The following is a 72089-nucleotide window of genomic DNA, read 5'->3' on the forward strand; positions in this document are numbered from 1 at the left end:
GTAAGTGTAGCCGCGGGCATTGGCAACGGGGTGGTGTGTTCTTGCCCGCTGGGTGTTGCCTTAGAGTTGTTCTACTTTGCACCTTGTATCCCCACTAGTAGAAAAAGGGTCAAACGTGAAGCACATTAGTGCCGGTTTGTTTTAGAGCCGGCACAAATGTATACATTAGTGCCGGTTCAAATGGCTAGCCGGGCCGCTCTCATTAGTACTGGTTCGTGGCTAACCTTTAGCACCGGTTCGTGCCACGAACCGGTACTAATGAGGGTGGTGGCAGGATGTTGTCAGTCTGGGCCCCCTGCAGCACCTTTAGTACCGGTTCGTGCCACGAACCGGTACTATAGGTCCTCCTGCATATAAACCCTTCGTCCAGCTCGCTCTGTTCTTCCCCCTTTCCCCTCTCCTCTCCTCTCTGTTCTTCCTCTTCTCCCCTCGAGCTCATCACACATTTTGCCCAAAATTTGTCAAGATTTGAAGGCCCCCATCCATTCAAGTGATCACAAAGGTTAGCAACTTTGTCCTTTCATCTCTCATTGCTAGATTAGCTCTTGCAATGCTTTATATAGTTATTAATTTGTGAGTTTAGTAATTTGGGAGGAAATATATATATGTGCTAGTATTTGATTTATATGCAATTTGAGATCAAAATAACACTTAGTTTGCATATGTAGGTGTGGTTTACTTAGTGCCTTCTAAATCTCCGTCGTAACCACCGTCGATCGCCCGCACCGTCCCGCCGCCGGCACCACCTTGTGGTGAGCCTCTTGTTCATGAAATTTTATATAAAAAATTGATGTTTGTGTGATTTGGATATATAGTTACTCGTCTAATAATTATCTTACCCGTATGTTGTTTGTTATACATAGTGCCATGGTTTTGATATCCGTCCCCGTCGGCCCTCGTCCTTGTTATGATTTGGATGTGGTATATTCTCTTTTAAAACTATTTGTTGCATGTCGTGTTTATGACAAATTATGCCCATCAAGTTGACATAGATATTTTTATCTAGGAGGTATGTGAACCGGAAATTCCAACCGACCCTATTGTCGAGAGGTTAAATTTAGTTGAAAGAGAAAACGAGTACTTGAAAGAAAAATTGAAAAGAATTGAGGGGGAGAAGATGGAATTGGAGTTGCATGTTGCCGATGTCGTCGATGATCACAAGATCAAGATGGAGAAAATGCGCTTGAAGATTAGAAAGATTAGAAAATATGCCATCGATAGTGAGGCTTGGTATGATTATGTTGTTGGATCAATTGTTACCTTAATTGCGATCTTGATCGCATTTGTTGTTGCATTTAAATTCTTTAGCTAGAGAGTTATTTGTTTGTTGCATTTAAGTGTTGTATGAACTTTATGTATGAACTTGTATTAATTTGGTCTATTCGGTGTTGTGTAATGAAGATGAGCCGGCAATGGATGTACGATGACCGATGCTCTCCCCAGTTCATTGAGGGCGTGCATACTTTTCTACTTGCGGCTGAGGCAAACAAGCGGGCGGATGGTTTTATGCCTTGTCCATGTGCTGGCTGTAAGAATGGTCGCAATTACTCTATGTCAAGAACCATTCACGTCCACCTGTTTGAGTCCGGTTTCATGCCCCACTATAATGTTTGGACCAAGCACGGAGAAAGAGGGGTTATGATGGAAGACAATAAAGAAGAAGAGGACGACGACAGCTATCCTGGCCATGGGTTCCCTGAATACGATGATACAACAATGGGGGAAGAAGCTGAGCCGGTAATGCGGGAAGAATCTAAAGAAGAGGCATCAGATGAGCCCATTGATGATCTAGGTCGGGCCATTGCCGGTGCAAAGAGAAACTGCGCAAGTGATTTGGAGAAGAAGAAGTTGCAGCGCATGTTAGAGGATCATAAAAAATTGTTGTACCCGAATTGCGTAGGTGACAAGAAAAAGCTGGGCACCACACTGGAATTGCTGCAATGGAAGACAGAGAATGGTGTATCTGACAAGGGATTTGGAAAGTTGCTGGTAATGATAAAGGATATGCTTCCAAAGGACAACGAATTGCCCGAGAGTACGTACGAAGCAAAGAAGGCTGTCTGCCCTCTAGGGTTAGAGGTGCAGAAGATACATGCATGCCCTAATGATTGCATCCTCTACCGCGGTGAGTACGAGGCTTTGAACGCTTGCCCGGTATGTGGTGCATTGCGCTATAAGATCAGCCGTGATGAGCATGGTGATGTCGAGGGCGAGCGCCCCAGGAAGAAGATTCCTGCCAAGGTGATGTGGTATTCTCCTATAATACCACGGTTGAAACGTTTGTTCCAAAACAAAGAGCATGCCAAGGCGATGCGATGGCACAGAGAAGACCGTAAGAAAGACGGAAAGTTGAGAGTACCCGCTGACGGGTCGCAGTGGAGAAAAATCGAAAGAAAGTACGGGAAGGAGTTTGCAGATGACACAAGGAGCGTATGGTTTGGTCTAAGCGCAGATGGCATTAATCCTTTTGGGGAGCAGAGCAGCAACCATAGCACCTGGCCTATGACTATGTTTGTATAACCTTCCTCCTTGGTTGTGCATGAAGCGGAAGTTCATTATGATGCCAGTGCTCATCCAAGGCCCTAAGCAACCCGGCAACGACATTGATGTGTACCTAAGGCCATTAGTTGAAGAACTCTTACAACTGTGGAATGGAACAGGTGTACGTGCGTGGGATGAGCACATGGGGGAAGAATTTGACCTAAAGGCATTGCTGTTCGTGACCATCAATGATTGGCCAGCTCTCAGTAACCTATCAGGACAGACAAACAAGGGATACCGCGAATGCATGCACTGTTTGGATGATACCAACAGTATATATTTGAATAGTTGTAAGAAGAATGTGTACCTGGGACATCGTCGATTTCTTCCGAGCAGGCATCCCGTAAGAAAGAAAGGCAAGCATTTCAAAGGTGAGGCGGATCACCGGACGAAGCCTCGCCACCATACTGGTGCTGATGTACATGATATGGTCAAGGATTTGAAGGTGATATTTGGAAAGGGTCATGGCGGACAACCTGTTCCAAAGGACGCTGACGGACACGCACCCATGTGGAAGAAGAAATCTATATTTTGGGACCTGCCATATTGGAAAGACCTAGAGGTCCGCTCCGCAATCGACGTGATGCACGTGACGAAGAATCTTTGCGTGACCCTGCTTGGCTTCTTGGGCGTGTATGGGAAGACAAAAGATACACCTGAGGCACGGGAGGACCAGCAACGTATGCACGGAGAAGACGACATACATCAGGGTCATGCAAGCTACGCTCTTACCAAAGAAGAGAAGGAAATCTTCTTTGAATGCCTGCTCAGTATTAAGGTACCGTCTGGCTTCTCGTCGAATATAAAGGGAATAATAAACATGGCAGAGAAAAAGTTCCATAACCTAAAGTCTCATGACTGCCACGTGATTATGACGCAACTGCTTCCGGTTGCATTGAGGGGGCTTCTACCGAAAAACGTTCGATTAGCCATTGTGAAGCTATGTGCATTTCTCAATGCAATCTCTCATAAGGTAATCGATCCAGAAATCATATCAAGGTTACAGAATGATTTGGTGCAATGTCTTGTGAGTTTCGAGTTGGTGTTCCCACCATCCTTCTTCAACATCATGACGCACGTCCTAGTTCACCTATGCGAAGAGATTAACGTTTTGGGTCCTGTATTTCTACACAATATGTTCCCCTTTGAGAGGTTCATGGGGGTCTTAAAGAAATATGTTCATAACCGTGCTAGGCCAGAAGGAAGCATCTCCAAGGGCCATCCAAATGAGGAGGTCATTGAGTTTTGTATTGACTTTATTCCTGACCTTAAGCCGATTGGTGTTCCTGAATCGCGGCATAAGGGCAGACTGGATGGAAAAGGCACGCTAGGAGGGGAACAAATAATATGTATGGACCGACATTCTCTCACAGAAGCACACTACACAGTTCTACAGAATTCCGCCTTGGTGGCTCCGTATATGGATGAACACAAGAATTTGCTACGCTCCAAACACCCGGAGCGGTCTGATGACTGGATTACACATGAACAAACCAGGAGTTTCGCCAGCTGGTTGCAGACACGTACCATGCATCACACCTCTATTGAAGATGACCTGTACTTGCTGTCCCAGTTACCATCTTCGAATATAATGACTTTCAAAGGGTACGAGATAAATGGTAATACATTTTATACGATCGCCCAAGATAAGAAGAGCACCAACTAAAACAGTGGTGTCCGCTTTGATGCAGAAACCAAGACGGGAAAGGAAACATATTATGGTTATATACAGGACATATGGGAACTTGACTATCGACGTGGTTTAAAGGTCCCTTTGTTTCGGTGCAAATGGGTCAATATGACACGAGGCGGGGTAACGGAAGACCCGCAGTATGGAATGACAACAATGGATCTCAACAATCTTGCATATGCAGACGAACCATTCGTCCTAGCCAATGATGTGGCACAGGTTTTCTATGTGAAGGACATGTCTACCGAGCCAAAAAAAAGAAAAGATAAGGAAGCAAATGCATCGTACGATGAGCCAAAGCGGCACATAGTTCTTTCTGGGAAGAGAAACATCGTGGGAGTGGATGACAAGACAGACAAGTCAGAAGATTATGAAAAGTTTGATGAAATTGCTCCATTCACAGTGAATATTGACCCGAGCATCCCGTTAAATGATGAAGATTTTCCATGGTTACGGCGCAAAGGGACACACGCGAAGAAAAAGTTTCACACCCAAAGATCTGGGATGTGATGGGCTTCACTATCATCACTTTCTTCTGTGTTTCACACCCAGAGGGGAATCTCTGTAATAGTTAGGGTAGTTATGTGTTTTGGCATTTGAAACGCGAAGAAATTTTATGTGCAAACAAATTCTTTCATGCCTTTACTGATTTTTAAAGTTAAGTTATTCACAAACTAGTGATTCACACTAATTTCAAATAATTCAAAATTTAAACTATTCAAATTTGAAAACTACAGGCACTAATAGAAATTTTGTACCTAAAGAGGCTGTGTGAGCCTCCGGTCAGGCTATGGCCCCACCATCACCATTTATTGCCGGTTCGTACCACGAACCGGTACTAATGAGGTTGTGTCGGGTAAGGCTGGGGCCCCACGAGCACCTTTAGTACCGGTTCATGGATGAACCAGACGTAAGCTGTTTTTTAGTCCCACCTCGCGAAGTGAGAGGGACTAGGAGCGGTTTATAAGCCCTGAGTGCAGAGACGATGAAAAACTATAGCTGAAAAGAAAAAAACTATAGCTGAAAAGAAAAAATAGCAGAAAAGAAGAAAAACTATAGCTGAAAAGAAAAAACTATATAAAAAATATTCACACTAATTTCAAATAATTCAAAATTTAAACTATTCAAATTTGAAAACTACGGGCACTAACAGAAAGTTTGTAATTTTTTGTACCTAAAGCAAAAATATTCACAAAAAAACTCTAAATACACAAAAAAAACAACACAAAAATAAATAAAGCAAAAAAAATAAAAAAAGCCCGCCTACTAGGCCATAGCGGCCTGCATACGACTAGAAACCCAACCTGTTTTTAGGCCAGGATGCAGGCCCGCAAAGGCCAAGTGGGCCTACAGGACAGCAAAGAACACGTAGGCCCAGTAGGCCTGCTTTGGAGAGGAGTTCGAGAGAGCGACCACACGGGGGTTTATAAACCAGTGCGGTCGCCCCTCGGCTAGCGAGGTGGGACTAAACTTGCCGCACCGCACCTGCGCCAGCGCACCCCCTTTAGTACCGGGTCGTGGCGCAAACCGGTACTAAAGGGGGGGGGCCTTTAGTACCGGTTTGTGCCACCACCCGGTACTAAAGGGGTCGCTTCCCGCCGCTTGGCCTGGCCAAAACAGGCCTTTAGTACCGGTTGGTGGCTCCAACCGGTACTAAAGGTGCCTTCTATATATACAACAGCTACGAAAATTTCAGTTTCCCTCTGTTTGTTCCTCTGTCCCGTCGTCTCCGTCGCCGTCGCCGCCGCCCTCGATCGTCTCCGTCGCCGCTCGTCTCCGTCGCCGCCCCCATCCCCGTCGCCGCCCCCGTCCCCGTCGCCGCCCCGGGCCCGTCCCCGTCGCGCCGTCCCCGTCCCTGTCGCGCCGTCCCCGTCCCCGTCGCGTCGTCCCCGCCGTCGCCGTCCCCGCCGTCGCCTCGCCTCGCCGTCGCCGTCGCCCGCTATGATCCCTCCGGCCCCGAGCCCGTACACACACACAAGCATGTTTAATTAGTTTAGATAATTAGTCTTTAATTAGTTTAGATTATTTAGATTATTATTTTGTATATTTAATTAGTTTAGATAATTAGTGTTTAATTAGTACACACACACGTATTTTGTATGTTTAATTAGTTTAGATTATTTAGATTATTATTTTTTCACTATTATATATGTATGAATGCATGTTAGATGGATATAATTATTGTTTAATTAGTATGGAAATTTTTTATATAATGTTGTTTTTCAGTTTTTTAATGGATGTATAGAAGTTGTGTTTTCTGTTTTTAGTGCTAGATGCTTAATTAGTATGAAATAGTATATAGATTTTTGACATATGCAATGATAGCATAATTAGTGTTATATAGAAATGTTAGAAATTTTAGTTATCAAAATCCAATCATTAAAAAAATGTTACTTTTTGCGGGCATATAGCTAGTATTTGTTCTCGACGATGCCCGGCCCGCATCCTCGCCGTCGACCCGTCCACGACGACGTCCAGCCGACCCATGTCCGGGACTGGGCTCCGCCGGGCTGGCACTAGGAGGTGCTGCCTGGAGGGGCGCGCCGCTTGATGAGGAACCCGGCCCCGGGTCCCGTCGTCGACCCTGATCTCGTTTGGTGGCGTTCGCGTGGGCCAGTTTCGGTGCGGAGGGACCCGGCCCCGCCGGAGGTGGTACGTCGACGTGTCAAGGAGGAGGACGAGCACGTCCATCGCTACATGGTTGCGTTAGAGGGCGGCAGGTTCTCCAATACCTGGCAGTATCTTCGGGGATCTCACTTCAGCTATGATCCTGTGAGGGTTCCTTCTCTTTGGGTGTCCACCGCCCGCGCCGCAGGAACCGCGAGTGTCCTAGATTCTTCTGTAGTATTCGATCTTTAATTAGCTACCTAGCCAGTGATGTACTATTCAATATTATATATTATTCGAGACGATGTATTCAAGATTATATCTATTATTCTAGACGATGTATTCGAGATTATATCTATTATTCGAGGCGATGTAATTTGAATACTAAATTGTTTTATATTTCTTTTGGATTAGTTAAATAAAAGCTATGGCAGACAATACCGACAGAGAGGGAGAACAGACCATGTTCGATATGATACGCGGGCCAGATGATGATCAGAATAAAGAAGATTATGACGGCTCCGAATTTCTAAACAACACCGGAGAGGGTGATATGATATTCGATCGCGACGACCGAATTGATGAAGTCATGAACTACGGTTATGACGATGACGAAGAACATGTTGATCCTGAAACAACAAAGACCGGCGAGGTATATATATTTATATAAGCAGGTATCTGGTGATCATCACATGTTTTAAATGACTTGCAGATATATTAACGAATTGATCTTTGTTCTTTCAGCCATCCGGATCGAGCAAATCTTCAGGCAAAAGGACGAAACGAGGCCCGAACAAAAAGTTGAAGGAGGGCGTAAAGTACAATATCGAGGCAGTCAAACCTAATGGCGAACCATTAGCGCCTAAGAAGATTGCGGACAAGTTCGTTCGTCAGTGCGGAGTTCTTGTGAAGGACCAACTCTCGATCTCCCTTCAAGAATGGAGAGAGCCAGCAAAAGACAAAAGACAAAAAGACAAAGAGGACGCTGCTCCACGTCCAGATGTTACTTTTGTCGACAAGAATCAAAAAGATCTGCTTTGGGATACTCTCATGGAACATTTCACCCTACCAGATCATTTCACAGAAGCAGATGTGCAGAAAGTCAAGGACGCTGCTCTTAGGAAGATGACGGTTGCATTCAAGAACCACAAGAATCGTGAATGGGACAAGTACGTCAAGGGAGGAAGGAAGACTCCAGTATTGGAGGGAACACTAGAGAACCAACGTGCTCATTGGGACGATTTCGTGAAATTCAAGGATTCGGAATTAGCTAAGGAACGGTCGAGAATAAACAAGAAGAATGCCGAAAAAAGGATAAGTTCCATAAGCTGGGGCCAGGTGGCTATGCGGTGGCAATGCCTAAGTGGGATAAGTCTGAGAAAGAGATGGAGGATGCAGGTGTCACTCCGGTTACTAAGAGCTGGCCCCCCAGGTGCAGGACTTGGTTCTATGCGCATGGGGGGGAGTTGGACCCGAAGACAGGCAATGTTTCGACGAAGGCAAGTCTGAAGGGAGCCGACGATGCGATACTTGTTGCAATAGAAGAGGCACGATCGGGGGTGTTCCAGCCCAACAGAGAGAACGACGAGCTTACGCGTGCCCTGGGAAATCCTGAACACCCGGGAAGAACACGAGGCATGGGCGCTATTCCGTGGTATGAGGGGTTTTCAGACTGGAACAACGACTACAGAACCCGTGCGAGAAAGAAGATTGCGGAGGAGAAGAAGAGGAAGATGGAGGAGGAGCAGAGGAAGCGGGACTATGAACGCCTTCAAGGCCTAGAAGCAAGTCAAGCGGAATTGGCAGTCCAAATTCCAGCGGCAGCAGGAGCAGATCGACTCACTTACCCAACAAAGGGGGTCTCAGCAGCTGCAGCAGCTAGCGGATGATCCAGCATTGGATAGCACCGGCCCATCCATGCCGAGAAGCAGCGTGGGTTCGGCCGCCCAGGACGACGCAATGCTGGGTAGATACCCCGTGGATGACATCACGGAGAACACTAACTGTGAGCTACACGTCAAAATGAAGAACATATCCATGAAGGTGGCGGACGCCGTTGCTTTTACAAATCCCCCCGAGGCAACCTTCCATTGCAACCCGATTCCAGCGGGCTATGCTCGTGTCTTGGTTGATGAGGTGGTGGACCCACCATATTCGGAGCTACAGCTTGACATTCCTGGAGGTGACGGCGAGCGCTTTCTCGGAGAGGCCAAACATCGTATCATCCTATGGAAAAAGGATTGCATCATCTTTCGAAGACCACCGACACCGCGTCAGCCAACTCCTCGTCGAAGTCCGCCACCGAGTCAGCAGTCTCCCACTCCTGCAAGTCCACCAAGTCCGGCAAAGTGTCAGGCCACTCCTCCTCCAAGTCCGGCAAAGTGTCAGGCCACTCCTCCTCCTCCAAGTCCGCCACAGCGTCAGACGTCCACTCCTCCTCCAAGTCCGGCACAACCTCAGGCCACTCCTCCTCGTCCAACTCAGCCCCGTCAGCCATCTCCGCCGCCTCAGCAATCGAAGAAGAGACACCCCGTAGCTATGGTGCATAGCGGTACGAGTCGAGGTAGTACAGGAAGTACAGGCGGAGGCAAGCGATATAAATATGGTCCAAGCCTCACGCCTCTTCCGCAGAGGGCTTATGACAGGTCCGAGGAGGAAATCGCAGCCATATTGAAGGCCGAGGTGGAAGCCCATTTTGCACCGAAATCGCAACCGCCGCCAAGGGAGAAAGTGCCTGAGGAAACGATTGACCACTTCATTCGTATGGCTCAACCACCAGCTCCCAAGCCTGTTGACACAGACTATGAGCGCCACATCAGGAAGTTAAATCGAGCACGTCTACAAAAGGAGGCGAGCACGTCTACATCGGGATCGAGCAAACAAAAATCAGCTGACAAAAAATGTGGGAAAACCATTCCCCAGCTGGGAGAACAGGCGGCGCAATCGATCCCCTCGCTTGTTGTGCCAACAACACGTGACAGTACGCGCGCCCAATATTATTGTGGGAAAACAGTGCACGTTCCCGAGGTGGGCAATGTGGTAATAACGGAGGAGCATATAATGCAGGCTGAAGTTCTCAACATCACTATTGGACAACTCCTCGAGATCGAGCCCATGCCTGTGCTTAGAGAGGATGAAATAAAATGGAAATATGTCCGGGGCCAACCTTTGGTCGCGGCAGACAAGGTCAAGAACCTCCCAACGAGAATGTATGAATTGCATCGATGGTACATGAACATTACCAACATTTCAGATCGATTTTCCCTCATGGTGAATGTCAAGGAGGAGCATTACTTCCATGAGAAAGCTCTGTCCGTTGAGTATTCTGAACTGTTTCAGTTATACAATCAAGATGCACTCGACAAATCTATCGTCAGTTGCTATTGTCTGTAAGTGATTTCTTTCTGTAATTTAAGTCTTAAGCTAGCTGTAGTGATCTTTTTGATCAATCATTACCTGTAATTATCCTCACTATATTCTTTCCTGTGGTATTATGCAGGATGAAGATGTATGAAATGAGAAAAGATGGACGTTTTGGCATTGGGTTCATTGACCCAAACACCGTTAATGAATACACATGGCTAATGAATCCACGTCAGCAAAAGGACGTAGAGGACAACATGCTAGAGTTCTTGAAGCGCCTCAAATACAATGAAGATATACTACTTCCTTACAACTTCCAGTGAGTCACACTGTCTTGTACTATAAATTTTCTGTTTTTGCCTACTAGCTAGCTACATGTTTTTGCTTACATATGCCCGCTTAATTAAGACATGCAAACATGTGTGCATGCAGATTTCACTCGGTCTTGTGTATCATTGAAGTTGACGACGGAACAGTTGAAATACTAGACTCACTACTCAAAGCAAAAACTGACTATAACATCTTGTTTGGGATAGTCAACAGGTAATTTAATTCAATCATTATTAACTATATATCTCAGTCTATTTAGTTCGTCATTTCATGATATGAACTATTTAATAACCCCTTTATTCATTTTCTTTGTCGGCGGGGCAGGGCTTGGGCAAGGTTCATCAAGGTCACAGAAGGCGAATGGAAACCAAAGCTTAAATGGTTTCGAGCCAAGGTAAGTAATTAAGTAGTACTAGCTAGCTAGCTAGCTGCCATCTCTTTAATTATCATGCTTGATTAATTATTATCTGATCAAATTCCATTCTCGTAAAGGCCCTGAAGCAGGCGCAGGGGACTGATCTGTGTGCATTCTGCATTTGCGAGAACATTCGCATGATGGCGTCTGAAAGGAGCAGATCTCAAAGACAGGAATGGGTACGCTTGTCAGAACACTATTCACAATTTTTACACCATTATCGATATCTAGTCGCAAAAACTAATACACATGCATATTGATCTCCTTCTTAACAGTTCAAAGAGGTGCGGGAGAAGCTCCTAGAAACGGAGCGCGTAGAAGCACTTCAAGAGGAAATAGTGGGATTTTTGCTCGACCAGGTCATAAATCCGAAGGGAGAATACTATTACCCGCTACCGCCGCCATGAAAACCACTTCCAATTGTCATCGTGCTCCGAAGGCACCAATTAGGCTAATGCCACTGGCTCCGAATGCAACATGCATACGTAGGAGAAATTGTATATAGCTATACATGTGTGTATATGTGAATTAATTAATATGGTGGTTTGTGAGACATTGAAATTCTATATATATATATATATATATATATATATATATATATATATATATATATATATATATATGCATAACGTGTACAATGTGTAGTATCGTAAAATACCAACAAATGAAAAAGAATTAAAATGGAAACACAAAATTAAATGAAAAAGAAATCATAAAACTAAAAACCCTCAAACCTTAGTACCGGTTGGTCTTACCAACCGGTACTAAAGGGCTCCAGGCCCCCGGAACTGACTCGTGCCACGTGGTTGCCCTTTAGCACCGGTTCGTGCTGAACCGGTACTAAGGGGGGGGGGCTTTAGTGACCACACTTTAGTGCCGGTTATGGAACCAACACTAAAGGGCCTTACGAACCGGTGCTATTGCCCGGTTCTGCACTAGTGCCCTTTTTCCACTTTCTTCCTCTGTGTTTGTTGCTTCCATGTAATCCTGGCCTGTTGATGGCTTTGTTAATTCAAAGCCGGACTAGGTTCGAGCTCTCCTCGGGCTCGGCCAGTGCCTTTTCTCTAAAAAAAAAAGAACATACAAGTGGAGGGGTAAAATCTAGATTTCATTTTCCTCTACATATATATGTCTAGCTAGATATAAGTATTTTTATAGTGTTAGTGCAGGACTGCATTATGTTCCGAGGCTAATTAACATGGTTAGTCTGTCATAAAAATTGTTAGTGTCATGTCATGCACAATACTCTATAACGACTGCTTTGGGGCCAATGTTTGAGGTTAGTCCATGTCCAGTACTATGCTCCATTGCAAACTAAGCTTCACGTAATTAATTCTTGCCGAGTTATATTTAAGTTTTCTTACTAGTTGCGTGCAACTGGCGTTTGAAAAGAGGTGCTTTTCCAAGGAGGACGTGATGGGTATTGGCTATCACGTGCCAAGCATCTCTAGATCTGCGCATGGTTTGCTGGTTAGTGGCTTAATTAGTGCCCTTTGATTTTAAATGCTAACGACTCGCTCAATCTGCAGCCAGCTTTAGCTTCAAAGATATACTCCCTTCTTTCCGATTTATAGTGCTCAATTCAAAAATCTCACCAACCAAGGTAGATGGTGAGTGGTGGAATACTTTTTATAGTTTGTAAAAGCACCCAATTAATGCTTTTGTTTTCCTCAAAAAATTATGTTTACCAATGTATTAATTGCAATGCATGCATGCATAAAGTACATGCATTGGTCAATTTTCTCTTAATACTTGGATGCAATGATTTAATGCACCTTGGAATATGAACATGTGATGGGGAACAACCAAATTGAGCCTTATAAAATGGAAAAACTAAAATTTTGAGATAAGCCCTATAAACCGGAAAAGAGGGACACTGGTAGAAAAAGAGGCTTCCGTCCAGCCCCATTAGTCGCGAAACTATAGGAACCGCGACTAATGAAGTCTTTAGTCGCGGTTCGGCAGACGAACCGCGACCAAAGGCCTGGGCCCAGGGCGCTCGGTGGCCAGCTGGTGCATGTGATGGGCTTTAGTCGCGGTTGGTCAGGCCAACCGCGACTAAAGCTCCTCCCCTATATATACCAGTTCAGCACGCTCACTTAGCCATTTGGTGCCACTTCTCTTCACAAGCTTCAAAGGGGGTGTAGGTTTGCTTTTGGTTCCTCTTATGCACACAAGGTGTTTGATGAAATGCCCCAAGAGGGTGAAACAAACATGATATGAAGTGTTGGAGCCACACTTGAGGTTCCTCATTTATTTTTTCCTCCTCGATCGCGGTTAGCAACTTGAACCTTTCATGCATGTGTGTCATTGATAAAATATGCATGTGTGTTGTTCATTGTTTAATTTCTATTGTTTATAGCTAGTTAGTTTAACAAATGCATGATGGTTAATTATATATTTTATATTATAATAATGCAGATGAATCGGCAATGGATGTACGGTAACCGACTCTCCCGCGAGTTCACTACGGGTTTGAAAGATTTCCTCGTAGTGGCTAATGCGAACAAGCAGAAGGGTTTTGTTATCTGTCCATGTGTTGAATGTAAGAATCAGAAGGGTTACTCTTCCTCAAGAGAAGTTCACCTGCACCTGCTTCGGCACGGTTTCATGCCAAGCTATAATTGTTGGACCAAGCATGGAGAAAGAGGGGTTATAATGGAAGAAGATGAAGAAGGGGATGATTTCATCGATGAAAGCTATCTTGCTCATTTCGGTGATACTTTCATGGAGGATGCTGAAGGTGAAGGGGAAGGTGAAGGGGAAGGTGAAGGTGAAGAAGAGGCACGTGATGAGACCGTTGATGATCTTGGTCGGACCATTGCTGATGCACGGAGACGCTGCGAAACTGAAAAGGAGAGGGAGAATTTGGATCGCATGTTAGAGGATCACAGAAAGTCGTTGTACCCCGGATGCGATGATGGTCTGAAAAAGCTGGGCTGCACACTGGATTTGCTGAAATGGAAGGCACAGGCAGGTGTAGCTGACTCGGCATTTGAAAACTTGCTGAAAATGTTGAAGAATATGTTTCCAAAGAATAACGAGTTGCCCGCCAGTACGTACGAAGCAAAGAAGGTTGTCTGCCCTCTAGGTTTAGAGGTTCTGAAGATACATGCATGCATCAACGACTGCATCCTCTACCGCGGTGAATACGAGAATTTGAATGAATGCCCGGTATGCACTGCATTGCGTTATAAGATCAGAGGCGATGACCCTGGTGACGATGTTGAGGGCGAGAAACCCAGGAAGAGGGTTCCCGCCAAGGTGATGTGGTATGCTCCTATAATACCACGGTTGAAACGTCTGTTCAGGAACAAAGAGCATGCCAAGTTGTTGCGATGGCACAAAGAGGACCGTAAGTCGGACGGGGAGTTGAGACACACCGCAGATGGAACGCAATGGAGAAAGATCGACAGAGAGTTCAAAGATTTTGCAGCTGACGCAAGGAACATAAGATTTGGTCTAAGTACAGATGGCATGAATCCTTTTGGCGAGCAGAGCTCCAGCCATAGCACCTGGCCCGTGACTCTATGCATCTACAACCTTCCTCCTTGGTTGTGCATGAAGCGGAAGTTCATTATGATGCCAGTGCTCATCCAAGGTCCGAAGCAACCCGGCAACGACATCGATGTGTACCTAAGGCCATTAGTTGATGAACTTTTACAGCTGTGGGGCAGACCTGGTGTCCGTGTGTGGGATGAGCACAAAAAAGAGGAATTTAACCTACGAGCGTTGCTTTTCGTAACCATCAACGATTGGCCTGCTCTTAGTAACCTTTCGGGACTGTCAAATAAGGGATACAATGCATGCACGCACTGCTTACATGAGACTGAAAGTGTACATTTGCCAAATTGTAAGAAGAACGTGTACCTTGGGCATCGTCGATTTCTTCCGAAAATTCATCCAGTAAGAAAGAAAGGCAAGCATTACAACGGCAAGGCAGATCACCGGCCGAAGCCTGCGGAACGCACTGGTGCTGAGGTATTTGATATGGTCAAGGATTTGAAAGTCATCTTTGGAAAGGGTCCTGGCGGACAATCAGTTCCGAAGGGAGCTGACGGGCACGCAGCCATGTGGAAGAAGAAATCTATATTCTGGGAGCTAGAATATTGGAAAGTCCTAGAAGTCCGCTCTGCAATCGACGTGATGCACGTTACGAAGAATATTTGCGTGAACCTCCTAAGCTTCTTGGGCGTGTATGGGAAGACAAATGATACAAAGGAAGCACGACAGGACCAGCAACGTTTGAAAGACCCTGATGACCGGCATCCGGAATGGTTTCAAGGTCGTGCCAGCTACGCTCTGACCAAAGAAGAGAAGGTCATCTTTTTTGAATGCCTGAGCAGTATGAAGGTCCCGTCTGGATTCTCGTCCAATATAAAGGGAATAATAAACATGGCGGAGAAAAAGTTCCAAAACCTGAAGTCTCACGACTGCCACGTGATTATGACGCAATTGCTTCCGATTGCTTTGAGGGGGCTCCTGCCGGAAAATGTTCGAGTAGCCATTGTGAAGCTATGTGCATTCCTCAATGCAATCTCTCAGAAGGTAATCAATCCAGAAGTTCTACCACGGTTACAGAATGATGTGATCCAATGTCTTGTCAGTTTCGAGTTGGTGTTCCCGCCATCCTTCTTCAATATTATGACGCACCTCTTGGTTCACCTAGTCGAAGAGATTTTCATTCTCGGTCCTGTATTTCTACACAATATGTTCCCCTTCGAGAGGTTCATGGGAGTATTAAAGAAATATGTTCGTAACCGTGCTAGGCCAGAAGGAAGCATCGCCAAGGGCTATGGAAATGAGGAGGTAATTGAGTTTTGTGTTGACTTTGTTCCTGACCTTAAGCCGATTGGTCTTCCTCGATCGCGGCACGAGGGGAGACTAAGTGGAAAAGGCACGATCGGAAGGAAATCAACGATATGTATGGACGGCCATTCTCTGACTGAAGCACACCACACTGTACTGACCAATTCCAGCTTGGTGGCTCCGTACTTTGAGAAACACAAGAATATTTTACGCTCGGACAACCCGGGGAAGCCTGAATCCTGGATTAGGAAGGCCCACATGGAGACTTTCGGCAGTTGGTTGAGAAAACATTTAATGAATGACAATGATGTTGTAGATCAGCTGTACATGTTGGCCAAGACACCATCTTCGACTATAACGACTTTCCAAGGGTACGAGATAAATGGGAATACATTTTACACGATCGCCCAAGATAAAAAGAGCACCAACCAAAACAGTGGTGTCCGCTTTGATGCAGCAACCGAGAATGGGCAAAAGGTCACATATTATGGTTACATAGAGGAGATATGGGAACTTGACTATGGACCCTCCTTTAAGGTCCCTTTGTTCCGGTGCAAATGGTTCAAGCTAACAGGAGGTGGGGTAAAGGTGGACCAGCAATACGGAATGACAATGGTGGATTTCAACAATCTTGGTTACCTTGACGAACCATTCGTCCTAGCGAAAGATGTCGCTCAGGTTTTCTATGTGAAGGACATGAGTAGCAAACCGAGGAAACGGAAAGATAAGAAAACGATCAGTACATCATGCGATGATCCAAAGCGCCACATTGTTCTTTCAGGGAAAAGAAACATCGTGGGAGTGGAGGACAAGACAGACATGTCAGAAGATTATAATATGTTTGCTGAAATTCCGCCCTTCAAAGTGAACACCGACCCAAGCATTAAGTTAAATGATGAGGATGCTCCATGGATACGGCACAATCGTAAGCAAGCAGGGACACAAGGGAAGAAATGATGTGTAATAATTTATTGTACCAAACTTTGTTGAATGGATCATGTGAATTATATTACCCGTGATGTGTTTGGTGTCCATTTTCGAATGATTCGAGATACCACTGATGATACATGAAACTTGGAGTGATTTAGTCATACTCCTGCCTAGGCGTATAATATGCATACTCGTAGTCTTCATAGCCGCCGCCGTTGTACTGGTAGTCGTCGCCTTCTAAGTTGCCGTCGTCGTCGTCGCTGCTGTCGTCGCTGTCGTACTCCTGCCTAGGCGTATAAAATTTTGAATTGAATTAGTTTTACTTTTCTGAATTTTTTGATATATTATTTGTATTTTTAACATTTTGAATTGAATTAGTTTTATTTTTCTTAATTTTTTGATATATTATTTGTATTTTTAGAATTTTGAATTGAATTAGTTTTATTTTTCTGAATTTTTTGATATAATATTTGTGTTTTTAACATATTGAATTGAATTAGTTTTATTTTTCTGAATTTTTTGATATATTATTTGTACTTTTAACATTTTGAATTGAATTAGTTTTATTTTTCTTAATTTTTTGATATATTATTTGTATTTTTAGAATTTTGAATTGAATTAGTTTTATTTTTCTGAATTTTTTGATATAATATTTGTGTTTTTAACATATTGAATTGAATTAGTTTTATTTTTCTGAATTTTTTGATATATTATTTGTATTTTTAACATTTTGAATTGAATTAGTTTTATTTTTCTTAATTTTTTGATATATTATTTGTATTTTTAGAATTTTGAATTGAATTAGTTTTATTTTTCTGAATTTTTTGATATAATATTTGTGTTTTTAACATATTGAATTGAATTAGTTTTATTTTTCTGAATTTTTTGATATAATATTTGTGTTTTTAAGATATTGAATTGAATTAGTTTTATTTTTCTGAATTTTTTGATATATTATTTGTATTTTTAACATTTTGAATTGAATTAGTTTTATTTTTCTTAATTTTTTGATATATTATTTGTATTTTTAGAATTTTGAATTGAATTAGTTTTATTTTTCTGAATTTTTTGATATAATATTTGTGTTTTTAACATATTGAATTGAATTAGTTTTATTTTTCTGAATTTTTTGATATATTATTTGTCTTTTTAAGATTTTGAAAAAGAAAAAGTATTTTGAAAAATACCTTTAGTCGCGGTTGGCCTGGCAAACCGCGACTAAAGGTCGTTGCGCGCGGGAACGCAAAAACCCGCCAAAAAACCCTTTAGTCCCGGTTGGTCTGGCCATCCGCGACTAAAGGTTACCCTTTAGTCGCGGGTCGCCTCCCCAACCGCGACTAAAGGGGGGGGCTATAAATACAAGGGCCCGAACCCTTTCTCGTCTTCTTCGATTCAACACCGCGCCGAAGGCCTGCCGCCGTCGCCCTCGCCCTCGACGCCGCCCGCCGTCGCCCTCGCCCTCGACGCCGCCGCCGTCGCCCTCGCCCTCGACGCCGCCCGCCGTCGCCCGCCGTATGTTTGCACACCGCGCCCCGCCCCGGCCCACGCGCGCCGCTCCCTCTCGCCCACACGTACGGCGCCGCCGGCCGTCACCGGCCTCCCTCGCCCACCGCGCGCGCGCCGCCTCGCTCGCCCGCCCTCAACGCCGCCGGCCGGCCTCGGTACTGCCGCGCGCGCACGAGCCACCGGTCTCAGACAGAGAGCGAGATCGTGGAGAGAGAGAGGGGCGCCGCGGGCCACCGGAATTTTTTCTTTTTTTTTCTTTTTTTTGTTCTTTTTAAATTTAACTAGTTAATTAGTTTAACAAAAACGGTAAAATAACTTAAAACTTGATAATTAACAAAAAAAAACCGTAAAATTTGATAATTAACAAAAAAAACGTATATAAAACTTGATAATTAACAACAAAAAAAGTAAAACTTGATAATCAATATATACAACGACCCCGCGCGTCAATGTACAACGATCCCGCTTTAAAAAAATGTACACGACCCAAGGGCGCGAGGAATCCGTCCAGGTACGGAGGGATGGGACCCAAGGGCCAAAAGCTGGTGGTACGGGCATGGGGGAACGCTGAACCCGGAGACAGGGGAGTGTGTTTACCGGGGCAAAATAATTAAACCCACCCAAGCCCTTATTGACGCAATGAGGGATGCTCAAGAGGGGAAGATCAAGTTCAACAGAGAGAACGACGTGCTGACAAAAGCCCTCAGGAATCCTGAACACGGAGGACGTGTACGAGGCATGGGGCACATTCCGTGGAAAATAGGGTTCCCCCAGAACGATGACCCGTACGGTTACAGAAGCCGGAAGAGAAAGATGGATCAGGAAGCAGATGTTGTGGCACGGTTGGCATCGGAAATGGATGTGATGAAGAAAACCGTGAGTGTACTAGTAGCCGAAAGAGATGCAGCTCGGGCGCAGCATGAAGATCATCCAGCGGATCTCAGAAGCCAGCAGCGGAGAAGCAGTGTGGCTTCCACGGAGGCCCCACCGGCTGGTGCAGATGCACCAACGATCGAAATTACTGCACCGGAGCCTCTGGTGGTCGAAATTACTGCACCAGAGCCTCTGGTGGTCGAAATTACTGCACCGGAGCCTCCTCGCTACCCCGTGGACTATATAAAGGAGATGAAAGAATGTCATCTGTATTATCCTATCGGGAACATGTCCAAGAAGGTAGCCATCGGCAGTGCTTTACCATGTTTACCTGGAGCACTCCACCACAACAACCCCATTCAAGATGGCTATGCTCGTGTCACGGTGGAGGACATAGTCCAAGGGTTTGAGGACCTGGAGATTGACATTGCTACACCTGAAGGGGAGAAAAGACTTGGAGATGTCAAGCGCCATTTCATTCTATGGCAAAAGAAGTCTATCAAGTTTCCAGGCGAGGAGCCAAGGACAACAAGTCCACCCCCCTACGGTGGTGGCGGTTCACCTACACCTCCGTCACGTCAGCCGACGCCCCCCAGTCCACAACGTCCGGCGGGTGATCAGACGCCGCCCCCCAGTCCTCGTCCGGCGGGTGATCAGACGTCGCCCCCCAATCCACCTCCGGCAAAGAAGCAGAAGCAGTCCTGGATTATTAACCCGGACCCTTATGTACCTAAGACCACAAAGGTACCGGAGCCATCACTGAAGCCTCTCCCCACAAGGCCTTGGGAACGTAGTGCCGAGGAAACTGCCGCGGCCGCGGCTGCTGATCATGAGAAATGGAAGGCGGACTGCAAGAAGAAAAGAGAGCCCGAGCCCAAGCCAGTATTTTCTGATGAGCAAAAGAAGTGGGCTAAGTCATTTTTGAGCACATCGTCCCAAGCCGCGAAGAATCTGCCTGACGACTATGCATGTGAACTTCGTAGGCAGGCACTCATGTTGAAGGAGAAGAAAGAGCGGGCGGAGAACCAGGAGAACAAAGCCTTGGAGGAGGCCGAGAAAACGGAATTAGAAAGTAAAAAAAGCGGGAAACGAGTTGCCCAGCTCGGGGAACAAAGTAAACAATCGATTGCCCCGCTTATAGTGAAAGCCGCCGGTCCGGATGACCCCGACATCATAGCAGCTGCGGCAGCACATGGATTGACTGTAACGAGTGCCAGAGAACAAGCGGCCAACTTAGGTATTACTCTTCGCGAACTGTTAGGCCTTGATGAGGCGCCAGTGAAGGAGGTAGTAATTACATATGTGAAGAATGGGCCTCTCGTCGAGCCTGCGCAGGAAGAGGATCTACCTCCACAAATGAAAGGTCTGCTGAAATGGTACAAGGGTTACATAAAAAATAAAAACGCCAAAGAATATATTTATGCGGAAGTTAGATATGAGCATCACTTCAAACATTACTATGTACAAATTCATCTAAGTGAATTGTTCCAGCTTTTCAATCTGCGCGAGCTCGACAAATCTATCATCAGTTGCTACGTTCTGTAAGTGATTTATTTCTACCCCATCTCGTTCATATTGCCTGCACTATATATATGTCCTAACTATATTGTTGTGTCCGCTATTATACATGCAGAATGAAGATTAAGGAATGCAGAGTAAGGAACATCCATGATGTTGGGTTCATTGACCCACACATCGTTAATGGATATGTGTTGGAGCATCACCCCGCCGACATGGAGGCAGACCTGTGGCAGTTTCTTACAAAGCAGGAACTCAAAAGTGATATTCTATTTCCTTACCATTTTGGGTGAGTGTTTCTGTCTTGAGCACATTCTCTTTTGTTTACTCCATGCATGGTATGTGGCCGGCTAATCGATGAGTTATGCATGACGTACTGTGCATGTATCGTGTCCGCAGGTTCCACTGGATTCTGCTAGTAATTAAAGTTGACACCTCAGAATGTCTCGTCCACGACTCTCTGAATAAGGATCCAAAGCTTTGGGGCGGCATGAGAAGAATGCTGCAGAAGTAATTATTTTCATTCATTTGCGCTCTATATCGATCGGCCTATTTCGTTCATTTCCTAATATCAAGTAACTAATAACTCTCTTGTTCATTTAATTTTCTTTGCCTCGTAGGGTTTGGAGACGGTTCGTAGATACAAAGGTCGGTGAATTCAAAAAAGAGCTAGAATTCAAAAGGTCAAAGGCTAAGAATGGTGAGGATATTCAGCCAGCGGGGACCAATCTATGTGCATACTATGTCTGTGAGATGATCCAAAGATACACCTCTGAGCGGGTTCCGAGTGATACCAATGCTCAGAGGAATAACCTCCGGATGATGCTTAGTCCAGAAGCTCGCTTCCGACCACTTCAAGAGGAACTAGCTGGATGGTTCAGGAGGGAAGTCCTCCATCCTAAAGGAGAACACCATTACAAGGACGTAGAACTTTATATGCATTAAATTATGTATGGAAACTTGTTCAAAATTGTATATGGTCATCCGATGATATTGAATATATATTGTATATTCCTCTTGAATTCTTTTTGGTTCTAATTTCAAATTTGTTTGAAATTGTACATTCATATGCATGTATGTAGTACCGTAGAATATGTGAAACTCCTTCAAAATTAAAATAAAGCACAAAAGAAATAAAACAATACAAATTAAACAGAAAACAGGTTTAGGGGGGGGGCTAAAACCCTAAACCTGCGGCGGCCTTTAGTCGCGGTTGGCCAGAAGAACCGCGACTAAAGGTCCTCCGCCCCGACGGCCGCCTGGCGCCCACGTGAACGGGCCTTTAGTAGCGGTTCTTAAGCAACCACGACTAAAAGGGGGGGCCTTTAGTCGCGCCTATTTGGTCGCGGTTGTGCAACCGCGACTAATGGCAGTTGCGAACCGCGACCAAAGGCCCTTTTTCCACCAGTGGGAGTACCTGGATTAATCAAAACCGGCTTCGGCTTTTAATGGTTCAAAACTAAAGTGTATACGCATGGAGCGGCAATTTGGATTACTTTGTACGTACGATTGAACTCATTGGAGCACTAGGTACAGTGTTGTTACTTGCTACCAGGCTAGGTACAAAGTTGCACAAGCCAGATTATTGGCCCTAAACTATTTCAATAAAACAGTCTCTAGATTTGTGCAAAACTAAAATATCAAAGTTTTGTGGGTGGGGCTGTCAGAGAAGAGGTGATACCGAGGTCGTGCTCTCTATGTTAGCCAGCAGACACAAAATTTCTCTAGATCTGTGAAAAATTATATGTTTACTGCAGACAAGGGGAATTGTAGTAACAGAGACGGTGTATTTTATAAAATATTTTTTTGGTATGCCCTCCACTGGTTGGACCCAACAACGGCTACAAGTCATTATTCTCTTATAAAGGTGTTGTCTTCGAGGGAAGTGCTATTGTGAGCCCGAGCGGCAGTGATCTCGTTATCTGCACCCCTAGCTTGTCTCGTGATGCACACTGCTGGCATATAGGATCAGCTATAATTTATGTATTTCTTATTTTATTATGACTCATGGCCCACAACACAGATGCAGCTTCCATTACACCGTCAGGCATGCTTCATGCGGCCCACATGGAGAGAAACGATATGAGCCGTTCCGATCCAGATTATAGACTAACACCGTCACCGCATTCATTTATTGTGTCCTCCCGTTGGAGCTACCAATCTTCCCCCAACAAGCTAGTCATCTTCATAATCTTGTGATTCGACTGGAAGCCCTCCCAGGTCTGCCGGTGCATCCTATCCCCACCGGAGCTAGTGCCACCACCCACATCCCTTATCCACCATGTCTGCATCATCGTCGTCCGTCAGCCTAAAGGAGATTTCGCCGCTCATTCCATGCACTGACTGCGGCGTGCAGATCGTCACCTGGATTGCTCATGGTGGATCGAACGTTGGTCATCGGTTCTACAAGTACATGAATAAAGATGTAAGATTTATCATCAAAAACAAGATGTAAATTCTAGTCATATAGTTACTCATGCGCATGGATCGGTTCCTAAATTTGTCTTATGCTTTTCTAATTTTTTCTATAGAAGATTGGTCTGTGTGGATACATGAGGTCGAGCAAGGAGTGTCGTGCTGAGCTTAGTAACCATTTTGGCATGGATCAGCAATTCAGCAGCCAGTCCGTGCCAACCCCATCCGATATCTTATCTGAACCGAAGAGCTCGTCCAGCCAAGCAAACAAGCAATGGATTCGTGCAGGTGAGCTGGCACGAAATGGTCGACTGGAGCCACAACCATGGAGGGGTCAGGCACGTTTCAATTAGGCAGGCTCATTGGTCGACAAGTTGCCCCTGCTTATATTTAGGTGCTGCCAACCTGTTAGTCGCAGTGTTTATGTTAGTGTCACCTAAACAATTCAAAGCAGTGTTAATACTGGGGAGTTCGGTCATGCACATTCAATCGCTCAGCATATTAATATAGCTGATACTCACTTCTGCATCCAGACATATCAAGCCTGACAACAGGTATTTTAGGGCCTGGAGGAGTCCTCGTTATGTCCCCTGTTAAAATGGAGCTAAGATCAGTACTGGATTACCACTTTCGCTGAAGCAATCTATTATCAATAGCTCTAGCTGGGCAGTCAGTAAAACCTCTGGTGGTGTAGCATATGCACCTGTTGCTAAGTACAGCCATGAGTTTATCGCCGAACTTGATCATGTCGGCCTGTGCATTAGCCCGCGCAGTACTGAGTTTGTGCTGGCACCTAGCATTTTGCTCCTTCAGTAGAATAGTTATCTCATCTATTACCTGAACAGGAAAACAAATTCACCAACAAATCACTTTAGTGCAGGTGTGTAATTTCTCGGAAGTGGAAGCTAATGGAAATGATGAGTGAACAATTAGTGACATGTGGCTTTCTGCCCAACAAGGCGTTTGTGTCACATACCAAACTTGGGTATCGGCTGGGAATGTGCTTTGCAAAGTCGATTGGATCGAGGACACGGTGTGGTGTCCTGACATCCATGATAGAGCTGCTGATGATGACGATGCATGCACTGCACCTAACCTTGCTTCTGTGTGATGCTCAGGGCTTTGATTTTGATTGGTGACGTCTGCTGGTTGGTTATTTATTTTCTCAGTGCATTCTGGTTGCTTGCGGCGGGCATAGCATACATCCGCATCTGGTCGGAGCTGTCGATCACAAATTTGAAAGTTAGAACAACCAAATTCAATGTGTCAGCCAACGCAACACATCTGAGACAAAAATAGTGATTACCTTGGAATTCGAATATGATGTGACGCTCGTCCCAATGTCAGTTGCCATAGTTATCATCCTTCTAATGTTGGTCTGATCGAAGGCGCTGATCTGATGAAGGACATCATGCTTCTTGTTGAACATCCCTAAGTCAATGTTGTCGAGAAAGAAAATCTGAAAACATAAATAAACTTGCCATCAATAAAAGCCACGACCCCTAAGATACATGATGTGATCAGATGCATGCAAAAAATTGCTGCAAAAGGAACAAGTAAACTGGCCTGTAAGAACAAATGGCAACCAGCTAAATTAGTGTTTGGGTTGTTTTTCAACATGTCCTTATGTCCTTCTTAAGCCGTCGAACTGCCTGGAGGAGACACTCAAGTACATACTGACACCAATTGAATTGTGAGATCGTCTCTGTGCTGGCAAGTGCACCCCAGTAGTCTATAGTGGTGTAATCATGTTTGGTTGTTGGTGCCAAAACATGACCCATTACGAAAATAACGAATTCAATTTGGAAACAGTCCTTTTCAAGCTAGTTAGATGTCTCAGAGATGTCTTGGAGAAGGAATTTCTCTGCAGCTCGGAGGCTATGCACCCCGGTCTTGTCCATCCCAAGTGTGCTCTTTATGAAATGGATGGCTTCAGGCTTTATAAATGCATCACGTCCTCTAACATTTCGATGCCCAAATGGTATACCGAAAACCTTGTGCACGTCTTCGGCCCAAAACTTTAGAATGTTCGACTCTGTCAATATGATTACGCAACGCCTAATACTGACCTTACTAATTGTCCATGCACTGAATTTTAGGTTGAGTTGTTGGATCACAGGGAGCTTTAGCATACAACCAAATCCAATTTCTGCAACCAACCACATCTTGTAACCATCAAATAACTGAATTACTTCTACTGCTCGCTTAACTGAAATTCTGGATGTGGGTGTCGGAGGCGCCTGTGCTTCATTTTCAGATGATGAGTGCTCCGGGTCTTGTGTTGTAACTTCTACACCGGCTCCAACTACGTCGCAACTGCCGGAGTTAGACATGATTACTACCTGAAATAAGGTCTGATTAGCCGGCAGTACACTGTATCGTTTATATAATCATGCATTCCTGCAAATTGTTTTGTTTCATGTTTACAAATCCTTTAAAAAATCATAGAAGTTTGGCCTGCAACAAGACAGCAATTCAAAGCACAACACGTGGGGTTGGAGACAACAATCATTAAGCTAACAGAACAACGGATTTGCAAATAAGAGGTTTCCTAGTATTCTTGTCGTACAAACTAAAAGTAAACAGATATGTCAGACTCCGCAATCCATAATGAAAACAGATGAAGTATTGGTTTGGCATGAACATTGCATTTCAGATCAGTATGAGATTTGCACAACCGCAGTGGATCGAAAACGAAAATACACACATACAGGTTGCAGATCAGATCCAGATTCAGAATAACAACAAAATGGATTAGTGGAGTGTGAGAAGGTGCGACAGGGGTGGGGCGTGGAAGGGGGTGGAGGGATGAGACATGTTCTGTGAGCATACCGGGCGAATTTGTCCGCGCACAGGGGAACCCCGCCGGCCAGATTGCTGATGGTGCGCCGGCAAACCTTCGGATTGATTTCTCCATTGCTGACCTTCTATTATGGTTCGGGGCCCGACCAAGGGCAGCAGATCTTTAGAAAATCTCCACCCAAAACACGGACGAACAACCACACCCAGGACCAGATCCGAACCTGTTGACCGGCTGCATCGAGAACACCATGTTCGCCGGAGCGGAGTGCTCCTAACCCTAAAAATATAGTGGTTCGCCTGCTCGCCGCTCTCAACAAAACAAGATCTACAGCCGGGAGGTAGACTCACTGCCGTCTCACCCCCGCCGTTACCGGAAAGCAGCAGAACTGATCCACGGACCAAGACGACACTGACGACTCGAGCCACGGCTCTGAACCGAACTAGCGACGTTGTCCGTTCCAGGTGGACCCTATCCACGTCACGTGCATTTACTATGAACGAATCGCGAAGCCATACCCAACGGGACAGATTACGAGCGCCTGTGTGCTCGTGATCACATACTCCACGTCCTTGTCTTCGAGCCTTGTGTTGTCTACTATTCTGTGTCCTCATGTGGTCATGCCTGTGGTTATTGGACCCTCTATAAAAGCATTGCGGTAGATAAATAGGGAGGAAGATTGTCACATTGGCCAATATGTCAATAGTGTTTGAGAAAACCACACAACCAGTCAGTCTAATTATTTGATGCATTTTACAAAATTTGTCCTCGCAACAGAAACATCCCTGGGACAGTGAATCCCACTTGCAGTTTCGTCAGTTCAGTCAAGCACCATACAGAGCAATCAAGTAGCTCTCCCCTCTTCGATTCAGCCAAGCAACAACAGGACTGACGGAAGCAGACACCAGACGGGATGGCTACCAAACATACATATATACACAGAGTCTTGTGCATGAAACAAAGATCTCGGTCACAAACAGTCGTGGTACCATAGCACACGAATAGCTGCTCCGGTTACATAGCATCTAATTAATCCGCTACAAGTATACTAAAGATAGTTAGAACTGCAACTGATTAAGGAAATACTGTTCTCTGCTCTTCCTGGTCGCTGACCATCCAAATGCTTGCGTATATTGTCCTTCATCACATGGCATTGCTGTTTTAAAGGAAACAAAGGAACATGTAAGATAATTTAGCATCAGAATACTTTTCGGCCACTTAACACATCACAAAATTAAATGAACTAACAAGACAAGTGGCTAGCATCAACTATACTAAAAAGTTACGCGTGCTCGGAAATCAAATAGTGAATCTGCTGGAGCAATATGGTTTCCTTTTCTTTTCCGAAATGCTAGTATAGGTTAAATGGCATCATATCCCAAACGTAGATGTTTCCAATTTTATAATCTGCATTCGAGTACAACAAAATTCTGATCATACAAGGAAAAATGCCACACAAACACAAATTAACCACCATTAGCTTGGACCAGCAACTTGCCAATTGTCATAAAAAAGGAAAATTTTGAGAGTTATATATCTGAATCACAAATCATGAATAAGCTCAGGCATACACATGTATAAATTATGACCCACTAGAGTTCCAGAATAAAATATGCAATCCATCTACAACATTTCCGATTAAAAAAAACAAGTATTAACATATAGCTCGGGGTCCACAATTCAAAGGTAGGCAGTAGAAAATTATACCATGATTATACTTAAGAAATACTTTCTCCGTCCCAAAATAAGTGTCTCAACTTTATACTAACTTTGGTACAAAATTATATTAATGTCAAGACACTTATTTTGAGACGGGGGGAGTACAAAGCTAGATTCCAAGTCTGATGGGTTTGTGATACTGTTTCAGGAAGAGAAAAATATTGTGGTCAACACGTGAACAAGGCTAAGCATCTTCCAGCTCTTCATATACACGATGTTATACTCCTTCAAACGCTCTTATATTTTCTTTACGGTGGGAGTACTTTTCCAGGCCTAATTTCTAATTTTGTGCTGATAGTTCAGAAAACAGTGATAAGACTCAATGTGAGGTGCATACTAAGAACAGCAAACAAATAATTTTCAGTAGCATCACAAACTGATATTATCAGACTTAGTAAGGGGGGAGTAACAGGTTCAAGAAGCATTATGCCTAGTTCCATCCAAAGCTTTAATAGCTAGAAGAAACACACCCACACCAGCAGTTCAATATTATGACCATAAAAGAACACTACCCCAGTAAGTTATTTCATATTATTGCACGGCAAGCATTCTCTAATGTCACTTAGCTAGTCCTGTCAAAAAAGGCCTAAGGACAACCATATACCCAACATATTTCCACAGCAATACCTAACAGGCAATGGACGATGCACACAACAGAACTTTGTAACCTCCACAAGAGGTCAAAAAGGCATACCTTACAGATTATCCTCGAGCACAGGAAATATGGGAGGCCAGATCGTCATAAGAGGATGGACGTCACCCAATTGTGCTTCTTCTTCTGTCATGTCATACACTTTATACAACTGCATGGACTTGACATCTAAGTGGAGTGCGCATCGACCCATCTCCAAGAACACAAACTCAGCATAGTCACCTACATGGTGTATCTGGAGTGTGGCGTCGGGTGGGGCTGGCGCCCCCGGGTCGGAGCGTGGCGGCGGGCCGTACGCCACGGCGGGTGGTGGCGGCGCCTCGGCGACTTTGCTTCCCCGCGGCAGGAGGCCTCGCGATCTGGTGCATCGCGGCCGCCAGGGATGGCGGCGGCGTGACCGGATCGGTTCGCGGGGGTGCGGCCGGATCTATGCCCAAGCGTGGGCCTTGATCGCTGGTCTGCCGTCGGCACGGTGGTGGGTGCGACTCGTCTGCAGCTGGGCAGATCCGCGGGATTCTACCCTTGTCTGGTCCTTGTCAGCGCTGGCAACTCCGGGGGAAACCCTAGATCTCCTTGGGATCAAGCGATGGCGGCGCTTTTGCGTCGTAGTCCCTCTTTAGGGCATTGTTATGGAGTTTGCTCTGGTTGAAGGGACCAGCGACGTCGGCGGCGCACGTCTGGTGGAGCAACTGCCGATGAAAATCACGCCGACTACGGTCATGGCGGACGATGGCGGCGTCTTTGATGTCGTTCCCTTGTCGAGGCATCGTCGTTGCAGTCTGCGTCATCAGGCTCGGGATTCTTCGGGGGAAACCCTAGATCTGGGTCTTCCGGATCGGACGATGATGGCGTTTTATCGCTTTCCCTCCTGGGGGCATCGTTTTGGAGTAAGTGATGGCTGGGGGCCGGGATGGTGGAGCGGTGCTTCATCTCACACATTGATGGCGCGGATTTCGGCGGCATGGCGCTGTGGAGGCTCGGCGTCCGATGCACGAAGACGGACTCGCGCAGGAGGAGGTTGCTGTCTGGCGTCATAGTGACGTCGATGGCAGAGTGGCCAGACAAAGTAGAAGCCTCAATATGATCTGAAGACGGACCTGTGGAAGATGGCGGTGATGACACACGAGTGCGTCTGACCGGATTGTGCCCCAGACCCGGTATGTGGCTCGGCTGGGGCTTCCGAATGAGTGTTTCGGCTTCCGGCTTTTGATGTTAGGCTTAGGTGAGTGGTCTGGATAGTGGTCTGGCTAGCACCCCTTCATCATTTTGGATAGGAATAGCGGCATATGTTGCCAAGATGATGATTTCAGGCACATTGTTGTAATACTTTGTAAGGTCCTTAAGAATAATCAATAAAATGACTGTATGCATCTCTCAGATGCAGAGGCTGGGGGTCATTTTTTTTCTAAAAAGGACAAAGATCAATTTCAGATTTACTTGCATCATATCGCCCGCACTTGTCGAACCGGTTTTCAGCCTTGTCTCCCGTACTTGCTACGTTAGTCTGTTGACCCCGTTAACGCGGCCGTGCGATGCAGCCGGCTCGGGTTGGCATAGAATAATGCGTGAGCCATTGCCACATCAGCTAATCCGTTCCCTCTCGCCGCAATTTTATTTGGGATCGATACATCGACTATACAGGGAGAAATACAACGACCGGCACGCATCCACACACCAACCGACGGATATGCTTTCGAGATCAGCTGAGCCTGGGCTCCGAATCTAATATCCCATATTGAATCTCTGTTTCTACTGATTCCCTTCTCTTTCAAGCTTTCATTATTCCGTCTACTAGTGCATACCGAATTTTTTATTGGTGCTTGCAGGGAACGGCACTTAACTGTACTGTGCATCCATTTAGCTTTCATTTGTCTGACCACTATCTTGCTGCCACTGCCCGTGTCAGTGGAGTACGTGCAAGCAGGGGCGAAATCAGGCCTGGGGCAACTGGGGCTGTAGCCCCAGGCGTGGCCCAAATAGTACGTATAACATAGCAGCAAAAATTTCAGAATTTGTCATAAACAGAAGCCCAGCCCCAGTCTTCACATAGACGTACAAAGTCTTCATCCCGTTAGCCCAACTCCTTCAATCACGCACTAGAAGACGGTTGACGCCTATTTCGATATGTGATCTGTAGCCCGATCGCTAGTCAATCAAGTCAAGGAGGAAAGCGGCTAAAAGAAAGTCAAGAAAGAAAGAAAATTCCTTGCCCTAATCGGCAACAGAGAAACCCTCGCCTCGCCTCGCTCGAACGGAGCGGTCATGCCCTGCGCCGCCTGGCCGCCGCCGTCGTCAACAGGCGATTCCCCGCCGCTTCGGTAGCCGGGTCCGGCGTCCTAACCACCCGCCTCTTATTCTTCTCCATCTAATCTAGTTCCAAATTGTAGCGCAGGCACAGAGGCACCCAGGCCAACGCACACTGCCCAGGTAATTTCTAGCCTATGTTCTAATTTTGTTTTCTCATTGGTGTGCTATATTGAGCGCGATGTATTTGCAAGCGTTGATGATATTAAGATTATACAGTGCTATCAAAAAAAGGAAATGCAAGGGGCTACTACCTCATGGTCTTCATTTTAATGATATAATATGTTCTCTCTTTTATTTTTTGCAAATTTCATATGAACGATTGACTTAGTCTATGTCAAGTGTCTTGATTTTAGATATGTGATTTTATGTTTGTAGATACAAGTCCTTCAGCTATTGCTGGTGAAGAAATGATGGCCTCGGATTAAGCAAGTCCTCCCTAACTAGGTACCAAACCATGTTTGCAACAATGCAATTTACTAAAGTATTTGTTTTAAGGAATTTCCTCTCATGATAATAATAAATTTGAATTACATTTTAAATGTGAATTTGTGGCATACTTCTAACGCACATTGGTTTGCTTGGGAGTATTTGACTTATATTTAGTCAGTTAGTTTTTTTAGATAGTCAGTTAAGTTTAGCCCTAGGCTTTGGGAAATCCTAGTTCCGCCTCTGGGTGCAAGACGATGATGATGCAAGCCTGCAACAAAAGCAGACTACTCGACATAAACAATTCAGCTTCCTGACATATACAGGTGGCAAACATCAATAGTGAATCGCTGATACTATCCCAGTTCAGTGCAGAGTATAACTAGTGTGTGATCCTAGACTATGAATGTGTAATTCAGAAGCTTGTTACTGAGGTACAGCATAGATGCTGGCGTGTAATTGACAGAGCGTATTTCCATTTTTATAGTCAGTAGTAAGTCCACAATTAGATGTCTTGTAGATTTGTAGCACGTAGCATCATTGTTGGGAATAACCCGTGGCGAGTCTCGCGAGCTGGTGCACGCGAGCGTGTGCGATGGGCGCGTTGGACTCGGGCCAGGGCAAGCTTGGGTGCGTGCCCAAGTGTAGGCGTGCGTGTGTGTGTTAGCGCGTGTGTGCGCCGGGTAGCTAGCGAGGGATCGGGAGGAGTGGACCGCGTCAGGTGCGTGCGTGGCCGCGGCGATCACGTGCATGCGCGATCAGAGTGCGCGAGCCGGTGCGCGCGAGGGACGTGGCGAGTGGCAAGTGGAAGCGTACGTGCGCGGCCCGGCATGTCGGAGCTCGCGGGTATAAAGTCCACTCCCTCCCCGTGTAATCGCTGAGGCAATCGAGTTCGAGCTCGAGGTGAAAAACAGAAAATCCCGTACGTGCGGGGGGGGCGTTCGAGTGCCGGCAAACCTTCGGTGTTCTTCTTCCTCCCCTCCGATCGTGTCTCCGGTGATCACCGTCGGGTGCCGCAGCCCGTTGCGCCAACAATCATTCGGTGCTTGCATCCTGGTATATTTGTGGCATGGTTGATTCCCTGCTACTGCTAAGCTAATCATAGACGATTTGGTTGATTTCAGAGACATAACAGGCAGACATAACTGTGAATGTGGGCTTGCGGCCATCGAGAACCTCCCCGCTGCGACTGGAATGGTCCCGGACGCCTTTCTCCTTCCCCAAAACACATGCATCGTGTCTGTCGCCGTCAAGTCCACATGCAAACTGCCGAACTGCGTCTAGCGCTTGCTAGAATTGGATTACCATGTACTCCCTCCGTAAACTAATATAAGAGCGTTTAGAATATTAAAGTAGTGATCTAAATGCTTTTATATTAGTTTACAGAGGGAGTACAAGTGTGTATACGGAGTGAACGAGAAAAAGGTGAGGCGATTGTAGTAGCTGGAGCAATAAAATCAGTGGTGACTGTCAGTAGGATCACACTACATGCGGGCACTCGCATGTTCGCTTTATAGAGCTTTCCATTAAGTGAACTTACAGACAAGTCGTGATTCTGCCTAGGAAAACAAACACTTCTATCTATAACCTTCCTCTTCATGTGGTGTCTCTGTTCTAACAATAATATAACAAGAACCAGGATTGAGACAATTAGGCCTGACAAGATCTAGCATGGGAACTCAAGAGCTTGATCTCGATCCCTTTGAGATGGCGCTCTCTCCTTCCCCTCCCCCCACCCTCGGTTCCTCGGTCCTTTAATAAATATAAATAAATAAAATATATTGGTATCGATCGATCCCATGTTTTTTACTGATGTCATATTTCTAGTATTTATATATACATTTCTTTTGGTACCTCCTAATTAGCTACCACTAGCTATAGGATGGATGGATCTTATTTCCGAGAGATAAAGTCAGTGGAAAATTTCCTACAAAATATTACTAGGTCCGGAGTATTTACTGTTAAATCAATGTATGTTGATGTTATCAATTCAACCTCGATCCCTAGTTCCAAACATGTTTGGGCTGTCAAAGTCCCTTTGAAAATCAAAGTGTTTATGTGGTTTCTCCATAAACAAGTTATTTTAATCAAGGACAACTTGACAAAGCGTAATTGGATATGACCTACTAGGTGTAGTTTCTGTGATCGGGATGAGACGATCAAACACCTTTTTCTTGATTGCCCGCTAGCTAAAGTTTTATGGAGGATGATCCATATTGCTTTTAATATTACTCCACCGAGTTCAGTCAACACGTTATTTGGAACGTGGCTTAACGGGGTAGAGCCCGAGTTAGCGAGACATATTCGTGTAGGAGTCTGTGCCTTAGTATGGGCGCTCTGGAATTGCAGAAATGATTTGATTTTTAACAGGACAACACACATTCATTTTTTGTAGGTTATTTTTAGAGCCACGGCGTTGATCCGTTCGTGGTCGCTACTCACTCCGACGGAGGCCAGGGAGCGTTTGGTTACTGGATTTATCCGCTGGTATATGGTAGCTCGGGATATCTTCAATCGGTTTGGATGGCTATCATGTAATAGGATAGGCAATTATTTTACCTATCTCTCTTTTGCCAGCCGGTTGTGGCGTTCTTTATTTGGCTAGTTTGTGTTTCTAGCCCATTTTGGCTCTGTGTGAGCTTTTTTAACTTTTCAGTTGGAGACTTTGAGACCTTGCTGGAACTTATTTATTTGGTTTAATAAGATGGCCGTATGCATCGTTCTGATGCAGAGGCCGGGGAGTCCCTCCTTTTCGAAAAAAAAGAAAAAAAAACAGAGTTTTTTCAAGAAAGAACAAAGTGTCGTCAGAACACAACAAACAATCTATGATAGAAATACCGCCAAGGATTTCCATCCTCCAATTTTTTTATGAAAATCTATTTAGTCAAACAGGCCCTAGAAGTCGGGAGGGAGGCACCACATGGAAAGATGATGGCCACCCTTAATGTAGTATCGTACTAACGGGATGCGCTCCACATCATCACCACCATCATCAATGCTTGGGTCTTTCCTACGGAACATTAGGTCACCATATTCTGATTTTGTATGGTATTCTTCCTCGAACTCTTGGTCCTCTTGGCTAGCTCCAGAGTGATGGTTCGAGTAGTATATATGGTTTCTTTCTACAGCTCCCCGCCCACCAGCTGGCATTTGCACCACCTTGGAGGAGCATAGTTGCCCCAAGAACAATGCGTAATTGCCCAAGCTACCCACCTCCTCCCACTCATATTTGCGTGCGTCATCATCAACATTTGTGACTTGGAACACCTTAAAGAAAAGCTTGCAGTTTCGCAACCATCGACTCATAACTGCCACCGCCAGCTTACCATTCAAGTCGCATATGTATGAGGCTTGGTCCAACAACCAACTCATACAAATATGATCACCGCCCCTTTGGATGTCCATTGGGTAGGCGGCGGTAACTGTCGGTGCACCATCTTCATTAACGCCAATGTCAAACGTGTACAATGTCTTGCTATGTCCTAGGCCGTAAAGCTCCCCACGGTAAAACAGGATGTCCCAAACCGGCTCCATGTCACATCCTTGTATGGTCCATCCGCCATCCGGACAACCAATCTTACACAGTGCGACCTTGCGCCCAGCAGTCATGGCGACGAGAATGCAGTCAGCCGAAGTGGGAACCTTGGAAAAGACTATTTTCCAGATGAAGTCTTCTTCATAGTCGTCAGTCAATCAAAAATGCCGCTGCTTCTCGGACAGAGGTACCTCGACACCGGAGAAGAGATTCACAATCAGGAACGTGGTCGATCCTTCTACAACGCCCATCCATCCTCTGTCACTGTAGGATCTTGATCTTTCAATAGCCGCGATCCATCCACCGTCGTACGATCCGATGAACTGCATGTTACGCAGCTTGCTTGGGATCAGAACCTGAAGGACCCCGCCTTCCTCGGCGCAGTAGATCAGGCGCTTCTCGGTGACGGTGCCCCGGTCCACGGGTGAGAGGATCAGCAGAGGGAGCGCCTGCGGCGTTGGGTGCTGCAACGCGGCAGCGCGCCACGACCTGCAGACGGCGCTGAAGCGTACACGGCCGAGCGAGGAGGTGACTCTTACACGAACCATGCCGAGGAGGTTTGACCAGTCCACTGCCGAAGGCGAGCACCGTTCTTGTTTTATGCCCACGGTGCCGTCGGGGTTGTTGCAGGCCGATCTATGTAGTAATTAATCTAGTTGTAGTGTAAACGTCACGTGGAGACCTAGATAGAGTTGTAAACTCGACTGGTGGCTGTACGAGTTGGTTGCCGAGTCCGGGTTGCGCGTTGACTGGTGGATGTACCCTTAAAAAAAGGTTTTCGTTCTACGAATCGATCACGTACTGCTATAGCCAGCCAATAATACATTAAGCTGCCTGCTTGGCTGCTTGTTCGGCTAGGTTGCACGTACGTGGTGCTCCTGGAAACCAACAATCTATTGCTACGTACAGAGGCGGAACCAGAATTTCTCAAAACATAGGGCTAAAATTAAGTGGCTATGAATGATGCCAAATACCGCTACTTTAAAAGGATACCTAAAAAAAATGCCAAATACCGCTACTTTAAAAAATGGGTCCGTCTATATTACATCTAGATGTGAGATAATATCTAAGTATGATGTCATCGCCACCTTTTTATTGTTTATCTTATTTATTCGATTTTGATTTGTCATAAAGCCTGAAACAAACGAACCATTTTCGCGCTCACGTCCACCTCGATGGGCCGGCCTATACGTCCGACAGCTCGTAGTGAGGCTAGCTTTTTACGTTGTGCATCAGCCAGCCGAAGATTCCTTCTTGCTACATGCATCTCTCCCTGTGCGTGCATATATGGTATATCAATAGATCATATTAGATCGGATGGCGACGTAGCGAGAATCAGCAAGCACCTTGGTAAGTTGTGTTGTGTCACTACTCGAAGCAAAGGATCAGATTCCTTTTTCCAGGAAAAGCTAGTGATCAGATGTATATCAGTGAAAATAAAGTAGTTCTACCATCGATTTGTTAGTTTTTGCGTTTTATTGCGCACTTTTTAGCGGCGTGTCTCAGATCGCTAGCTTCTAATAGGCTATAAATGATTTTTTTTTGCCCTTTTGTTTTTGCTTTCCTGTTCCACTCTTTATATTTTATGCATTAATTTTTAGTAAAAAACAAAGTTTGATTAAAAAAAATCAAAAATATGTTCACAAATTTGTGGTAATATACACTTTTTAATATACAGTGAACTTTTTTATATACAATGAGCTTTTTAAATTATATTCACTAAACTTTTTTTATACACACTAAATATTTTTTAAATACAAACTTAACCTTTTTTTAATATACGTAGAACCCTTTTAAATATACAGTAAAACATTTTTATTGTATAAACTAAATAATTTTTTAAACACATACTGAACAATTGATCATGCATCCAAAAGTGTTAACAATTGTTCGTGGATTAAGAAAATGTTCGCCGATTCAATATAAATAAATCACAAAGCTCCAAAATTTTCATGAACTGAAAATTGTTCATATATTTGAAAATGTTCAAAAAAAAAATTAAAACAAAATGCGAAGCAAAAGAAGAAGGAAAAAAAGAAAAAAAGAAATAGAAAAAACCAAAAGAATAACCAGAAAACCAATAGAGGATGGAAGTGCAATTGGGACGAAACAAACTACAAGCCTAGTTGCAAGTTGAGGGCGGACTTGCAACTCGGACAACTACACAAAACTAAAATATCATTTGCGATTCAAGGATGGGCTTGCAATTGGGAGAATAATAAACTACAAGCCCAGTTGCGTGTCGAGCGTGGATTTGCAACTGGGATGAAAAACAAAATACATGTCCAGTTGCAAGTCGGGGGTGGACTTGCAACTGGGGTGAAAACAAAACAACACCCTCCTGAGTTGCGAGTCGAGGGTGGACTTGCAACTGGGCCAACAGAAACTCCTAGTTGCAGGTCGAAGGTCTAATTGCAACTACTATGAAACAAGAACAAAAAACAACACCCCCCCCGAGTCGCGAGTCGATGGTGGACTTGCAACTAGGGCTACAAAACTACACCCTCCCGAGTTGCGAGTACACGATTGACTTGCAACTGGGCGATTACAAACTACATCCCTTGAGTTGCAAGTCGGGTGTAGACTTGCAATTGGGGTGAAAACAAACAACAAACGGCACCCTCCCCGAGTTGCGAGACGGTGGTGGACTTGCAACTGGGGCGATTGCAAACTACATCCCTCGAGTTGCTAGTCGGGGGTGGACTTGCAACTGTGGTGAAAACAAAACAACACCCTCCCGAGTTGCGACACGAGGGTGGACTTGCAACTAGGCCGACAGAAACCCCTAGTTACTGTTCGAGGGTCTAATTACAACTACCATGAAACAAGAACAAAAAACAACACCCCCCGAGTTGCGAGTTGAGGTCGACTTGCAACTAGGGAAACTATAAAACTACACCCTCCCGAGTTGTGAGTACATGGTTGTCTTGCAACTGGGGCGATTAGAAACTATATTCCTCGAGTTGCAAGTTAGGGGTGGACTTGCAAATGGGGTAAAACAAAACAACACCCTCCCGAGTTGCGAGACGAGGGTGGACTTGCAACTAGGCCGACAGAAACCCCTAGTTGTTGGCCGAGGGTCTAATTGCAACTACTATGAAACAAGAACAAAAAACAACACCCCCCAAGTTGCGAGTTGAGGGTCGACTTGCAACTAGGGCAACTACAAAACTACACCCTCCCGAGTTGTGAGTACATGGTTGTCTTGCAACTGGGGCGATTAGAAACTACATCCCTCGAGTTGCAAGTCAGGGGTGGACTTGCAAATGGGGTGAAACAAAACAACACCCTCCCGAGTTGCGAGTCGAGGGTAGACTTGCAACTGGGCCGACAGAAACCCCTAGTTGCGGGTCGAGGGTCTAATTGCAACTACTATAAAACAAGAACAAAAAACAACACCGCCCGAGTTGCGAGTCGAGGGTGGACTTGCAACTGGGACAACTACAAAACTACATCCCCCGAGTTGCGAGTACATGGTTGCCTTGCAACTGGGGCGATTAGAAACTAGGGCGACTGAGTTGGATGAGCATGGCCGACAAGTAGTCACTAGACCCACGATGTGACACGATACCCGTGCGAGAAAACAACTCTTGATCAAGATTTGCATGACATTTAAAGCAAAAAGATGGCTGAGTCAAAATTCATAAATTTAAAAAATAAAAAAGAAAACAAAAAATAAATATAAATAAAAGACAAAAGATCATGAGTATAAAATACTTCATAATTTAAAACAAATAATGAAACAAAAAAATAAAAACAAAAAAGTAAAACGACGAGGCAAGAATAAATGGATAGACATGACCCCTTGTTTCCACAGCACAAGCACGCGAATGGCTCAAAAGAAAAGACGACCAGCTCTAAAGACTACAGGAGACCGACACACACAAAAAATCGATGGAAAAAAAATTCCACAATAGGAGCGGCCCAGGCAGAGCAAAGCTGTCAGCTATAACGCGAAGCGGCCCAGGCAACAAAAAGTTGGTACGCACGCGTCTTGACAAACAGAAAGACGCGAAGCTCCTAAAAAAAAGACACGAAGAAGAGAAGGCAAAAATCACGAATCTTAGATGTGAGATAGTTATTTCACATCTAAATGGCTAGAAAGTTAGATGTGAGATAGTTATTTCACATCTAGATGTGAAATAGCAAACCTGTTAAAAAATACCTCTAAAAAGGCCAAAGACCACACATCTTGGATTTCTATTTCTTATTAAAAAAATGAAACAAATTTGACTAATCCTAATATCATTAATTTCAGATGAAAGAAAGGAACTAGGTAAAAAAACTGATACAAGTATAACGAGTAGGAGATTACCTGATTTGCCCGTCCAACTGATTGTAAGATGCACCAGAACCCGGGCAGAAACAGGATGGCTGGAAGGGGCTGATCCGACGATGATGATCGAATGAGAAACAGGTTCGGACGCCTCGTACGTCCGAGGGAAACGCATAGGGCGGCGCAGCGGGGGGCTAAGGACTATTTTTAACGACGATCGGTGCATCAGAAGATAGATGAAAATGCTAGCGCCTAAAAACGGTAGCGATTGAAGTGTGGATTCGTGGGAGCTCAGTTGGTCTACGGAGCTACGTGGGCTGAGGCATGGGGCTGTGGTTGGATTAGGACGCCTGGGGCTGGGCCTCTTTAAGGCCACGAACCAGACAAAATATTCTATTGGATGCATAACACTATTTGGGCCACGCCTGGGGCTATAGCCCCAGCTGCCCCAGGCGTAGTTTCGCATACAGATAGAGGATCGACCATGTGTCAATCGGACGAGACTTGCCTGCTCCCTCATCGTGTGCCCATCCGTGCTCCCGTCTACGTGGCTTGATTTGATTGGAGCAAAATAAGGCCCGGTCCCACCCCCTTAAAATCAGGGGGGAGATGATTAGATTAGAAATAAAAAAGGAAAAAGAACAGCCGTAGGATTAAGTGGGAGCACGGATGAGAGCACGGGAAGGAAGCAGGCAAGCCGGATCCGTGTCAATCACGGACTTGATCGGAACGTCTCCGGACGCATCTCTAGTTACCAAACAATTACGGAAACCCTTATGGCCTTCCTCAATTTTTTTTTACAGAAACCCTTAATCCTAGTTATATCAACTACGATGCATATCTATACTTGGGCTAATTATACGGCATCGATCGGGACGCGATCGGACCTTGCCCTGGACGGAGCTGCGGCCATCTATCGAGGCGTCGACCATGGTAGGTGGCCGCGGCGGCAGCGACGCCAGGTCGCAGACGCAACCTACAAGAGGGCGGAGCGTCGCTGCCGTTGGACGTTCTGGTGGACATTGTGGCACGCACCGACCCGGCCACATTCGTGCGCTGTGCCGCCACTTGCGTGGACATGCGCTGCCGCGTCAAGGAATACATCAGCCTCCGTGGCCCCCTCCGCCTCCAGCATGGCGACCGCTTCGTGCTCCCCCTCCTGTGCGGCCACCTGATCTACGGGTCCCACGACTGGTCCTAGCTCAAGGAGAAGCTGTTTCTGCTGGACACCGGCGCACCGGATGCCATCAAGCTGCGCACATCAACCCGCGGAGGCTTTCCCCTCGCGTCGCGTGATGGTCTTGTGCTCGCCCGTGTGGGCGTGGCCAAAGAGCTCCGTGTGTGCGACCCGGCCACCGGCAGGAGCCTGACCCTGCCATCTGAACCGAAGTTTCATGGGTGGTCTGAGAAAAGTTATGTCTTGCTGGTTGGTGACTATGATAAGGCGGCCACCTCCATTGGCCGGCATTTTCAAGTGGTCAAGGCATGTCTAGATATGTCACAATATGGCGGCAACCTGCAGTTCCAGACGTTCTCGACAGAGCATGGCGCGTGGGGTCTCTCCACCGAGATATGGCTTCCTAACCTACAAAGCAGGTTTCAGCGAAGGCTCGGCAAGGCCCTGGTCACCGGTGGCACTGTGCACTGGCTGTGCCAGACTGACACTGAATCCTACGTCCTCAGGCTTCGCGTCAAAGCAGCAAAGGTGCTGGTGACGTCCCAAAAGGGTTTCCACACCATGGAGAGCACCAAAAACTTCTGGCAACATCATCGGTTGGTGGGGATGTGCTCGTGCTTGTCGCCCACGACGATAAGATATCAGCTTGGGCACAATCAAAACATACAGCCATGTGGCAACAACGACCACACGTGGTGATCGACATGACAGAGACAATTTTGCGGTTCCTTGACAAGGCAGGCGGGAGCTGCATTCTGCCGATGAAGCCAATCCAATTCAACCTAGTGTGGTTCGCCGAGAGTAGCGGCATTGTGCTCATCAATGCATGCAACGGTTTCTTTTGGCTCGACCTGCAATCCATGAACATTGTGAGGTGTTCTCGGATCATAAGGTCTCATACACAAGCCAGAATATCCCCTATGAGATGAGTTTGACAGCTTGGGTTCCAACATTCAGTAGCACTTTGTGATTAATTCTTTCCGGGTCTCTGGTTCCATTCTCAACTTCATTATCAACTAGAAGCACGCGTGTATGACTTTGTTGAGAAAATATTTTAATTTTACTAGTTTTATTTGCCCCTTTCCATGAAAATTGTAGTCCCATTAATCGTAGCACTATGGTTTTGCTACTCATGAATATTTCCCCAGTTGTTAGAATTTACAAATTATAAGGTGTTGTTTCCTCTGACACTAGTAGAAAAAGGGTCAAATGTGAAGCACAATAGTGCCGGTTTGAATTTTAGCCGGCACTAATGTGTACATTAGTGCCGGTTCGTGGCGGCGATCAATAGCAACGGTTCGTGGTGAACCTTTAGTACCGGTTCTTGCCACGAACCGGTACTAAAGTGGCTGTGTCAGCCTGCGGTCAGGCTATGGCCCCACCATCACCATTTAGTGCCGGTTCGTACCACGAACCGGTACTAATGAGGTTATGGCAAGCTGTTTTTAGTCCCACCTCGCTCCCCTAACAAGCCTTTTACCACCTTAAATATGTTATTTCTCAAACTATCACAAGCACTTGGTCTTCATTGAACTCTATGTGTAGAATTTGTGGCCGTAATATGAGTCTTCATCGGTTTATAAATCGTTGATGACTCATATTGACAATTCAGATTGTACACACAAAGATCATTGATGATCAAAGTATTTTTGATGTTATAAGATCATATTGACAATTTAGACTGTAAAGAAATATAAGATCATGATTTAAATGCTCTTATATTTTTTGCGTTCAATATGCACCAACTGCTAGGCGGGAGGAGCTGTTTAGTACCGGTTCGTGGCGAACCTTTAGCACCGGTTCGTACCACGAACTGGTACTAATGAGGTTGTGTCAGGTAAGGCTGGGGCCCCACGAGCACCTTTAGTACCGGTTCATGGATGAACCAGTACTACAGTTTCTTAGTAAGCTGTTTTTTAGTTCCACCTCGCGAAGAGAGAGGGACTAGGAGCGGTTTATAAGCCCTGAGTGCAGAGACGATGAAGAAGAGGCTCAATGCTCACATTGCTTAATTGCACGTCGGCATTTCTTTTTTTTAAACTTTGGTTATAACTCCAGACTTTGACCATCAAGTTTTTGCAGAAAAGAAAAAATAGCAGAAAAAAAACTATAGCTGAAAAGAAAAAAACTATATAAAATGACCGTGAAATTGAAAATCACTACAAAATGACCTCTGAAAATGTTGAATTTTGGCAAACTAGATGAAAAACTACTCAGAAATAAATAGAAGAAAATAAATATAACAAAAAAAAAAACTATACAAAAAACTACGCAGAAATAAATAGAAGAAAATAAAGCAGAAAAGAAAAAAACTATAAAAAAAATTGGGGCGCTGCCCTGTGGGCCTGCTAGACCACGGGCGTGCAATTACAGGCCTTAAAGGCCCAGCAGACTCACAAAGCAGCGCGCAGAATTTAGGCCCACAAGCCTGCTATATAGAGGAGTTCAAAGAGGTAGCCGCGGCTGGGTTTATAAATCAGTGCGGCTGCCCTTCGCCCGGCGAGGTGGGACTAAACTTTGGGGTGGCAGCGCGAGGCCTTTAGTACCGGTTGGTGGCTCCAACCGGTACTAAAGATCACCCTTTAGTACCGGTTGGAGCCACCAACCGGTACTAAAGGCCTGCTCTTCCCGCCTCTTGGCCTGGCCAAAGTTGGCCTTTAGTATCGGTTGGTGGCTCCAACCGGTACTAAAGGCCCATCCTATATATATAGCACTTATGAAAATTTCAGTTACGTCTCCCCACTTTCGTCTCCAACCTCTCGACATCGCCGCGCGCCGCTCGATCCCGTCGTCGCCGCCCGTCGCCCGTCGTCCGTCATCGTCGTCGCTGTCCCCGCCGCCGCCCGTCGTCGTCGTCGTCTCGCGCCGCTACGGTCCCGTATGTCTCTCGCACCCGCGCGCCGGCGCCCCCGACCCGTACGCCGCCGCCCCCACCCCGTACGCCGGCGCCCCCGCTCGTACGTACGGGGCGGCGGCGTACGGGGCGGCGTACACACACATACACACATATACACACACACTACACACACACACACACATTTTTTACTTATTTTCTGTTTTCTGTTTTCTGTTTTTTAGAAAATTTAATATAACTAGTTGAATCATTAATATAACTAGTTTATTTTTAGTAAGAAAATTGTCGAACTAGTTTATTTAGGTATATGAGATTTGAATTAGTTGAATAATTAATATAACTAGTTTATTTTTAGTAAGAAAATTGTCATATCTGATATTTGATTATCTAATTAAAATATTATTTGTTAATGAGTTTTTCTGTTTACTTAATATTTTTATATATTTCGAGTTTATATAAATGTTAGATTAATGTCGAATGTTAGATGAATTAGATAGAAAAGTTAAATATATAGTAATGTCAATTGTTAGAGATGAATATAGTTAGATATATATTTATTTTTAGTAAATGCTTAGTTGAACTTGTTGAATTAATATATAGAACTAGTTTATTTTTAGTAAATGCTTAGTTGAACTAGTTGAATTAATATATAGAACTAGTTTATTTTTAGTAAATGCTTAGTTGAACTAATTGAGTTAATATAACTAGTTTATTTTTAGTAAATGCTTAGTTGAACTAATTGAATTAATATAACTAGTTTATTTTTAGTAAATGCTTGGTTGAATTAATAGAAGTAGTTGAATTAATTGAATTAGTAAGTGTTTAATGTTTCGTCTAATATGAACATAGGAAATGTCGTCTGACGACGGAAAAAATTTCAGTATGTGCACATACTGTGAAGACGAGCGCGTCCAGTGCGACAGAAATTTCCTTGTTGATGGTAGGCAATTCAGCATCAAGCTGGATGAGACTTTCGAATTCGATACAGTAAGTCACAACGACAAATCTGTTTTCGTAATTAAGCATGACTTATATATGCTTCATTTGCCTGACTTATAATTTTTAATTTTCACTATTCTACTAGCGCATCCCATGCCATGCAAGAATTTTTGTCTTGGATAAGATAGGTTTCAAAGATATGGAAACTATGGAGGTAAAGAGAGCTTACCTGAAAACTGAGCATGATGGTTATACTTTCAATGTCAAAGTATACAATGCACACACGTACACCTATTTTGAATACAAAACTTGGAAAGCACTATGCAAGGCTTATGCATTTGAGCATGGTATGGTTATCACCTTTGATATTCGTCCGGAAGATGATATTGAAGGTAATAGAGACATATGGGTCAATGTGCAGACGCCTCCAGTTCTACCATTATGTGAGTTCTTTTCAAATATATTTTTGTCTTTGATATTGCGTATTTCAAAAATAACTGACAACTAATTTCTATTGACAGCTTATCTCCATTCAACCAAACATGTCCGGCGTTTGGTAGACAGGACCTTCTACAGTCCCGGAGCTGAACTAAACTGTGAGGAGATAAGTCATTATGTTTCATGGCTTGAGGATCATCATACTGTCAAGACAAATTTTTTTCCTGCACTTGAAAATGTTAGTACTCAAAACGTGCGATCAATAGTGATGGTATTGAACTACGGTCACATCTATTTAGGAATGATGGTAAGATATTTACTATTTGTCCTCAGTGCATATTTTGCATACATATTTTTTTTGCTAAACTTTCATTGCTAAGTATATTAATTAAGTACTATACGATGTTCTTCAACAGGGACTCCCGATGACAGTTGTGCCTCAGGGGATCGAGACTAAAGGTCAGATGTCAATTGTTAGCTTAAGGCCAAGATATTCTGCATTGCACATGAATGCATTCAGCATTTCTAGAAGCGATGAATGCTTAATAGTGAAAGATTGGAGGAAAATTGTTAATGATCGCAGAGAAGTACTAGGGGGCAGCAATGAGAAGCGCAACCCACGATTAGGAGACAGGTTCATCGGTAATGCTCCAGTATGATCAATCAGGAGAGCTATACATGTTCTATGCTATTTTACCAAAGAGAGAGTAGCTAGCAGGAGTGATTTCGCTAGTTCTTCATGCTGCTCTTAATTAGTACTTGTCCTTTCATGTCCGTGTTCTTCGTTCTGAACTTAAGTGATTTGCTTTTGTGGTGTTATATATGAACGCTTATAATATCATGACAATCATGTTGAACTCGATGATTGGTTCTACTAGAAATTATATATATATATATATATATATATATATATATATGTATATATGCATAACATTTACAATGTGTAGTATCGTAAAATACCAGCAAACGAAAAAGAATTAAAATGGAAACACAAAATTAAATGAAGAAGAAATCATAAAACTAAAAACCCCCAAACCTTATAGTACCGGTTGGTCTTACCAACCAGTACTAAAGGGCTCCAGGCCCTCGGAGCTAGCTCGTGCCGCATGGTTGCCCTTTAGCACCGGTTCGTGCTGAACCGGTACTAAAGGGGGGGCCTTTAGTGACTACACTTTAGTGCCGGTTATGGAACCGGCACTAAAGGGCCTTACGAACCGGTGCTATTGCCCGGTTCTGCACTAGTGTGATGATAATCTTATCTGACTAGTTTCTTCGCTGTTTCTACAATCTAAGTTATGTTCGTTGTTTGGTTGGAGAACTAGAATAACACCAGCTCAATGGATGAGTGCATGTCCTGGAACATCGAGAGGATGATTGCACTGAAAATGGCTGCTAACCTCTGAGAGGATGGTTGCATCTCAGAAGTTAATTCTCAGCGCAATTACTATGAGCTACCCCATCCAGGACGTGCTATACAACACACTTTTCAGCCATAGCTGACCATGGCATGGGCCGGTACAAACTTGCAGCTCCAAGCCTACACAAATATTGTTGACTAGGTTTTTTCTAGAAAAGAAGAAAGACCCCCGACGTCTGCATCTGGACGATGCATGCAGCCACCTTAATAATTATTCACACAAGACCTTACAAAGTCATACAACAGTAAGACTAAAGCCACCGTCTAGGCAACATCTGTCGCTACTCCTAGCCAGTCGATGAAGGGATGCTGATAGTCTGCGCCTAATATCAAACAAACCTCGCAGCCAAACCTAAATATCTAAGACATGAGGTACCCAACCAGGACGCCTGCTTGGTATGGGGCACCTACCAGTCACCTGCGTTGAGGAACGCCTGCCAGGTATGATGTCGTCGCAGTCACCTGCCACCAATACATCTTCAGAGTTGTACTGCTGCATCTACCTTACCCGGTCTAGCTGCCGTCAATGCCATTGTATGGTTGACTAGGTGCGTATAACAACTGCAATCTGACAACACAACACATATGCACTACACCAATTACCAAGTTTATTACAAGGACAAGATTAGACTGACAAAACAGACAGAATCGGGCAGGAAAGAAATCAAGAAATCAAAACCACTGAAAAGACAACTAGATGTGCAACAAAAGTCAAATATATCCCGCAGCTCGCAAAAGCCAAATTGCTGGATGAAGATGTTGACAATGTAGTGAAACTGCGAAGATGACAAAGCTGTCTTGGGTTACTTATATACAGTTTTTCTTCTGATTTTCCTGCTGGATGCAGCCAGTTATATGTATTACATAGGAAGTTGATTTTAGCTTGTACATGCTCTCTGCAGCCTAAAGAACACATCGGAAATTCCTACTAGCAACAGAAGTTTTACTATGAAGGCATCATTCTTTGCAAAGAAAAAAAAATCCTCGGTATCTATCCTTTGCCTCACTAACCTAGCATGGAATGCGGAAGAAAATTTGAGCATTAAACAATGTGATATATGTTGTACACCAAAAACTACAACATTGATCCACCTCCACCACCTCATAATCCCATTATATTATCGACTCCTCCCACCTTCCCCATCGAGTCAACATTTAGCACCTGCATTACAAGGCAACAAGTATCTTTCCTACTCCGGAGCTAGATCACCTTCGCACCAAAACAACTAGTTATGTTGACAGTGTCACAAAGAAAGTGCAAATGAACAAACCAACTAAAGCTCAAAAAAATGTCAACTACAGACAATGCTTTCACAAAGTTAGTAATGGCACCATGGCATGTAACAGGACAAACAAGTGGAATAATCGGCCCAATGAGGATGAAAAAGGGTGGTTGTACAAAGTCAAAGATGTTAGCAAATGACTCCTAAGACATTAATAGTTGTTTCGACAACTACTGTAGAAAACGTAAGAATATGTGTAGAAGATTGTACGACGGAGGTAACTACCATTTCCCATGCCTCCCATGCCTAATGGCTCAGAATGGTTCTTCCTTTCACAAAAGGAAGAAGTGATTCGTAAGACCCTGAGCTACCATGTGATTTATTACTCGGACTCACAGCTAGGAGGATTAGTTGGTGTCAAAGAGGGTGCTCCATTTAAACCTGAGCTATCGTGTGATGCGAGAAAAAGGCAATGTAGAAGAAGGCTAGTTAAGTCCAAAGCTTAGAAATGTGTGAGGAAAATGTACAAGATGTGAGGTGTGGGTTCAAGTGCTTCAACATTGCATTTTCACATGGGTGTGCATATATAGTCAGTTCTCCACATGCACGTGGCCAAATTAATCAATCCTGCTGCACAACAGCTTCTTTTGTATAACATACACTCCATTACTTCTGTTACAGTCTTAAAGGTTCATCAACCAACACACTTCTTCGTATTGATGTGGTGTGGCGTGGGTATATGATTGACTTTTTAGGCCATTATTTTTTGATAACTCAAAGGTGTAGGAGCATTCAATCCTATTCAAAGAATAAAATGGCTCGGTTAATCAAATTGTTGGGGAATCTGGCAAATATATTTAAACATAGTTTGACATGCTTTTTTTTTCTTCATATGATTCATTCAATGACTTCGATCTTCCATGTAGAATGTTCATTTTACCGTTGGGGTTGTAAAGGAAAAATAAGTCAATATGGCGAGAAGGTCACCTGAGACCGACCTGGCGTGTACCCCCTTCATGCGTGGAGTATTCGTATGAGCCAGCCTATTAGCAGATTTGATCTACACTGGGACGGTTCCAGAACATTCCTTGAACCATTTTTTTTCTTTCAGATTTCTTTTTTCCTTTTTTATTTTTTCTATCTTCTTATTTTTTTCATTATATATTTTGTTTTCCTTTTTCGTTTCTGTTTATGAATATCTTTTGAAATCATGAATATTTTTTAAATCACAAACATTTTCAAGTACATGAACTTTTTTTTTGAAATCATTAATATTTTTCAAATTCGTGAAGAATTTTAACAAATTCAAAATCATGTTTCAATTTAACGAATATTTTATGAAATTGTGTAAATTCTTGTAACATGTGAACAATTGTTTTGAACGGCGAACATTTTTTGAAACTAGGAACATCTTTTTGAATTGGCAAAAATTTATTTTGGAAATCATTAACATTTTCTAAAAATATTGCAAAACATTTTTAGAAAATTATTATCACTTTTTGAATTCATGAATATTTTTTTCAAAATTGTGAAATATTTTTGAATAGGCAAACGTTTTTTCCCTAAACATTTTTTTTAATATGTGGACATGTTTTTGAAATTTGTGATCAGTTTTTGAGTTCGAGCATATACTTTTCAAATTCGTGTACGTTTTAAAAATTTCTTGAACAAATTTTTAAGAACACGATTTCCTTTAATACATGAACATTTCAAATTTCTAGAATATTTGCTTTTTCATAATTCTCATTTTTTTTTGAAATGTTAGAACCTTTTTGAAATCCTGAATTATTTGATAATAGAATAAGAAAAAAGAAAAAAAGAAGAATAATAACGAAAAAAACATGGTTGTCCAGTCCCGCAAATGTTCGAGCCCATGCTGGCGCACCACGAGAAGGGAGGGTGTGCGTTCTTACGATCCCTGGTGCGCACCGTGCATAATAGTTGGTAGAGGTCGATAGAAACAACACATCTGACGGCTAGAAATGCTCGAATCACCTAATTGGATGGCTAGAAATAGAAAAGGCATGAGAAGGGTCCGTTTATGTTCAGTTTTACTGTCCTAAAGTATTATGAAATTTTATATGTATTAATTATCCTCAATTTCCCCATTTTTATGGCTCTTTGGTTTTAGGTGTGTCTAAAAAAAGATGTAACTATAATCAATTTATTAAGCAAAAATGACACTACAATATGAAGCAACTGGAAGGCGAGTACTGTGGATATCAAAGGCACACCAACTATTTTCACGAAGTTATCTTTTGTAACTTATTCACAATATCTATTGAGAACCAAGCTAAATGTCACAACCCACCCTAATCTAGTGAAGAAATGGTACCCGTAGCAGCTGGCATTGAAGTTATAGCTCTACTCCCCACAAAAAAGAAGTTATAGCTCCTTCACATGGCCTACCTATAAGAACTAGTAGGACCTCGGCCTTATAAGAAAAATCGAGGGCTACACATATACATCTAGAACCTTCATCTATCATGTGCTAAGACTATTCATTCATCATGGACAGGGAAGGACCTTCATCTATTGTCCACTCTTTAGTTGTGTCAAAACTCTCTAAAGTATTCCAATGTCATCTATCATGTGCTAAGACTATGATTTTTCACCTTATTTGTTTTCAAGGCAAAATAACATCGAGCATGTAGGCATGGGAGGCACATGGAAATAAAGTGTAAAAAATGGCATCAAATCCTTTACGAGGGTCTTCTATTTGTCTACGGAGTCGCATTGAGCTCGAAGGGGTAAGGGGAGCCTATTTCGAGGAATAAGTTGTGTGCATCGGTCTCCCAGTTTTCATTTTGATCGATGGAGGAGCTTTGTTGATACAAAAATATCGAATTCCGAACACTGGTGAATAGAACTTGATTAACCAGTGGGTCCTAGTACCTGAATAAGAAGAAGTAGAAGAGATTGTGACTTTAGAGGAATGTCGTGTGCATTCCAGATGTAGAGCAAAGCATGTAGAAATCGCATGCACATTGTCCAGAAACAGCTTGGTTGCTGCTTGCATCAGCCGAGAGAAAAACCACTCAGAAACAGCTCACTTGCAAGTTCGGACTTCAGAGAAAATCATTCAGAAGCAATGCATTGCTTGGACAAGGGACACATAGGGCTCACTGTGGTTGTCACCGTAGCACTTGGCATGGCAGCACTCGGGCAGCATGGGCCGGGTGGTACGGCGCCATGCAAACTATAGCCGTGTCGAATCATATGTTGTGGAGCACAATAGCAACCTTTTGTCCTCATTTATTTTCAGAAAATGAAAAAAAACACCGATTAGATGGGCATTCAACCGAACAGTTCAAAGAAGCACTAATCCATTGATCTGGTTACCATCCAACCGTTCAGGCATTTGGATCACCTTTCACTATTTCTGCTAAAGACTCCCTTCTGATCCCCACCACGACTACACCGCCGACCTCCGGCATGGTGCCTCCACGCGGGGCTGACGTCCGACACCTCCTCCCCCATCCCGGCGCTGCTGAACCGTCCAATGAGGGAGCTCCAGCGAGGCCGCTATCCGCCTCCGCCCGGGCGATTCGTTCGACGCACGGTTCCGACCACCCAGCGACCTCGTCGTACCCCAGGGGCAGCCCCGAGCCCTCGGCGACGGTGCGTCCGCTCTCCTCCTTCCCATTGTAATTATTCGTACTTCACCCTCTTCTCTGAATGGAGTACTGCATGCTAGCTGCCTGTTGGGTATTGTCCAACTAGCATGGTAACACCATATCAATAATTAAAGCCAACGACATGTCGTCCTATCAACAATATTCAACCATAAGGTGATGATATGAAGTTTTACGTCACTCCGCCTGGATCCCCTATACATACATCCAGCTCCATCTTGTACCAAGTAGAGTCAATCCACCAGCTGGTCGAGACATATTTTTTGGTCTGTATTGGGTAGTAAATGACAAAGGCAACAGAGCTAGTGGCTGAGAACGATGAGGAAAAAAGAAAGAACATGTGCAAAAAAACAATTTAGGAACCGGAGGCACAGGGAAGGTGCGCGATGTGGTTTAGTGCATCGAGTAGCACTTGGTGTTCGCAAAGGGCACATCGTTCTCTGGTTCCCCGCCACGTCTAGTTAGAGCATCCACAGTGTGGTTTTTGTATGCCTCTAAGCTTGCATCCAAGGCCTTAGAGGCGGACAATATACACTGCAACCTTTGCCTGTAACCAAATTTTTTTTGGCGACGGCTCTAAGCTGATAGAATCACGTGTTTGCATGGCTGGTTGTCTCACGCATGGAATCAATTCTAAAGGCATGGTGAAAATATTTTTTTACTTGTTAAGTGGGTCCCGGCTTAGAGGCGGCAGGAAATGCTATACACTACACCATCGTCATGTGAGCTTAAAAGCAAACACGTGGGATCCATGTTAAAGGCACTTTCTCCTCCACACACTGTTGATGCCCTTATAATCTTAGCAAATTTCATCGACGGAGCGCCCCTCCCATTTTCTCTAGACCCTCCCCATTGATTCATTTTTATTGGGGAAATACTTTCGTATTGTAAGGGTTGTTTGTTGGGTTATCTGCAGTTTATTGGCAGAAATAGCTTATGAGGTAGAACAAGTGTTGTCACAACTTCCGCCTTGTAGCTCACTGCGTTGGTGATGATGGGCAAGGTGTTGACAGGGATTTAATTGCTTTTAATTATTAATTAATATAGGTTTCAAATTACTCCTTAAAACAAATGGTTCATGACAAGGTGATGATGGGCAAATGCACGAGTATATGACTACTCTATCTAATACGAATTTCTGGTCCGTTGTTACAGCAGCTTAGCATTGAAGAATATAAATAGGAGAAAATGCCTTGTATATCTTGAAGTAGGGAATACTCTGAAGTGATAAGTTAAGGTGATATACTCCTCTGAAAATTGATGTAAAGCATTGAAGAATATAAATAGGAGAAAATGCCTTGTATATCTTGAAGTAGGGAATGCTCCTCTGAAGTGATAAGTTAAGTATCTTAAAAATGCTCGTCGATATGTAAAACCTGCGGTGCAAAATGTGTTAACATTCCTAGTACCCGGACCTTGTGCTGCCCTAGCTATTAAAGACTAGTAACACCATCCAACTATCATGCTAACACCATGTCAATAAGTAAACCCAACGACATGTCGTCCTGTCCACATCCCCTATGTATACATCTAGTTGCATCTTGTACCAAGTAGAATCAATCCACCAGCTAGTCAAGACATACTTCTTGGTCGGTATCAAATGGGTTGTAAATTATAAAGGCAACAGAGCTAGTGGCTTAGAGCCATGAGGAGAAGAAGAAAGAACATGTGCAAAATCAATTTGGGAACCGGAGGCACAGGGAAGGTGGGCGATGTCGTTTAGTGCATCGAGTAGCGCTTGGTGTTCGCAAAGGGCACATAGTTGTCTAGTTCACCGCCACGTCTGATTAGAGCATCCACAGGGCAGGTCGTCTTTTTGCGCCTCTAAGCATGTGGTCTTTTTGTGCCTCTAAGCCTGTCTCTAAGGCTTTAGAGGCGGACGCTATACACTGCAGCCTTTGCCTCTAACCAAAAAAATGTTGGCGTCGCCTCTAAGGTAAGAGACTGGCTCCAACCACTTAAAAAATTAAAAAGAATCATGTGTTTGCATGACAGGGTTGTCTCACGCATGTAATCAATTATAATGGCATGAAGAAAATATTTGTTAATTGTTAAGTGGGTCCCAACTTAGAGGCTGGAGCAAATGCTATACACTACACCGTTGTCATGTGAACTTAGAACCAAACATGTGGAACCCATGTAAGAGGCACTGCCGCCTCTTGGAGTGAAATTGAATACACATGCTTCGGAATTAGGAGATGAAGCTGGAACAAGCATTGTACTTAGAGATTATGATGATTCTGTTATCTTTAGCTCCTGCCGATGCATAACATCATGTGATGACGTGTTAGAAGCTGAACTTCTTGCATTAAAGGAAGGAATTTCTTTGGCACTGCAATGGAATAGTGTCTACCCATTGATGTGGAAACAGACTGTGTGTAGGCTGTCAGGATGATCAAAGAAGGACATGGGAACAATTCTAAGCATGCCTTCATTGTTAGAGGGATAATTAGTAGTATGGGAGAAAGGAGTTCTTGCGTTGCTCATGCTCGTCCAAGCTGTAATAATGTCAGATATGCTTGGCTAATTTTGGTAGGGTGTACCTCTGGACTATGGTTTGGGTAGGCTCTGGACCAAATGAGGTCGTTGAACTTGCAGAACGAGATTGCAGCATGTAAACTCCGAGTAATGCAAGAAATTATTCGAAAAAAAGAGGCAATGCCGCCTCAACACACTGCTGATTCCCTTAGAATTTTAGCAAATGCCATGGACCGAGCGCTCCATCCCATTTTCTATTTTTCTCTCTAGACCCTCCCGATTGATTAATTTTTATTGGGGAAATACTCCAATATTGTAATGATTGGTCGTTCTGTGTTGGGCTATCTATAGTTTATTGACAGAATGGGCTTTTGATGTAGAACATGTTGTCGCAACTGCCGCTCTTTCCGTTCACTGTGTTGGTGATGATGGGTAAGGTATTGACAAGGATTTAATTACTTTTATTTATTATAATTAACATAGATTTTTCAAACTATGCCTTAACACAAATGGTCCATGACAAGGTTCGACTTGGGTATTGGAAGTCGATGACTATGCAGAACATGACGGATGCATAGTTCTCTCTTGATTTTTTTGGAAAAGGGGTGTAACCCCGTCCTCTGCATCAGAACGATGCATATGTCCACCTTTATTAGTAGCACACAAAACATTAATTCGTTGGGAATTAATCTTGGCCGTTCAAAGAAACACCAATCCATCTCCCTGGTTACAATCGAACGCTATTTGGAACACTCTCTTCTTTTGATCCCCACCATGACTCCACCGCCGAGACCTCCGACATGGCGTCTCCATGCGGCAAGGCCGTCAACTTCACGCGGCGTGATGCCTGACACTTCCTCTCCTCCCCTGTCCAGGCGCTGCTGAATCATCCCACAAGGGAGCTCCAGCGAGGCCACCTTCTGGCTCTGCCCGGGCAGTGCGTTCGAGGCTCACATACCTCGGTGTAACCCCGGCACGTCACAGCTCCGAGCACCCGGCGACCTCGGTGTACCCCAGGAACGGACACGATGATCCTCAGGCGACGGTGTGTTCCTCTCTCTTCATTCCCGATGGAACTGTTCCTTCCGACCAATGGAGTACGGTATGCTAGCTGCCTGATGGGTACTGTCTCTGAATTTCCATCCCCATTTCTTCCGCAGGCTCCATCAACGGAGGAGGTGATTCAATCCATTGGAACCAACGAGCCGCTACGATGATTTTCACGCACATGTACTGTTTTGCTGAAATGCCTAGCCTCTGCATTCCAGATTGGATACACTGACAGTCCCTAATGAATTTTTTTTGCGAGAAAATTTCCGATCTATTTATCTTCAATCATGGCAGTACAACGAATACCAGAAATAATAGAAATCACATCCAGATCTGTAGACCACCTAGCGACAACTACCAGCACTAAAGCGAGCCGAAGGCGCGCCGCCGTCATCGCCCCTCCATCACCAGAGTCGGGCACAACTTGTTGTAGTAGACAGTCGGGAAGTCGTCGTGCTAAGGCTCCGTAGGACCAGCGCACCAGAACAGCAACCGCCGCAGATGAAGAATAACGTAGATCAGAAAAATCCAATCCGAAGACACATGAACGTAGACGAACAACGACGAGATCCGAGCAAATCCACCAAAGATAGATCCGCCGGAGACACACCTCCACACGCCCACCAACGATGACAGTCCCTAATGAATTATAATGGTGTCGACACTTATCAAGCCTGAAACAATAAGCTTCTTTGTAAAGTGAAGCCGCCTTTCAAAATTGATTTTTTTAACCAAAGACAAAATACTCAAATTGGGTTGGCAGGCAGACCAAATCGGAAAATTCTCTTCTGTAGCATATATGAGACTATGGATCTCTTATTTCTGATTTTTTTCTAGTACTGCACACAGCTTATTTAGCTCCTGGCTATCTAGATTGAGGAAGCAAGAAAATTTCTCTATTACAGTGGGGTTGGCTGCTGTATTATGGACGATCTGGAGATATAGTGATCCATGTTTTGAGAACAATATCTGATCCTTCTGTGATTAATGTGGTTGGTTATTGGTTAGGTCAATTATGCAGTTAATCCAGAAAAAAAGAGAGGTGCTGATTTGGGGAGCATAGCTCTTTGAGCAAGTGGAAAGTGAAATATTTCAGGGTCTCGAGGATGTCGGCCTGGATTCATTCAAGTGACAGTTTGCAGCAACGGAAGTGAAGAAAGGAGACAATATTCTGAAGACTCTCTTGCCATTTGTTGCGTCTTCTGGCTTATTAGTGCTTGATGCTTTTGCGATGACTGTAATGCTGATGATGGATGGGGGCTTTCTACTCTAATCAAGCGGTGACATGTTTTGTTTCCCAGCTGGTGAAACGCCAAACCTTCCTCCTTGGTTGTGCATGAAGCGGAAGTTCATTATGATGCCAGTTCTCATCAAGGCCCTAAGCAACCCGACAACGACATTCATGTGTACCTAAGGCCATTAGTTGAAGAACTTTTACAGCTGTGGATTAAAAACGGTGTACATGTGTGGGATGAGCACAAATGGGAGTGTAAGTGCATCTAGTGCCCCTTAGTGATTTTGGTGTATTGAAGACTTATAGGTTAAGGGACTAATGCGTTTGTGAGTGTACACAGGTCTATAAGTCTATGAGGAGTTTGATATTTACAGAGAAAGTCGACCCCAAAAAATGAAGTTCTTCAACTGAAGACTTTGATATTCTGAAGACTTTATGAAGACTTTGAAAGTGAAGAAATTGGTGTGACCTTGAAGACTTGGTATTCATTTGTGGAACATGAAGCGTGAAGACTTTTGTTTTCTTAGTTTCATTTTCTCTTTCTTGAGTCATAGGAAACACCGTACTGTTAAAGGGGGTTGAGGAAATACTAAGGAAAAATTTTCATGTGATGCTCAACTCAAAATCCTACACCTACCAATCCCTTCGAGTGAAGCCTTTGGAAATCTCATACAGTTCAGTCACTTTCTTCAGTGAAAGAGACGAAATTCTTCTGGTCGCTGATGAATTTGTTCTGACTGAGGAGTTAGGAATTCGCTAGTGCGAATTACCTACACAGTAAGGAACATGATAGCCCTGAGGAATTTGAGAGTCAAATTTCCGACCGTTGCTGTGCTGCGCGCCAGCTGTCCCAAAATATCTTATCCACCTAACGGTCATATCATTGAAGGGCATTTATGTCTTATCATGTCGGGCTGCTCCCTAGGCTATAAATAGCCGCCCCCTATAACCACTAGCTGGTTGGCTGCTCCGAGAGAACTTGACACTTGTCATTTGAGAGCAACCCATCCTCCGAGGACTTTGAGTGAAAATCATCAAGTGAGGAAAACCCAAAACCAAACCCCTACAAACCCAAAGTGATTGAGCATCACTGAAGAAATTGATCCTGCGTGGATCCGACGCTTGTTACCTTTGAAGACTGTGCTTCTTCCAGACAGTTAGGCGTCAAGGTCTAGAGCATCCTAGAGGAATTGTGGATCGCCGAGTGACCAAGTCTGTGAAGGTTTGGAAGTCGCCTGAAGACTTACCACGAGTGATTGGACGAGGTCTGCGTGACCTTAGTTCAAGGAGAATACGGTGAGGACTGGGTGTCCTGAGCTGCGTGCTCAGCGACTGGGTGTCCGGGACTGTGTGTCCTCGAGTTTAGATACTCGGCCGCTCCAACCAGACGTACAACTAAGACAGCAGTTGGAACTGGTCTACCAAATCATTGTATTCACCAACCTAGCTGGTTCTATTTCCTCAACCCTTTCATTTCCTCATTACTGTGTTGAGTGTTTGTTCATATCTGTGTTCGAAGACTTTGACTGAAGACTTTCTCAATTTCCTCAGTTCAATTTCTTCAGTCTGTTTGTCTTCATCTTGTGTTATCCTGTGATTACGCTTTCTGTACTCTGTGCTAGTCTTCATTTCATCATGATGACCATGCTTGTATTCTGTTATGCTTACTTCTGAGTACTTATTCCGCTGCTAATAGTTCTTCGCTAAGGAATTTCCTCACCGGCAAATTCCTCAGTGAAGAATTCATAAAAATCGCCTATTCACCCCCCTCTAGTCGATATAACACACTTTCAATTGGTATCAGAGCAAGGTACTCCCTTGTTCTGTGTGATTTTGGTTTAACCGCCTGGAGTTTTAGTTATGTCGACCGCAGGTATGATCAAGGTCTCGGCTGGGTGTCCTACCTTTGATGGGACGGACTACCCCTACTGGAAAAACAAGATGCGAATGCATCTCGAGGCAATTGACAACGATCTCTGGTATGTTGTGGAAAATGGTGTTCCCTCTGTCTCACCCTCACTGAACGCTACCGATGTGAAGAGATTCAAGCAACTCGATTCTCAAGCGAAGAATATCATATGTGGCCATCTGAGTAAAGGATAGTATGGAAGAGTGAGTGCTTTGGAAACTGCCAAGCTCATCTGGGACAGGCTGTCCAAAGTAAATGAAGGAGTCTCAACCTAGCGTGACTCTCGAGTTGATGTTCTTCGCAATCTCTTCAACTGCTTCAAAAGACTCGACAACGAAAATGTTCAACAAACCTTCGATCGCCTCACTGACATCTCAAATGAGCTTCAAGCGCTTGGTGCCACTGACATCACTGACCATGAGGTGGTGAAGAAATTGTTGAGATCGCTCAATTCCTCATTTGATACTCTGGCATTGATGATACAAGAGCGTGCTGACTACAAGTCACTTGATCTTGTCGATATCCTCGAAAGGCTAAATACTCACGAGTTCCAGCTTGCTGAAAAGAGAGATCTCTATGGTTCGAGCTATGGCAAACCACGTGCCCTGAAGGCCAAGGTTGTGTCTGAATCTGAGTGCGAAGACTCTGGTAGTAGCCTTGGAGATCCTGAAGAATTGAGCCAGGAGCTAGCACTGTTCGTGAAGAAATTCCAGAAGCTCTCAAGACGTGGTCGCTTTGGAAAATCCTCAAGAAGCAGTGATTCCTCATCAAGTGACTATAAGAGAAGGCTGTGCCACAAATGCAAGAAACCTGGTCATTATATTCAAGATTGTCCTCAGTGGGAAAAGGAATTGAAGAAGAAGAAATACAAGGATTACAGTTCTGATGATGCGAAGAAGAAGAAGAAATCGTCAAAATCTTCGTCATCAAAACCCTCGAAGTCTTCATCTCACAAGAATAGCAGCTCCAAGAAGGCTCGGGCATTCATTGGCAAGGAAATGGACTCTGAAGCTGAATCTGAGGAACATGAGGAAGAGGAGGCGTCTGAAGAATCCGAATCTGGTGTGGCGAGTCTGGCCTTCGCTACTGCTTTCGTTAGCAAGTCCATCTTCAACACTGAAGAAACTGACCCCACCGACAAGCCTGATGAAGATAATGATGTCTACGCTCCCACCTATTGCTTCATGGCAAAAGGTGCAAAGGTACTCAAATACACCTCCTCTGAATCTAGTGAAAATGAATCTGATGAGGATCTCAAGCCCAGCTACTCTAAACTTGCTAAGATTGCTATAAAACAACAAAGGGCTTTTGAAAAGGTTCAAAACATGCTAGACAAAAGTGATGATATGTTGGGTGAAGAAATGGATCGCACTAAAGCCCTAACTGAAAATCTTCAGAGACTTCAGTCTAGGTTTGATAACGTTCAAAGTCATCATAACACTCTCTTATCTGATCATGAGAAACTTTCTTATGAATTTCTTCAAAGAAAGCAAGATCTTGAGAAGCTAAGAGTGAGTTATGAAGATCTTCAGAAGGAGCGTGATTCATTACTAGCTCAACAAATCAGCGCTTCTCAGGAAGAATTTGTTCCTCCATGCTTAAAGTGCATTGAGCGTGAATCTGCTAATTTTTCACCTGAATGTTCAAATGCTTCAACTGTTACAAATTCTTGACCTGCCTCTGCTATCACTAATTCCTCATCTGAGGACATTGCTAGTATCACTGACGATGCAGGGCTGAAGGAATTGTACATGACAGGCATGTACAAAAGCCTCAAAGGGCATCAGATTCTTTGTGATGTGCTTAAAAAGCAGATCCTCAACAGAAACCCTAGGAAAGAGGGTATCGCCTTTGAGAGGAAACTTAATGCTGATGGAACATATTGGAAGCCCGAGCAGTACCCCAAAACCTCATGGGTTGTTGCAAAGGGACCTCCAGTTGATCCATCTAACTTATCTGGCTTTACATGTGAATCTCCACATCCTTCTGATGAGTCATTTGACTCCAACTATAAACTATTCAAAAATCAGAATGGTGAAGTATTTGCTAGATATGTTGGCACTAACTACAGGAACGGTTCTCCTATGAAGAAAATCTGGGTTCCCAAGAAGTGCCTTGAAAGTCTTCAAGTGAATGTCCTCATGAAACCACCAGTGAAGAACAGGAACCCCAAATCAAATTCTTCATATGGAAGGGTCCATAGTTATTAGCTAGATGGCTTCTTCTCTCTTTTTGGATCTCAATACAATGTTGTCCCCCTCTCTTGTGGAGATCTATTCGTTGTAAACTCTTTTTGCGGTGTGTTTGTCGAGATACGATGAATTGTGGGTTTATGATCAAGTTTATCTATGAGAAATATTTGAATCTCCTCTAAATTCTTTTATATATGATTGAGTTATCTTTGCAAGTCTATTCGAATTATCAGTTTGGTTTGGCCTACTAGATTGATCTTTCTTGCCATGGGAGAAGTGCTTAGCTTTTGGTTCAATCTTACGGTGTCCTTACCCAGTGACACAAAGGGTTGCAAGTCACGTATTGTATTGTTGCCATCGAGGATAAAAAGATGGGGTTTATATCATATTGCCTGAGTTTATCCCTCTAGATCATGTCATCTTGCTTAATGCATCTGTTCTTATGAACTTAATACTCTAGATGCAGGCAGGACTCGGTCGATGTGTGGAATAATAGTAGTAGATGCAGGCAGGAGTCGGTCTACTTGTTGCAGACATGATGCCTATATACATGATCATGCCTAGATAATCTCATAATTATTCGCTTTTCTATCAATTGCTCGACAGTAATTTGTTCACCCATCGTAATAGTTATGCTATCTTGAGAGAAGCCTCTAGGGAAACCTATGGCCCCCGGGTCTATCTCTTAGCATATTTTCTTCCAATCTACTTTTATTTGCATCTTCACTTTTTGCATCTATATTATAAAATACCAAAAACATATTTATCTTATCATACTATCTCTATTAGATCTCACTTTCGCAAGTGGCCGTGAAGGGATTGACAACCCCTTTCTTGCGTTGGTTGCAAGTTCTTCGTTTGTTTGTGTAGGTGTGTGGGACTTTTGAGGAGGCTCCTACTGGATTGATACCTTGGTTCTCAAAAACTGAGGGAAATACTTATGCTACTATTGCTGCATCACCTTTCCTATTCAAGGAAAACCAACGCAAGCTCAAGACGTAGTAAGAAGGATTTCTGGCGCCGTTGCCGGGGAGGTCTTCGCTCAAGTTAAGACATACCAAGTACCCATCACAAACTCATCTCCCTCGCATTTACATTATTTGCCATTTGCCTCTCATTTTCCTCTCCCCCACTTCACCCTTGCCGTTTATTCGCCCTCTCTTTCCCAAACTCCTCCTCCCTCTTTTGCTTGCCCTTTCGTTTGCTCGTCTGGTTGGATTAGATGCTTATTTATTGCTAAACAAAGAACCTAAGATCTATGGATCCTCATCCACTTGCTAATCTTTTTAAGAGATCCAATTATGTTAAACCAATTGCTAGTGAGTTTTGTACACTAGATTATCTTTATGAAGCTTTGCTCAAAATTTGTGAATATGAAAATTATGATGAAGAAATTTATGAAGAGATTCAAGATAACTCCTTGAATAAAAAGCATGATTGCAATGATTTTCCTATAAATTCTCTTGATGTCAATTGTGCTAATAATATGCACAACCCTAAGCTTGGGGATGCTAGTTTTGCTATGTCTACTACTTGTTTCAATGATCATGATTGGGGTGATTCTTCTTATAACCTTGAAAATTTATTTAAGCCCCATGATGAATATGAGATTGATAATGTTTGCAATAATATTGAAAGTGGGTTTGGAAGAGTGCCAACTTTAGATCCCACATTTTTGTAGTATGTTCAATCTTATGATATTTTTGATAAAAGTGAGTTCGGAAAGGTCATGACTCTAGCTAATGTTAATCCCACTATCTTGGAAGAGTGTCAACTTTGCATGCATGTGGATCGTGTTGAGAATATGTTTTGTGATAGCTATTTTGTTGAATTTTCTTATGATCCTACATGTAATTATTATGATAGAGGAAAATATCGTTGTAGAAATTTTCATGTTACTAAATTACCTCTCGTCATGTTGAGATTGCTATCGTCTCTTTCTTATTCCTTAAATATGCTAGTTTTTGTTTGCCTTGACAATTTGTTTGCTTATAATATGCCTATGCATAGGAAGTATGTTAGACTTAGATGTGTTTGTCACGTGTTTTATGAAGCTCTCTTTGCGCTTCAATTCTTGTCTTTCTTGTGAGCATCATTAAAATTATCAATGCCTAGCTAAAAGGCTTTAAAGAAAAGCACTTGTTGGGAGACAACCCAATTTTTTTCTTTCTGTTATTTAATAAATCTTGCATCTACCTTCTGTTTAGATGTGTTTTTATCTTTTAATTAGTATTTGTGCCAAGTAGAACCTATAGGATAACCTATGATGATAGTTGATTTAATTCTGCTGAAAAACAGAAACTTTGCGCGCACGAATTTAGTTTTGTTAAATCACAGAAACGTGATTTTGCATTGATTCTTTTTTCTGCTGATCAATAGACAAATTTTCCAGGACTTCCTATTTTATTAGGATTTGTAGAGTTCCATAAGTTTGCGTTAGTTACAGATTGCTACAGACTGTTCTGTTTTTGATAGATTCTGTTTTTCGTGTGTTGTTTGCTTATTTTGATGCATCTATGGCTAGTAAAATAGTTTATAAACCATAGAGAAGTTTGAATACAGTAGGTTTAACACCAAAATAGATAAAGAATGAGTTCATTACAGTACCTAGCAGATTTCCTGTTGAGTTTTGTGTTGTGATGTTTTCAAGTTTTGGGTAAAGATTTTATGGACTATGGAATAAGGAGTGGCAAGAGCCTAAGCTTGGGGATGACCATGGCACCCCAAGATATTCAAGGATAGCCAAAAGCCTAAGCTTGGGGATGCCCCGGGAAGGCATCCCCTCTTTCTTCTTCGTTCATTGGTAACTTTACTTTGAGCTATATTTTTATTCGCCACATGATATGTGTTTTGCTTGGAGCGTCGTGTATTATATTAGTCTTTGCTTTTTAGTTTACCACAATCATCCTTGCTGTACACACCTTTCGGGAGAAGCCTACTTGATTAGGATTTGCTAGAATACTCTATGTGCTTCACTTATATCTTTTGAGCTTGATAGTTTTTGCTCTAGTGCTTCACTTATATTTTTTGGAGCACGGTGCTTAATTTTGAAAAAATTGCTAGTCTCTCATGCTTCACTTATATATTTTTGAGAGCCTTTTAGAACAGCATGGTATTTTCTATGGTTACAAAGTTGGCCCTAGAATGATGAGCATCCAAGTTGGGTATAATAAAAACAATCATAGAAAAGAATTGGATGCTATGATCAATTTGATGCTTGATAATTGTTTTGAGATATGGAGGTAGTGATATTAAAGTCATGCTAGTTGAGGTGATTATGGAAAATACTTGTGTTGAGGGTTGTGATTCCCATAGCATGCACGTATGGTGAACCGCTTTATGATGAAGTTGGAGAACAATTTTATATATTGATTCTCTTCCTTATGAGTGGCGGTCGGGGACGAGCGATTGTCTTTTCCTACCAATCTATCCCCCTAGGAGCAAGCGCGTAGTGCTTTGGTTTTTTATGACTTCTAGATTTTTGCAACAAGTACATGAGTTCTTTTGAATAATATTGAGTCCATGGATTATAAGCACCTCACCCTTCCACCATTGCTAGCCTCTCTTGTGCCCCGCAACTTTCACCGGTACCATACACCCACCGTATACCTCCCTCAAAACAGCCACCATACCTACCTATTATGGCATTTCCATAGCCATTCCGAGATATATTTCCATGCAACTTTCCATCGTTCCGTTCATATGACACGCATTACTTTTGTCATATTGTTGTCATATTGCTTTTTGCATGATCATGTAGTTGACATCGTATTTGTGGCAAGGCCACCTTCATAATTTTCATACATGTCGCTCTTGATTCATTGCATATCCCGGTACACCGCCGGAGGCATTCATATAGAGTCATACCTTGTTCTAGCTTTGAGTTGTAATTCTTGAGTTGTAAATCCATAAAAGTGTGATGATCTTCATTATTAGAGCATTGTCCTAGTGAGGAAAGGATGATGAAGACTATGACTCCCCCACAAGTCGGGATGAGACTTCGGACTTTACCAAAAGAGAAAAAAAGAGAAAAAGAAAAAAAGGAGAAATGCCAAAAAGAAAAAAAAGGCCAAAGAAAAAAAAGAAAAAAAAGAAAAGTAAAAAAAGAGAGAAAAAGAGAGAAGGGACAATGCTACTATCTCTTTTTCCACACTTGTTCTTCAAAGTAGCACCAATGATCTTCATGATAGAGAGTCTCATATGTTGTCACTTTCATATACTAGTGGGAATTTTTCATTATAGAACTTGGCTTGTATATTACAATGATGGGCTTCCTCAAAATGCCCTAGGTCTTCGTGAGCAAGCAAGTTGGATGCACACCCACTTAGTTTTTTTTGTTGAGCTTTCATATATTTATAGCTCTAGTGCATCCATTGCATGGCAATCCCTACTCACTCACATTGATATCTATTGATGGGCATCTCCATAGCCTGTTGATACGCCTAGTTGATGTGAGACTATCTTCTCCTTTTTGTCTTCTCCACAACCACCATTCTACTCCACATATAGTGCTATGTCCATGGCTCACGCTCATGCACTACTAGGGAAAAGCCTAGCAGCAGCGCGGGTTTTAGGCCTATCAGTAGCGCGGGCAGGAGCGCTACTGATAAGGTGCTACAGCTAAAGCTTAGCAGTAGCATGCCTAGACCCACGCTACTTCTAAATTGACTTAGTAGTAGCGCTTCTCCAGAGGAGCGCTACTGGTAATTAGTAGTAGCGCTTCTCTTTGCCCGCGCTACTACTATTATTTACTATTTTATTTCTTTTTTATTTCATGTTGTATTCATACACCTTTACACAAGTTTTCATACAACAGGAATCTAGAGATTGTTTTTACATCATAATGAGTTATTACATCACGGGATGAAAGAACCGTGGACTAGTTTCAAGTGGATGTCCATCCACTTATGAACCTAACTAATCCGTGGTTCTTTCACCCAATGATATAATATCATCATCATCATCATCATCATATCATTAACAACTTATCATCATAATACATCATTGTCATATAACACATCCTCAAGATCATCGTTTTAATCAATGACATCACATAGCAAATTGGTCACTAGTCGTAATCACAAGTACTCCTCATTATCAACTATAACACATTACCACATAATAAACTTATTGTACCTCATAGGACCTACTACATTCGATTAAGACCTACTACATTTTCTAAGGTAAAATAGCAAAAAACAAGATAGCCCCTGACTCTCCATTATGGAGAATGGAGATTAGCCTGTTTTCAATTCTTGCCTTTCGCTGAATGTTACTTCCAAGAACCTCCTTGCGAATGTCCATACATTTCTTCTATTCTCTGATGAACATGTGTTCACCGGTATTAGAAATCCGATATGCACAGGTGAGCTCCCTAGATTTACCTGGCAGTATGTTCAGAACTATAAGGCGACCAATCAGATACATCAGATGAGGCACACAATCCATCGGGAGTTTCTGTTGAAAAACATAGTAATAACTTCGTAGTTAGCAATGATGTACTAGTTTTAGAAGTATGCAAAAGATGCACGGATGTCGTAATAGTAAAAAATCTTACCAGGGTATCTCCAGAGAAGTTACCGTGGTTCAACACGTGCACTAGTGGCACGTATTCACCATAATTTGGAGGAGTTCGATAATAGTTATTGTAATCCTCAAGAAGAGTACAAAATGCGATCAGATGATTTTTCTCCTTATAAGTTAATTCGGAGCCATCGGTGTAGTGGGTTTTGTCTACCATCTTCCGCACAGTCTTTGAAGAATCAAAATAAGTTGTCAATGGAAATAAGTTGTCAACTATTTTGAAATAAACAATATAAATTAGTTAATAACTATGTTTGAGAAACTCACATAGCGGTACAATCGGAAGCGTATCAACAAGGACCCAAATGTCCATATTGTCTTGCTCGATGTCAGGATCACCAAGATCCATGGTGACAATCATACCCTCATAAAAACCATACATTTTGCAAAGTGCTTCCCAATTTTGGCAACCAAAATGGGTTATGCTCTGAGCATTGCACAGATCTACTTCAAGATTCATATCATGATGGGTCCTTAGGTGTCTTTTCTTTGTTTCAAAATTTTCATGGTCTTCAAAACCCATCCTCTCCAAGACATAGCGTCTTGCATGGCATGGGATAAGCTAGTCGAATTGTAAAAGATGAAAATTAGACGTTGAAATAGTTGAAGTCATGCTTAATTACGAAAAAAACACTTGTCGTTGTTGCGTACCATTTCAACATCGAAGGTCTCCTCGAGCTTAATGCTGAAGCGCCGATCTTCGTCCAGCTCAACGAACCTGTCGCACATACCTCGATCGTCATGGCACCAGCTGCACTCCCCCGGGAGACTGTCGTTGTCCGAGTACGACATTTCCTACGTTCATAATTCAAAGATTAAACTTGTACAATTAAATATATGTACTAAAAAACCTAAATTAGATCATTATTTTTCGAGAAAATCCAGGCCACTCGATATTTCCTACATATTCTAGCACAAGTCATGCCAGAATTCACGGAAAAATCCGGCATGACCTTTGCTAAAAAAGGACATATCGAGTGCCTGAAATTTGCCGGAATGGAAATTAATCAACACTCCGGCAAAACATAGGCCACTCGGAGGTGTAAACTGAACATGAATGGCCACTTGGGCAACCACATATCCTATTTGAGCAACACAAGATATACATGGATATTTGGCTGGTCTCACCTCGATGTCGGAGGGGGTCGGTGACGGGGACGACGGCGGGGATGATGGAGGGGCTCCTTGATTTCTGCAAAAGCAAAAACCGTATAAGTTATCACTAATACATCCCGAATAATTGCTTAAACTAAAAAATAACAACAAATATGACATGTTCAACTATTTTTACTAATTCAACTAGTTCTTACTAAATATAAACTTACTATAAATAGAAAAAAAACTAGTTCTTTCTAAAAATAAAGTAGTTCAACTAGTTATATTAATTACCTTACTAAAAATACATTAGTTCTATTAATTCAACTAGTTCAACTAGTTTATTAATTTACTTACTAAACTAGTTCAACTACAACTAAAGTAGTTCAACTACAACTACTATTAATCATACTGCCCTATTTAACTAGTACCTTCACTACTAGTAATTAACATCTACTACTACTAAAAATCATTATCTATGAACCCTAAATTAACATCTACTACTACTAAACAACATCTAGTACTAACTAAGCAGAGAGAAAGAGGGTGGGGGGCGACGGAGAGGTAGGGGCGTTGAGGGCGGGATCGGGATCGGGAGGCGGCGGTGCTGGGTGGGCTCGGGTGGCGGCGGTGATGTCGAGGGCGGTGGGAGGAGGGATGTTGGTGGTGCTGGGTGGGCTCGGGTGGCGGCGGTGAGGTCTAGGGCGGCGGGAGGAGGGCTGCCGGCGGAGGAGGGAGGAGGGGCGGCCGCAGGCGGAGGGAGGAGGGCGCGGTGCGAGGAGGAGGGAGGAGGGACGGAAGGAGGGGAGTACCTCGGCGGCGGACGGACGAAGGCGGTGGTGGCAACGCACGACGACGGTTATCGGCGCGCGGGCGAGAGTGAGAGTGTGAGTGAGAGAAAGGGTCGGTCGCGCGCGTGGGGATAAGGTAGGGTTAGTAGTAGCGCGTTTGCCAAAATGCGCTACAGCTAATCTGAATAGCAGTAGCGTTGTGCATTGTTACGCGCTACTGCTAAGTTGGACTACCAATAGCGCTTTGCAGATAAAGCGCTACTGCTAAGTGTAAGTATACAAAAATACGTCAATGCAAAAATACATTGGCCATCAATGATCTTTTTGTGTACAATCTGAATTGTCAATATGAGTCCTCTCCGGTAGGAACCGGAGAGGACTCATATTGCGGCCACAAATTCTACACATAGAGTTCAGTGAAGACCAACTGGTTGTGATAGCTTCAGAATTAACATATTTAAGGTGGTAAACACCCTGTTCGCGGAGTGAGGTGGGACTAAACTTGTGGGCTGATCTTAGCAGTAGCGATTTCCTTAGAAGCGCGCTGCTGCTAACTTCTATAGCAGTAGCGCGGTTCAGTATAGGGCGCTACTGCTATAACTAGCTGGATGGCGAGGTCATGGCAATTAGAGCAGTAGCGCGGTTTGGTGCCCACGTGCTACTGCTATTTTCCTTTCAGCAGAGCGTTTTGCTATCACGCGCTGCTGCTAAATAGCAGTAGCGTCGTATTTTGAGGAGCGCTGCTGGTAAGATTCTGTGTATAGGCTTTTCCCTAGTAGTGATGTATAGAGTGGAAGTTGAAAGAGTTTGAGATTATTAAAGTATGAAACAATTGCTTGGCTTGTCATCGGGGTTGTGCATGATTAAACACTTTGTGTGATGAAGATAGAGCAACAGTCAGACTATATGATTTTGTAGGGATAACTTTCTTTGGCCATGTTATTTTGAGAAGACATGATTACTTTGATTAGTATGCTTGAAGTATCACCATTTTCATGTTAATATGAAATTTTATTTTGTATCATTTGGATCTGAACATTCATGCCACAATAAAGAAAATTACATTGAGAATTATGCTAGGTAGCATTCCACATCAAAAATTCTTTTTTTATCATTTACCTACTCGAGGACGAGCAGGAATTAAGCTTGGGGATGCTTGATACGTCTCCAACGTATCTATAATTTTTGATTGTTACATGCTATTATATAACCCATTTTGGATGTTTATGGGCTTTATTTTACACATTTATATCATTTTTGGGACTAACCTACTAACCTGAGGCCCAGCCCGTATTGCTGTTTTTTTGCCTATTTCAGTATTTCGATGAAAAGGAATATCAAATGGAGTCCAAACGGAATGAAACCTTCAGGAGCGTGATTTTTGGAACGAATGTGATCCAGGGACTTGGAGTGCAAGTCAAGAAGTAGCCGAGGCGGCCACGAGAGGGTAGGGCGCCCCCCTCCCTATAGGGCGTGCCCCCCTGTCTCGTGGGCCCTAGGGCGGCCACCGACGTACTTCTTCCTCCTATATAAGCCTACGTACCCCGAAAACATCCAGGGAGCCAACGAAACACAATTTCCACCGCCGTAACCTTCTGTATCCGCGAGATCTCATATTGGAGCCTTCGCCGACACTCTGCCGGAGGGGGAATCGACCATGGAGGGCTTCTACATCAACATCCTTGCCCCTCCGATGAGTTGTGAGTAGTTTACCACAGACCTACGGGTCCATAGTTATTAGCTAGATGGCTTCTTCTCTCTTTTTGGATTTCAATACAATGTTCTCCCCCTCTCTTGTGCAGATCTATTCGATGTAAACTCTTTTTGCGGTGTGTTTGTCGAGATCCAATGAATTGTGGGTTTATGATCAAGTTTATCTATGAATAATATTTGAATCTTCTCTGAATTCTTTTATGTATGATTGAGTTATCTTTTCAAGTCTCTTCGAATTATCAGTTTGGTTTGGCCTACTAGATTGATCTTTCTTGCCATGGGAGAAGTGCTTAGCTTTGGGTTCAATCTTGCGGTGTCCTTACCCAGTGACAGAAAGGGTTGCAAGGCACGTATTGTATTGTTGCCATCGAGGATAAAAAGATGGGGTTTATACCATATTGCTTTTGTTTATCCCTCTACATCATGTCATCTTGCTTAAGGCGTTACTCTCTTCTTATGAACTTAATACCATATTGCAGGCAGGAGTCGGTCGATGTGTGGAGTAATAGTAGTAGATGCAGGCAGGAGTCGGTGTACTTGTTGCGGACGTGATGCCTATATACATGATCATGCCTATATAATCTCATAATTATTCGCTTTTTTATCAATTGCTCAACAGTAATTTGTTCACCCACCGTAATACTTATGTTATCTTGAGAGAAGCCACTAGTGAAACCTGTGGCCCCCGGGTCTATCTCTTATCATATTTGCTCCCAATCTACTTTTATTTGCATCATTACTTTTTGCATCTATATTATAAAATACCAAAAATATATTTATCTTATTATACTATCTCTATCAGATCTCACTTTCGCAAGTGGCCGTGAAGGGATTGACAACCCCTTTATTGCGTTGGTTGCGAGTTCTTTGTTTGCTTGTGTAGGTGCGTGGGACTTTTGAGGAGCCTCCTACTTGATTGATACCTTGGTTCTCAAAAAATGCGGGAAATATTTACGCTACTATTGTTGCATCACCCTTTCCTCTTCAAGGAAAACCAACGCAAGCTCAAGACGTAGCAGTGTCCTTACCAGTGATAGAAAGGGTTGCAAGGCACGTATTGTATTGTTGCCATCGAGGATAAAAAAATGGGGTATATATCATATTGCATGAGTGTATCCCTCTACATCATGTCATCTTGCTTAATGCGTTACTCTGTTCTTATGAACTTAATACTCTAGATGCAGGCATGAGTCGGTCGATGTGTGGAGTAATAGTAGTAGATGCAGGCAGGAGTCGGTCTACTTGTTGCGGACGTGATGCCTATATACATGATCATGTCTAGATAATCTCATAATTATTTGCTTTTCTATCAATTGCTCGACAGTAATTTGTTCACCCACCGTAATACTTATGCTATCTTGATAGAAGCCTCTAGTGAAACCTATGGCCCCCGGGTCTATCTCTTATCATATTTGCTTCCAATCTACTTTTATTTGCATCTTTACTTTTTGCATCTATATTATAAAATACCAAAAATATATTTATCTTATCATACTATCTCTATTAGATCTCACTTTTGCAAGTGGCCGTGAAGGGATTGACAAACCCCTTTATTGCGTTGGTTGCGAGTTCTTTGTTTGTTTGTGTAGGTGTGTGGGACTTTTGAGGAGACTCCTACTGGATTGATACCTTGGTTCTCAAAAACGGAGGGAAATACTTACGCTACTACTGCCTATTGATGATAGCTTTCTTGATGAACAATTAGCGGTCATTAATGCTTCTCGTACTGCTCCATGGTATGCTTTGCTAATTACGTTATTGCTAAATTTATACCACCTAGTTTCACATATCAGCAAAAGAAAAAGTTCTTTTATGATTTAAGACATTACTTCTGGGATGACCCACACCTTTATAAAGAAGGAGTAGATGGCGTTATTAGATGTTGTGTACCTGAGCATGAATAGGAACAGACCCTACGCAAGTGTCACTCCGAACCATATGGAGGATACCACGCTGGAGATAGAACTGCACATAAGGTATTGCAATCCGGGTTTTATTGGCCTACTCTCTTCAAAGATGCCTGTAAGTTTGTATTGTCTTGTGATGAATGTGAAAGAATTGGTAATATTAGTAGACCTCAAGAAATGCCTATAAATTATTCTCTTGTTATTGAACCATTTGATGTTTGGGGCTTTGATTATATGGGACCTTTTCCTTCCTCTAATGGATATACACATATTTTAGTTGATGTTGATTACGTTACTAAGTGGGTAGAAGCTATTCCAACTAGTAGTGCTGATCATAACACCTCTATTAAGATGCTTAAAGAAGTTATTTTTCTGAGGTTTGGAGTCCCTAGATATCTCATGACTGATGGTGGTTCACATTTTATTCATGGTGCTTTTCGTAAAATGCTTGCTAAGTATGATGTTAATCATAGAATTGCATCTCCTTATCACCCACAGTCTAGTGGTCAAGTAGAGTTGAGTAATAGATAGCTCAAATTAATTTTGCAAAAAACTATCAATAGACCTAGAAAGAATTGGTCCAAGAAACTTGATGATGCATTATGGGCCTATAGAACTGCATATAAAAATCCTATGGGTATGTCTCCGTATAAGATGGTTTATGGAAAAGCATGCCACTTACCTCTCGAACTTGAACATAAGGCATATTGGGCTATCAAAGAGCTCAACTATGACTTCAAACTTGCCGGTGCGAAGAGGTTATTTGATATTAGCTCACTTGATGAATGGAGAACCAAGCCTATGAGAATGCCAAGCTGCTCAAAGAAAAAGTTAAAAGATGGCATGACAAAAGAATACAAAAGCGAGAATTTAACATAGGTGAATATGTGTTGCTATTCAACTCTCGTTTAAGATTTTTTGCAGGAAAACTTCTCTGTAAATGGAAGGACCTTACGTTATCGAGGAGGTCTATCATCCGGTGCCATACAAATCAACAACTTCGAAGGCACAAGACCGAGGGTGGTGAACGATCAAAGAATCAAACATTATATCTCAGGTAATCCTATCAATGTTGAAACTAATATTATTGAGACCGTAACCCCGGAGGAATACATAAGGGACACCTTCCAGAATGTTTCAGACTCCGAAAAGGAATAGGTATGTAGTACGGTAAGTAAACCGACTCCAAAAAAATTCTAATGGCAATTTTTCTCAGTTTTGGAATATTTAAGAACTTTGGAAAGCAATAAGTAATCCGGGAAGGACACGAGGCCTCCACGAGGGTGGAGGGCGCGCCCACCCTTACTGGGCATGCCCCCTGTCTCGTGGGCACCTCGTGTGCCTCCCGGACTCCGTTTTCTTGCACGTTACTTCTTTTGGTCAGTAAAAATTCATTATATAATCTCCCAAAGGTTTTGACCACTGTATTACGCAAAAGTCTTCTGTTTTCGTTTCGAGCTGTTTTTCTGATAGATCTAGAGCATCATGACGTCACCCTCCTTCAACAATGAAAACAAGGATGCTTGGCTATTGAAGATAGAGCTGAAAAGAGAAGAACCGGAGGAGATCAACAAAGATGAAGGGATCAAGAAGGCCATGGAGGATCAAGCTCCGGCGGCGGAAGAAGAAAACATCCCTCAACCTCTACCAAACCTCTTTACCACAACTGAGATTAAAGCTTTCAAGATGATTGAGTTAGCTCGCATACAAAACAAGTATCTCACACAGGAAAATATTTTGTT

General features: G+C 43.5%; 1 protein-coding gene and 1 pseudogene across 2 annotated transcripts; one reads left to right on the top strand and one right to left on the bottom strand.

The window, feature by feature from the left end:
* Nucleotides 1-22756: 22756 nt before the first annotated feature.
* LOC123133114 (uncharacterized) lies at nucleotides 22757-26157 on the bottom strand. Of its 2 annotated transcripts, XR_006465159.1 has the most exons (7): nucleotides 26021-26157; nucleotides 25830-25924; nucleotides 25208-25339; nucleotides 24304-24456; nucleotides 23974-24218; nucleotides 23701-23834; nucleotides 22757-23587 (listed from the first exon to the last, which is right to left on the bottom strand). XR_006465159.1 is itself a non-coding variant. In XM_044552652.1 (5 exons), exons 2-5 carry the CDS (start codon nucleotides 25328-25330, stop codon nucleotides 23831-23833), a joined length of 525 nt encoding a protein of 174 aa, XP_044408587.1. In that variant the 5' UTR covers nucleotides 25331-25339; nucleotides 25830-26145; the 3' UTR covers nucleotides 23684-23830. The 2 variants fall into 2 exon arrangements, 1 of the variants encoding a protein (XP_044408587.1); XM_044552652.1 differs by lacking the exon at nucleotides 22757-23587 and having other exon boundaries at nucleotides 23684-23834; nucleotides 25830-26145.
* An 8825-nt stretch (nucleotides 26158-34982) lies between these two features.
* On the top strand, nucleotides 34983-40859 carry LOC123138593 (uncharacterized; annotated as a pseudogene).
* Nucleotides 40860-72089: the final 31230 nt, after the last annotated feature.

Source organism: Triticum aestivum, chromosome 6B, assembly GCF_018294505.1.
Source record: "Triticum aestivum cultivar Chinese Spring chromosome 6B, IWGSC CS RefSeq v2.1, whole genome shotgun sequence".
NCBI lineage: Eukaryota > Viridiplantae > Streptophyta > Magnoliopsida > Poales > Poaceae > Triticum > Triticum aestivum.

Coding starts and splice junctions, on each gene's coding strand:
- LOC123133114 (XM_044552652.1), bottom strand. CDS start 25,330: ATGTCTAACTCCGGCAGTTGCGACGTAGTTGGAGCCGGTGTAGAAGTT. Junction 24,457..25,207: donor CACCCACATCCAGAATTTCA/GTTAAGCGAGCA, acceptor TTATGTTTTCAG/ATTTTCTTTCTCGACAACAT. Junction 24,219..24,303: donor CATCATATTCGAATTCCAAG/GTAATCACTATT, acceptor TGTGATCGACAG/CTCCGACCAGATGCGGATGT.